The sequence below is a fragment of the Tenrec ecaudatus genome, chromosome 17 (assembly GCF_050624435.1).
Source record: "Tenrec ecaudatus isolate mTenEca1 chromosome 17, mTenEca1.hap1, whole genome shotgun sequence".
Taxonomy (NCBI): Eukaryota; Metazoa; Chordata; class Mammalia; order Afrosoricida; family Tenrecidae; genus Tenrec; species Tenrec ecaudatus.
In genome coordinates this window covers 79,922,595-79,994,683 of record NC_134546.1, presented here as the reverse complement: position 1 = coordinate 79,994,683, position 72,089 = coordinate 79,922,595, and the positions used below count along the sequence as shown (strand labels likewise).

Genomic DNA, 72,089 nt, shown 5'->3' with positions numbered 1-72,089 from the left:
GTCCTTGGGTTGTTTGATCCCCATCCCTTCTTTTCTCCCACCTCTCCTTCTCCCGTGTCCCCCCCCCCCCCCGGAACCACTGGTCCTATTTTTTACTTCTTTGAATTGTTTATCCCGTCTTTTATCTATATGGATAAGCAGAGACATTAATAAGCACAAAAACAAGGCAAAGCCAAAGAAAACAACAAAGGAAGACAAAACCAACCAAACAAACAGCAATAACAACAAAAAGATAGCCAATGACAAAACAAGAAAAGGCTATGAATCGTTCCAGGTCTATTTTTAGACTTTCAGGAATGTTTTCCAGTCGAGTCTGAAGGGGTGGTATACCACGCTCTGTTCCCAAAGTCTAATTTTTGTATTCCCCAGGGTTTTTATTGCTTTGCTTCCCTTGCTGTTGCATGCCCTTAGTGTTTTGCCCCAATATGATAGGGTCAGGTTAGACACAAGTCCCACACTGAGTCTCCAGTGTTGTCCCCCATAGTGATATGGTCCATTTAGGGACATCATGTCTTGTGGTGGGACCGGCCCTATGATCCTCTCTGTGCATGGTCTGCTGTGAGCAGGAATATTGTCCTCGGGGATTAGTAGGTCAGGATGTGTTCTTCTCACTCTCCTACCCTCTTCGTTTCTCCTAGTGCTCTAATTAGACATGCCCCTCTCCCCAAGCTTCAGATTCAGTGCTGTCCTCTGAAGTGCCTTCTGTGGGTGGGGGTGGGGGGAAGGGAAGGGGGAGAGTCCACATAGTTGGGATTGAGGCCAGCCCCATTATGTGATTTATATTGACTCTGAGACACTTTGATGCTTTATTTAGAATCTCAAAATGTCAGTTTCTCCAAGTTTCAAAAATACATACACCTGTCAGTTATTTCAGAAATGGTAAAATCAGGTTTGGTTTGGTTTTCTCTTCACAGGAGATACTTGGGCTGGGATTCACACACATACAGTTTCAGCCTACAGTAATTTGGAAAAAAGAATTAGGATGGAGAGAAACTGATTGTGTTGAGTGAAGCACATGGAAGTCAGAATTTAACGGCATAGAGAGACTACTGGTCCTTGAGGGATTGATTTCAACTTGTCCCTAGTGTGATTTCTTTCTCCACTATCTTCTCAGGAAGAACATGGGATTTTAGTTTGTAGGATCTGCCCTCCAGGAAAATAAGAGGCATGCGAACGTAGTTGCTGAAGTGTCCTTAGAGTGGTTCTCTACGTGGGTGAATTGGGAAAATCCAGAAACAAGAGCAAACAAACACTTGGCATCCCCTGCACCTGCTCCTGTGGAAAAGACTGTGTCCCATGTACCCTGAGCTCCCTCTGCTGCCCAATTAGTGTTGTGATGCTTGAGATGTTTGACCATTAAGCCTTCATTGTGTCTCCTGGTACATTTCCTGCATTTTACATGTCAGTGTCCTCAGGTTTCACATTGTTAAAACACATGCAGCTGGTTGAGCTATAGTGGTTGCAATGCATCAATATGTGAAAACTTAGTTGTTGCTAAGACTCATCACAAAGCTTCTGTGCCACCTAACACAGGTTGTGTTTCCCAGAGCCTTTTAGATCTAGAAACTTGATATCTTCAGACCTGGAAGCTAGACATAGCACTTTGAGACATAGCACATAGCTTTCCCAACTCACGACTGGTCTGTAGCAGCTCTACCTGCACGATCACACCTAGGAATAAGGGGGGAAATATAATTTAAAACCAATCTTAGATGAAAAGCACTGCTTTTGACATGAAGGTGCTTACAGGGTAGGACATTCATGTCACCAAGAAGAATCCAGAAGGGTGTCACCTCCACAGGCATCTCTGATTAACATGGTAAGGATGAAGACCTAAGAAGCCTGACTTTCATGTGTGACTTGGAGCTCTGTTACCATATTTTACTGTAGGTGATTCACATGTGCTGTGCTTGTGGAAGCAGAAGGAGGATGGCTCTTAGTAGGAGCAGCTGAGTAATGGCCTCTAGAGGTGATTTTCCTGACCCCTGTTATGCATGGACAATCTCTACCCTTCATCATTTGCACTGATTATGGACAAACAAGTTCTTCCTGAAAACCATGGGTAGATTTGTAGAAATGCAGGCAGTTGGCCTGAGGTGTGAGCCATAATGAAGGGAATTCCTGGGGATACTATTTTCCTAGGAATGTTCCACTTTCTCTCTGTGCAGCCCAGTTCTACCCTTAGGACAAGGGTAACCCATGAGTGTGCAGGCTGTTGAGTTAAAGTGGAAGGTAAAATGATGAACATTTGTGAGTGTCCACTTCTCTTAAAACAAAGCAAAACACTTTATTGACACTTTTCCACTCATCATATAATTCAATACTTCAACCATATCAAGAAGAATTGTATAATCTTTACCACAGTCAATTATAGAACAATTTCTCCCCCTCCATAATCATTATTCATGTAATATATTTCACATACTTGGAAAAATGTATACAAAACTTTCACCAGTTCAACAACTTCTGCATGTGTAATTCAGTGCCATTGAGTATTCTTTTCATGTTGTACAACCATTATTTTTATCCCCCTTCATATTGTTCTACCGTCATTAAAATTAATTCACTGCCCCCTATGCAAAAACTCTTCCCCTTCACACATGCTAACCATAGATTAAGCTTGGCTTGATTTCATTCTTGCCTTTCTTTAGTAATGTTCCTGATACAACATTCACATTTCCAGACTTAAAACACTTTTAAAAAAGAGTTGTAAGTCCATCATCAAAATAAGCTTAATGCTCCCTCCTGCCTCACAGATCCACTGATTGCTCCCCAATTCCCCTCCCCCTTCCATATAAACCATTGCCTCAGTTATTGTCTCTATGCATCCACTTCTTTTTTGCTTCCAAACAGGGAGACAATAACAAAAACAATTAAAAACAAAGATAAAATGAAACAAAGAAAAACAATAATAACATAAAGATAAAAATAAGTAAGGTACAAAACAAATAGAAAAGGTTCCTACTTCTCTTTTCCTGTCTTCCTCTTCATCTGCCTCCATGGTTGTTGTGGTAGTTTCATAATCTGTTGTCAATTTGAGAGTTAAGAATGGAGGGGTGGAGTTTAGTCTGTCAATCCGGGTGCATTTTTGATGACATAATTTGGAGGCGCTAAGGAGAGAAATAGCTCTCTGGAGGCAGGACACAGGACCACGCCCTATGAGACATTCATGAGAACAAGACACATGGAGCTACACTAGAGCCCTGGAGCTGAAGGAACAACGTGGAGACCCCTGACAGGGCTGAGATGTTTCCACCTCCACTGGCTCCAAAAGACTTTCCACACTCTAGCATGTGGTCTTCCTGCAGTCGGCATCAGTGCATATGTTGCGTGAGTGTGAAGAGAAATTTATAGTCTGGTATCGGATATATGGGCTAATGTCAGGCTTAGGGAGTTGGACTGGACTGGGCTGGTATGCTTTCTTAATGCACAATTGCTCTTTGATATAAAGTCCTATCTTTTACACATGTATGTCTATGAAATTTGTTTTTCTAGTCCTCCCAGGCTAATACAGTTGTAGGGTTTCACATGTTCACTTTCCAGGCACTCGGTAGAGGTACCCATGGTTTATGACAAGGTTTAGCTAGATCTATCCTCTAGTTGATCATATTCTGTGTACAGGATCTTAACATGGCTCTGCTCAATACTTACCTTCATTGAAAAATCAATGAAGATAAGGGCATTACAACAAAGTGTGGTGAAAAAAGCAGATGGTGCCAGGCTATCAATTATCTGGGGTCTTAAAGAATTGTCTTCAAACAAGCAGCCATCTAAGTGAGGTTTCAAGTTAAGTCCAAAATGAAGAAGCACACCAGTATGTGTGATCCAAAAATAGTGACACTTAAATTCAAATATGATGAAAGAAAAAGATTCAGAGCTCAAATTATGAACATCCAATTTTTTCAAAGGGTAGGTGAACAGTGAGAACTCAAAAAAATCCATCTGAAGAATATCTAGTCATAGTAAACCTCTGGCAGATCCCCTTGAAAAGCTTTAGTGTCAGAGATGATTGTTACCTTGATCATGGTGGATTGGACCATGGCATAACATGATAATTTGTCAGTTGACCCACCTCGATCCAACCAGAATTTGCTCTAAGGTGAATTATTTATCACTTGTTCCATGACGAATTTTGTTTTGCTGAACTTTCAAATATTGATGGTAGTCTTTCCTTTCTTACTCTTTATTTTCATTTTATCTTAATATTATTATTTTCTTCTTGCTGTTTTATTTTGGTTTTGTTTTTTGTTGTTGTTATTGGGTTTCCAAATTTGCAAAGCACAGAAGGTGCGGATTCATAGAGACAATAACTGATGCAATGGTCTGTTGGGCACTTTGGGAGCAGAGGAATAGGAATGGTGAGGACATTTTGGGAGCAAACAATGACTGTGGGAAGGGGAGGGAACATAAGAATTCATTATGATATATATGCATATATATTGTACAACACTTTAAAAATATTTATCCCTGTAAGTGTATGATATGTGAATATTATATACATCTATTTTTAAAACAGAAAGCTTGACCAGTGGTTGCCATGGGTGAAGGAGATAGGGTTGTTTCTTAGGGGGAAAGTCAGTTTATATTAATGGTGGTGGGATAATTTTGAAAAGGATATCAATAATGGTTGTAAACATGAAGAGTATAATCAAGGACACTCAATTGTACATATAATAGTGGTTGAATTGGAGAATGTTTTGCTGTGTACTTTTTGCCAAAATAAAAATTTAATGATATGAACAAAAGGAAGAAAAACTTTTAATTGATAGTTGATGATGATTGTATGCCCCCAACATTTTTAAAAAAAGAACCATCTTTATTAATACAGTATTTATTTGTCTTCCCTCTGTCAAACTCTGAGCCAATTATTCTCCCCAGGCTGCCCAGTGAGGTGCAGGGAAAGGAACATATTGGGCAGACAGATGTGAGACAAATGTGGGGGGTGGAGACAGCTCCTTCACATGGTAAAAAGCACGAGGAAGGCCACCATCAGGCAGAAAAGCCCAAGGGCCTTCGAGAAGGCAAAGCCCAGCATGGCGTAGGAGAAGAGTGGCTGCTTCAGAGAAGGGTTCCTGGCATAACCCAGGATGAGGCTCCCAAACCCAGTCCTAATGCAGGCTCCGGAGATACCACTCAAACTGTTCCAGTCCCGGTCCCAATGAGCTTGGCTGCTGTGTCAATATCCTTTGAGATTGTGCTGGTTTGGAAGCTGTTACTAGGGATCAGTGAGGAGGGAATGTGGGGCTGCCAAGCTGCTGAAGTGCTCCTCTGTCAGTGTCTCTGCTGTTTGTGCACCACAGACAAGGGTCACCTCATCAGCTGGGAGGCGCCCCTCACCAGGGGACGGGTGGAGAAGAATTCGGTGCTCGCGAAAATTTTTAGGGGTGAGGGGTAGTGGCAGGCTAGCTGCTCCTACTGTAGAGAAGTCTGACGTGTATGCCTCTTCTTGATATGAATGAATTGTTGAATTGTATCATATGTGCTTGAAATTCCAATAAATGTTTTTAGAAAAGAAACAGACCATCATCTGTTACATACACAGACCCTCAGTGTAGGGCTTTGGCTAACAGGCTCATGGCCCTGTGCCTGTCTTTGGGAATAGCATTCTATTAGCACACAGCTATGTCCTTCTCTGCTGCTTGCTTTTGTTTTCACAATCAGTAAGGTTGAATAATTGTCTCCAAGACTATATGACCAATGGAATCATAAATTATGGTTTTCAGAGGTCTTTTTCAAACAATAAATTTGTTGACCCCGGATCTAGGGGAAGAGTCTGGAGGAAAAACAGCAAGGTATCAAAATACATTATTATAAACTATGATGATTGTTCGACAGAATAAAACATTTTTTTAAAATCACTGATAAATAGGTTAGAGCTACCAACCCTAGTAGGACAGTGGTGACTTGCCTAGCTGTAAAATGAAAATTCAAACATTCAGACCCACCAACTGCTCTGTGGGAGAATTTGTGGTAGAATAATCTCATAAGGGAAATACAGGTTTGGAAATCTTTTTTTTTTAAATTTTTTTATTTTAACAATTTATTGGGGCTGATACAATTCTTTTCACAGTTCATACATATACATACATCAATTGTATAAAGCACATCTGTACAGTCTTTGCCCTAATCATTTTTTTCTCTTTTCTTCTTTTACATTTTATTAGGGACTCAAACAACTCTTACCACAATCCATACATATACATACATCAATTGTATAAAGCACATCCATACATTCCCTGCCCCAATCATTCTCAAGGCATTTGCTCTCCACTTAAGCCCCTTGCATCAAGTCCTCTTCCCCCCCCCCGATTCCCCCCTCCCTCATATGCCCTTGGTAATTTATACCTCGTTATTTTGTCATATCTTGCCCTATCCGGAGTCTCCCTTCCCCCCTTCTCTGCTGTCCCTCTCCCAGGGAAGAGGTCACATGTGGATCCTTGTAATCAGTTCCCCCTTTCCAACCCACTCACCCTCTACTCTCCCAGCATCGTCCCTCACGCCCTTGGTCCTGAAGGTATCATCCACCCTGGATTCCCTGTACCTCCAACCCTCATATGTACCAGTGTACAGCCTCTGTCCTATCCAGCCCTGCAAGGTAGAATTCGGATCATGGTAGTTGGGGGGAGGAAGCATCCAGGATCTGGGGGAAAGCTGTGTTCTTCATCGATACTACCTCACACCCTAATTAACCCATCTCCTCTCCTAAACCCCTCTATGAGGGGATCTCCATTGGCCGACACTTGGGTCTCCACTCTGCGCTTCCCCCTTCATTTAATATGATATATATATATATATATATATATATATATATATATATATATATATATATATATCATTTAATATGATATATATATATACATATATACACATACATATATACATATACACATATATACACATACATACACACACTTATATCTTTTTTTTTTTTGCATGATGCCTTATACCTGGTCCCTTGGGCACCTCGTGATCGCACTGGCCGGTGTGCTTCTTCCATGTGGGCTTATTTGCTTCTGAGCCAGATGGCCGCTTGTTCAACTTCAAGCCTTTAAGACCCCAGACACTATCTCTTTTGATAGCCGGGCACCATCAGCTTTCTTCACCACATTTGCTTATGCACCCATTTGTCTTCAGCGATCCTATCATGGAGGTGTGCAGTCAATGATATGATTTTTTGTTCTTTGATGCCTGGTAACTGATCCCTTTGGGACCACTCGATCACACTGGCTGGTGTGTTCTTCCATGTGGACTTTGTTGCTTCTGAGCTAGATGGCCGCTTGTTTATCTTCAAGCCTTTAAGACCCCAGTCACTATCTCTTTTGATAGCCGGGCACCATCAGCTTTCTTCACCACATTTACTTGTTCACCCACTTTGGCTCCAGCCGTTGTGTTGGGAGAGTGAGCATCATAGAGTTCCAATTTAATAAAAGAAGGTATTCATGCATTGAGGGAGTGTTTGAGTAGAGGCCCAAGGTCCTTCCGCCACCTTAATACTTGACCTATAAATATAGACACATAGATATATTTCCCCATCCTCCTATATATATTTGCATGTACATGTCTTTGTCTAGACCTCCATGAATGCCCTTTGACTCCTAGCTCTTTCCTCCATCTCCCTTGACCTTCCTCCTGCCCTACTACCATGCTTCATCGCCACCTGGGCTAGAGTATACCTCTTCTCTAAGCAACCTTACCCTTGATCATTTCCCACCAGGCCTGCCACTCCCCCTCTCTTCCATTTGGGGTCCCATGTTTGTCCCTTGTCCCTGGGTTTGTTAACACCACTTCCTTACCCCCCCTACCCCCCACCCCAAGTCCCCCCATAACTGTCGGTCCCGTTGTTTTTCCTCCAGATAGTTCATCCAGCCTGTCCTATTCAGACAGACCTGTTGAGTCACTAACATGCACGAAAACTAGACAGAGGAAAACAAAGCAACAGTATACAACCAGACAACAAAACAACAAAAACAAACCACTGAAAAAGAACAGAACAAAACAGTTCACAAGAGAAAAGCTTGTAGTTAGTTCAGGGACCATTTGCTGGCCCTTAGGAGCGTTTTCCAGTCCAGTCTGTTGGGGCACCACGCCCTGGCCCCAAAGTCCACTTTCAGCATTCCCTGGGGACCTTGCCACTCCATTCCCTTGCTGTTCCGCTGCACTCCCCCAGTGATTTGCCTCGGTGTGGTGGGATCAGGTCAGGTGCAATTCCCACACCGTGTCTCTGGTGCTGTCCCCTGTATCGCCCTTAGTCACTGAGGGGCATCATGTCTCATAGTAGGGCCAGCCATGTTGTTCCCTCTGTGGACTGGCTGCTCTACTCAGGAACATCATCATCACGGCCTGGTGGGCCAGGCTGTGCTCCACCCTCTCCTCCTGCCCCTTCATCTGCTCCCGTGTGCTCTGATCAAATATGTCCATCTCCCATAGCTGCAGAGTCAATGTCGTCCTTTGGAACAAATTCTTTTCAGGGGAGGGGCAGGAATCCACTTAATTTATGGTGCTGGGGCCAGCCTCCCAGACCTCTCCACCGGTTCCCTCCTCCACGCCGGGATATTGCATTCACACCTTGCGACACTGGGTTGAAGTCTGGTCCCACTTTCCCTGTGGAGATATAAACAATACCCTCCCCTTGGGTAGATTAATGCCCCATGACCCCACTACCCTTTTCTTACTTGTATTCATCCTTTTGTTTTCCTTTCCCCACCTCTTATAGGAGCAGTTCTAGTCTGCCCTCTAGGATTACTATGAGTTGGAACTGATCAATGTCAGCAGAATTTTAGTTTGGGCGAAAAGCAACTTTTTACACTATATTGTACTTGAATCAATGACACCAAGTTTCAAACCACCAACTTTACAGCCATTAGTTGAGTCCTTAACAGTTATCACTACCCAGGCACTCCACTGAGTCTGCCTGAAAGATACTTCGACTGGCAGTTACATGATCTCTTGTCAACTTGCAAGGGATGGAGTCTAGCCTGTCAATCAGGTCGCACCTTAATGACCTCATTTGGAGGTGAGAAGGAGATAAATAGCTCACTGAAGGCTAGATACACTCTCTCCCTGTGAGACATTGCTGTTGACAAACCACATAGCGATATGCTAATGGCAGCCAGAACCTTGGAGCTGGAGGAGCCACGTGGAGGCCCACGCCAGCATTAAGATGCTTCTAATACCACTGGATCCACAAAATTTTCCACCCACTAGCCTGTGATCTTTTTGCACTCAGCATTGTATCATGTGTTGCATGAGTCTAAAGAGGAATTTACAGAATGGTATCAGACATATGGGCTAATATTGGACGTATAGACTTGATCTGGACTGGACTGGTATGTTTCCTCACTGTACCATTGATTTTTATGTAAAGCTTTTTCCTATACATGTAGGAGTATCTATGAATTTGTTTCTCCAGTCCACCAGAACTAACACACTGACCTTCTCAAAATATATGCTGATCACCCCTGGAAAATTTCTACTCCCTATGGAACAAGCTCATTTTGGTTGGCTGTTTTTCTCTCTATGAGAATGTTTTCTTCTCTTACAATACAACTTTGAATTCACAGATATTAAGGATAGGCACTGAATCATAAAAAAACAAACACATAAATTCCCAGCGGGAAACTGAGATGAAGAACCCTGGATCACAATAGAAACTCAGACTAGAAACTCCCTCTCCAGATGCTCATGAGTCAGAATCCTTCCTTCATTTGATGCCCATACAGAGCCCTGCAACACTGCTCCCTCCCTGCATAGGAGGTTTGTATCTGTACTCACTCTGATTTCTCTCTGTGTATCTTCCCCACCATTATACATGGACGTGTGATTGACTTTTAGACTGTCCTTTCACTGATACAGTGTGTTCTTGGCAATGTCTCTGGAGATGGTAAACCAGCTTTCATGGAATCTGTATAACATAGGATATCAACAGTACTAATAAGACCCACTGCAGGCCTGGAACTTGGCTGATACAGGTCTTGGAAGAGCTATGAAAAGTGAATCCAGAGTTTTCACATTAGAATCTCAAAGATGTCTTAATGCTCCCTCAAGTCTCCTTCAGACTCAACCAGTTGCACATTACAGTTGACATATGCAAACACTGGTATCAGCTCCTCATTTTATTCCTCCCTGCCCCATCCTCCCACTCTCAGAACTCTTGATAAGTGATTGTTATTATTTTCATATCTTACACTGTCCACAGCTTTCTTTAATCCATGTTCTTCTTGTTCATCACCCTGGGTGGGGGGTGTTGTACCTCCATCATTGCGATAGGTTTCCCATTACTCCCCCGACCTTTCCCTCACCATCATGGTAGAGTTACTCCCATTATGGTACCTGAGGGGTTTATCTATCCTGAATTCCATGTGTCGAGAGCTCTTAGAGATCACTGGTACAGATCTCTTTGTCTAGTCAGTACTTGCTGCAGTCTAGCCGGATTTGTAATGTAGAATTGGGGTCAGGATAATGTGTGTGTGCATGCAAAGCATCAAAGAACTAGAGGAATGAACTGGGAGGGAAAGGACATCTATAGAGTTATAAATACAGGTGCATATATATACATATATTTATATATAATGATATGGACATAAATCTATGTATATATTTATATTATTAAGGTAGCAGATAGATATTGGTTCTCTACTGAAGTATCCCCTTAATGAAATAGCACTTTGTTATAAAAACATGGCATTCTATGGTACTCACCTTCCTGACATGATCGCTGAAGACAAAATAAGTGCAAAAACAGTGTAATGAATAAAGCAGAGGGTGCCCAGCTATAGAAAGATAGAGCATCTGGGGTTTTAAAGGCTTAAAAGCCCACATGGAAGAAGCACACCAGCCTGTGTGACCATGAATTGTCGACAGGATCAGTTATCAGGGATATTTAGACCAAAAACCAACATTAATGGGAATGAGGGAGGTTGGAGTGGAGACTCAAAGCCCATCTGTAGACAATTGGACATCTCCTCACAGAAGGGTCACAAGGAACGAATGAACCATCCAGTGTACAATATAGCACCGGTGAAACATACAATATTCTTCTAGTTCTTTAATGTTTTCTCCCACCCACTATGTGTAAATTGTTTTCGTCTTTTTTAAATCAATCTTGAGTTTGTTGTTGTTCATGGGAATAGGTATGAGTCCTGTGTGATTCTCCTTGATATGGAGATCGAATTTGCAATCACCATTTGTTGAATCAAGAAATTCTTTCCCATTCAATATTTTTTTTTGGCCCTTTGTTGAATGTTTTTATATGTTTTCCAAAGTACCATGTGGTTTTGACTGCTGTGGCTGTTTTTGAGGCTGGGTAGTTGTAGGTCTCTTACTTCATTCTTCATTTTTTACAGTTTATTGCTTATCCTGCATATCTTCCCTGCTCATATGAAGGTGATAATTACTTTTAACATTTCTGTATAGACTAAAGTTGCTACTTGGTCATTATTTTGTTGTAATTAGAGATTGTTTTCAGTGACATTTATATTTATATGATACTGATTCTTCTTATCCAGGTACATGAGCTATTCTTCTACTTGTGTAGGTCTCTTTTGGTTTCTTGTTGTTCTTAGGTACCGTGGAATAGGTTTCTGACTTATAGCAACCCCATGCACAACACAAGGAAACACTATCTAGTCCTGCGCTAAACTCATAATTGTTCTATTGTTTGATCCCATGCATGCAGCTACTGTGTCAATCCATTGTGTTGAAGGTATTCCACTTTTTCACTGACCCTCTTATTTACCAAGCATGATGTTCTGCTTCAGCAACTGTTCTCTGCTGACATTTCCTATATGTGTCAGATAAAGTCTTGTCATCCTTCACTCTAAGTAACATTCTGGCTGCATTGTTCTATAGTTTTGTTTGTACACATATTTTATTTCTCTGGATTGTTTTAATCCTGGGTATTTCATCTTTTGTGTGGCTATTTTAAATGATAATTTTCTTTGTTGCTTTTTTTCCAGCGCTCTCTTCATTGGTTTACAGTAATATTATTTACAATTTTTGTGTTAATCTTATATTTTGACATATTGTCACACAAACTGTCTCATCTTTGTTTATTTATACATTGAATATTATGTCTGTGAATAATGAGAAATTTACCTTTTGTTTGCCCAATTGTATTGTTATGTAATATTTCTCACTAATATTTCCAGGACAAAGGTGAATAAGAGTGGTGATAAGGGACATATTTGTCTGACTCTTGTTTGCAAGGAGAATGCTATTAGTTTTTCCACAATTGAACTCAATGTTTGAAGTAAACCAATGACACATAACAACGATGAAAATGTTCACAACCAAATGTGTATATTAATATGATATATATATGAACATAAATTTCTATAAGGTTACAGAAAACTTTATTAAATAGAAATGTTGTTTTTAATCTTATCCTTATTCAAGGCCAACACATATGTGAACTCAGGGTCTCTGTCTTTTAATGTACTGTCACAAAATACAGATTTTAAGGATTAAAAAACAATGTGGTCAAATCCAGGACTAAGGTGAGCCTGATCCAAGCAAGCAGTACTGCATAGAAAATCTCATATGCGTGGGAAATCTGTACAGTGATTAAAAAAGACTGATACAGAGTTTATCCTTATAATTAGGTGTTGGGGGAATATTGAGGATATCATTGACTACCAGGATAGTGATAAATTTCTGTGTTGGAAGAAGTACCATAAGAACATTCCTTAGAAATTTGAATGTTGACAGTCATATCAGAAACTGCTCAAGATTTCAGGAGGGGCCAGTCCCTGGAGAATGACATTTCGCTTTCTTATTAGAGGATAAACAAGATGGATTGACACTGTAACAATGTGATAAGACATGCCAAATATGATGAAGATTTAGGATCAGGCAGTATTTTATTCTGATATACATAGAAACACTATAATTAGGAACAAATTCAATGACACACAACTACTTGGTTTGGATTGAAGAAATGTTATTTCCTAACCAGTAAAATGTTACCCAAAAAATTATTGCTAGAAAAAGTATGACAAATGAAGGTTTAAATAATGCACGGAATCACTGTCCTATGATAACTCTCTTTATCTGAGAATAATCAGGATTTACTAAAGACAAGCACTAATGTTCATGTCTAAGGTTGTTGCTGAGTGTGAACAGTGAAGAGTGAGAAAAAAAGGAAAGCTTGGACTTTCTCTGCAGATGCTCCCTGCAGGCTTCCTTTACTACATGCAAGCTGAGCACCAGCTGCAGGTCCACCCCATTCCTGCTGGAGAGGTTTGTGTCTGGGCTCCCTGTGACTTCCACACACTGTGTCCCTTGTACAGTAATACATGGCTGTGTAATACACTGTGTCCCTTGTACAGTAATACATGGCTTTCAGGTCTGTCATTTTTAGAGAGATTGTGTTTGTTGGGTTGTCCCTGGAAATTGTGACTGTTCTTCAACCTGATGGAGAGTACCACTGAGTACTCCCACTTGGATTACTCACTCCTGCCACCCACTCCAGCCCCTTCCCTGGAGCTTGCTGAACCCAGTGCATGTGATAATCAGTGAAGGTAAATCCAGAGGCTTTACAGGATAAGCTGAGAGAAGTCCCAGACTGTGTCACATCTGCTCCAGACTCCACAAGCTGGATGTCACACAGGACACCTGAACAAAGAGAACGGAGGCTAAGCTCAATCCAAACCGCAGCACTTAGACTAGGTCTGATATAGGAGGGAAATTACCTTTGACAGTGATCAGAAGGGAAACGCATATCAAAGCTGTGGACGTGATGTGGATGAGTACAGACCAGGGATGCTCTGAAAGGACCTGCACACACAGAGCATCAAGTGCCTTTCGTGATCAGAAGAGGAGGGACTGCATTTGCAAATTTTTTGTTCCAGTGGACATTTATGAGCCACCACCCATGGATTCCTGAGACCTGATGCTCAGAGTTACTCTGCGTGTTGCTCTATGGACCACATGAGCAGAAGGGCAGTGGCTGCCCCTCCCCAAACCTATGTATAGAGGGCAGGAAGCATAAGAAAGGAGGACAAATGTCAACAGAACACTCAAATAGGAAAACGGGAGATAATCAATGAAGGCTGGTTTCCCTGTGTTTCCAATTCCTATTTTTACCAATGTACATCCTCTGTTCTTGTCAGATTTGTAAGGTAGAATTGGGATCATGACAGTGGGGGGAGGAAGCATTTAAGAACTAGAGGAAAGTTGTATGTTTCATCGTTTCTCCACTGCACCCTGACTGGCTCATCCCCTCCCAACAACCCTTCAGTAAGGGGGTGTCCAATTGCCTAGAGATGGGCTTTGGGTCTCCATTCTGCACTCCCCCTCATTTACATTGATATGATTTTTTTTTTCTTTGATGCCTGATACCTGATCCCTTTGAGACCTCAGGGTGACACGGGCTGCTGTGCTTCTTCCATGTCAGCTTTGTTGTTTCTGAGATAGAGGGCCGTTTGTTTACCTTTAAGTTTTTAAGACCCTAGATGCTATATCTTCTGATAGCTTGGCACCATCGACTTTCTTCACCACATTTGCTTATGCACACAATTGTCTTAATTGATTGTGTTGGGAAGGTGACCATCATGGAATGCCAGTTTAATATAGCAAAGTGTTTTTGCATTGAGGGTGTACTTGAGTGGAGGGTCTCTGTCTTTTGATGCACTGCTACAAAAGACAGACTTTAAGGTTTAAAGACAAACATCGTCAAATCCAGGGGTAAGTTGAATCTGATACAAGCAATATTAAAGCTCCAAATGCTATGAAATAGCTATTCTGGAATAACTATGGAAGCAAAAATCCACATCTGGGCTCACTCCTACACCTGCTCTAGGATCCTGGGCTTGTGCTGTTTATGCATGGTTTCCCTCTTCTCGTCAGAACACCCCCTGCATCTCAGTTCCTCCACCTGTTCTTCAGGGGGGTTTGTGTGAGGGCCCACACTGATGTTCTCTCACTGTGTCTCTTGCACAGAAATACACAGCCGTGTCCTCTGTGGTCACAGAGCTCAGTTGCATGAAGAACTGGTTCTCTGATGTGTCTGGGTTGATGACTAGATGATCATTTAGAGATGGTGTGTGGGGAGAGGTCAAACGCTTACAGACATCCTCCCCAGGGTAGTTAGTCACCAGACTACAGGGTAGGCCTCTAGAGCAGTTAGTCAACCAGACTATATGGCAGGCCTCACTCCCTGCTACTGAGGACAATAAACTATTCCTCCTTGAGGCCTGAGACCAAGCGTTCACACCCTACTGATAATGGTTCCTACGGAGATCTAGAGAATAGGTTAAAGTTAGGCCGCCATCCTGAACCTAGGATTCCTCCCCTTCCTATTGCATGTATGTCCCTAGACCACCCCCCTTCCATTGCTGTATTACCTATAGGAAAGCCCCTTCCAGTGACGTATGTCCTCACCTGTAATTAGGGGGCTTGCATGTCCCCAGAGAATATAAAAGGGGCCGGGGCTACCATTAAACTCTCTCTCTCCCTCCACGTGGACCATCAGCGGGGCAGAGGTGAGCATGTTACCATGAATTGTGACTGACTCCCATTCATTTCAATACTTCACTTCTATCTCTCATGCTCTCTATAACTTTACTATGATCTTTACTTATTATTGCTGTACAATTGCACCTACCGGACCCGTAATGATGTGTTAGGGGCTGGCTTCCCTTGACATATGGCACCCATTATGTGGAATCTTGTAGGAAAAGAACTCTTTTGAGTTATATCCCGTGTAACAATTGTACGGCCTCATCGGACTGTGAGGGTGAATCGAGACATTTTTTTTAGTTTATTTTTTAAGTGTTTTAGTCCGAGTGAGATATGGGTCAGGCAAAGAGCAAGGATACAGAGTATGGTATCACTCTTTGCCACCTCTTGAAGAAACAAAATGTAAGGGTAACAAAAAAGAGAATGAAAGAATTTCTTCAATTGGTAAAGAAATTTAACCCTTCTTTTCCGGAGTCAGGAACCTTCGATATGGAGATCTGTGAAAAGGTAGCCATTAACTTAAGAAAAGCTCATAGGGAAGGACTGAGCATACCCATGGCGACCTGGGATCTGTGGGTGCAGATTAAAGCAGTTTTGGAGCCCCTGCAGGGTGAGAGAACAAAAGATGAAGACCAGCAGAGTAGTGAGAAACCTGTAAGCTTCACAGACTTAAATCAGGTGAGAAGCAGGCAGAATGAGTTGCAGGCAGATGAGAAGAATTTAGGTGTAGCTAGGAAAATGAAGTTTGAATCAGGAGATAGCAGAGTAGAAGCATCTGCCCCACCAGAGTATAGCGCAGGGAATTACAATACTATCAAGCAAGCCAGTGCTGGAGGAGAAGAGATTAGATCCAAAGGAATGCAAATAGAGAGACTTAACCTAGCAGGTGAGGCTGGGAAAGTGAGAGGTGAAGCACCTTTGCTATCACCAGTGGAGAAGAGTATAGCTCAAGAAGCAGACTTAGAATTCAGAATGGCTTATCCTGTTAGAATTATAGACAGGAAGCCTGAGGAGCAGCACCCTGAAGGGAGTCAAGAAAGGCAGTATATTGCCTTTCCCTTTCAGTTGCTAAAAGATCTTAAGCAGGCAGTCAATGATTATGGCCCAGACTCACATTTTGTAATCAGCATAGTGAGGGCTTTAGCAGAGCCCGAGAGCTGGACGCCTACAGACTGGAGAGTTGTAGCGAAAACTTGCCTTTCCTCTTCAGAATCCTTGCAATATCAAATGCTATGGAAGGAAGCAGCCCTTGCACGAGCACGCAAGAATGCTGAGGATGGGATAGATATAGGGATTCATCAGTTACTAGGAGATGAGAATTATATTACAATTGAGTCTCAACTACAGTTTACTGAACAGACAATAGGACAGATACGTGAAGTTTGCTTAAATGCCTGGGAAAAGATAATTCCATCAGAAGAGAGAAAGCCGAATTACATGGCTGTAAGACAGTGGAATGATGAGCCTTATGCTGACTTTGTGTCCCATCTGGAAGATGCTATTTCCAAATGTGTGAAGAATGTCCAGGCAGTAAGAGACCTAGTGCATAAGCTATCTTATGATTTCTCTAATAAGCACTGTAAAAATGCCCTGTGCCCCTAACGGGAACAGGGCACGTTGCTGGATTATCTTAGGGTATGCAGGAGTGTAGAGGCAGAGGAACACAAGGGAGACCTCATGGCAGCGACCTTGGCAAATTATATTAGAAGAGAGTGCTTTAGTTGCGGAAAGACAGGTCATCTTCAAAAAGAATCCAGACAGCACAGGCCGATCAGCCTGGCCGTGAAAAGCAAACTGCGGCCTGCGCCAGAGCATGGGCCAGGGCCATCTAATTGTGGTTTAAAAGAATCTGAACTCTGCCCCTGCTGTAGGAAGGTAACTCATTGGGTGAGCCAATGTCATTCAAAATTCAACAATGAAGGGTTGCCCTTAGAAAAGGCTTCCCAGCGGGAAAATAGAGGAAGGAGCTTGACCCAAGTCCTGCCTAACAGAGAGCAGAAGGCAAGGCCTCTGCCCAACACAGCAAGAGAATCTTTGATTGGCAGAGATGGCAGGTATCTCCCAGCCTCACGGCAGGAGACCAGACCTAGCCAAACCAGCAAAACCCCAGCCTCTGTTCTCACTGCAGTGGGTTTGAGTAACCAAGAGATGGCTCAGAAGCCCTCACAGCAATTTGTTGATTCTAAAGAACAGGAGCCTCTTATTGAAAGAGTAATACAGTTGTTTTCAGGAAGTTTTAACCTAAGTACTCAAGAAATTAAAGTTGATACTGGAGTTGATCAGAGTTGCGAAGTAAAGCCAAAAGCTGTAATTGAATCAGAAATTATTAAGAGCGGTAATTCGGCTTCACTACCTAAAAGAACTATGGGATGTTTATTAGGAAAGTCTAATGTAAATTCTCAAGGTGTTCTGATTATTGCTGGAATTATTGAAAAAGATTATGAAAAAGTTAAGGCAGTGATGAATTCTTCTATATCATGGTTTGTAAAACAAGATCGCTTAAGCCAATTTTTGCTTCCATGCATTCCTAGAGTAAAAATGTATGTCTATCAGGAAAGAGTACTTGAGAAATCTGACCACCCTTTAAATCAAGGGGTCTTTTGGAATGTTGTGGTGGGGAAACAACAGCGTCCCCACATGGAATTAGAAATTGAAGGGAAAAGGTTTTTAAACTTTGGATGTAGGGACATTTCATTAGGGCATTCAGGAGGGCCTAAGACCCTCCTATTAACTTCCCCTAAATCAGGCTTGAAAGAATGAGTGAAGTTAACCAAGAGAGACAATTGCAAGATTGTAAAATCATCCAGTGTAAGAAGTCTGAAGGGCAAAGTGGCTTAATTGAGCCTGTAACCTTATCGGTAAGCTTGCAGGAAAAAAATGTCTGTTTGGTAAGTTACTTAAAGAACAGATGAACAAATTTATGAAGAATTATTTCGGTCTTTCAAAGTATGGTAAGAAGTTCTCACAATTTAGCTCTCTAGATTCCCTGAGAGCTGGAAGCCAAAGTTTACATATCAATGAAGGCTATCTGACCAGCCCTCATACTGAGTCAAGACCTAGCAAGTTAACTGAGACTGCTAGCAATGCTTTGAAATCTGAAGTGTTAAAACAGAAGGGGGAGAAGAGGAATCTTATGTGTGATAAAGTTCATTTAGTCATTTTAACCAAAAACTTTTTCTCCTTACTAAAAGGTAATAAAATTAGGGAAGATAAACATGTTTTCACTTCTAGAGAGAAAACTGATCCTAAGAAATCCGAAGATGATGGAAACCGCGTTTGGGATCCAGGTTCATTTACCTGGAGAAAGGGTTAGGCATTTATATTTTTACAGAATAAAGCTGTTGGACTCTCCTTAAAAGGACGCAACCACTTTTGGAGAAAGATGGATAAGAAAGAGATGGAGAAGCCACCCAATATTCATCATAATTCATTTTTCAGGTTAATGACACCCCGAAGAGAGGGGCTATTTATATTTTCACAGGCAAAGGCGATAGGTGGATTTCTCTTCAGCCAGCAAGGCCCAGAAGAGAGCAGGGAAGCTGATGTGTGACCTGACCACCCTGTCCTGTTACTGAAGTTATTCAAAACATCAAGGAGACCTGGCAGATTCCTAAGAATGGCAATTGCTGACCGCTGAGATATTTCTTCCGATGCTGATGCTGTCTAAGAAACTTTGGGACTCTATCATAACTGAACATTTTATACAATAGTGACTGGACTATTACTGCAGACTTTTGCTAAAAGATCAAGATTTTGGACTTGTCAATGTTATAATGTGATTGGAGTATAACTGATTTCTGTGTAACTCCTTACCTATATAATGTAACATTGCATGATTGGTATCTGATTAGGAAACATTTGCCAGGGCTTAAGGGAAACATTTCATTGGATGTTGATCAGGTTAAAAAGGATATTTTTATACATTGAAAGACAGGCTTGAGGCATCTCCTGGCTCTGATATAATTAAGCAACTGGTGAACGACATGGAAGGATTGGGCCCTCGTGCTTGGGTTCAAAGTATTTCTCATAGCCTGGGTCCCAGCCTAACAGTGCTGCTCATTATCACAATTTTTGTCCTGGCTATCATGTGTTGCTTCTATAGAAAGCTAAGGCGTATGAAGGAGAATCATACGGCCTCTATGGCACTTTTGAAGTTCGCGCATAAGGCAAATACCATGAGGAGCAGAGAAAGGGGAGAGAGTGTTTAAGGATGAATCCTTCATTGTCTCGCAAAGAAGCCTGGAAGGCTAGGTTTCTGGTGGTAGGTGGGGGGGACCCCTACCCTTGTGAGTAATAGGTAAGTCCTAATCACATTCTCATGGCACTGTTCCTCAATTTACCTTCCTATATGGTGCTGATTTGAGGTTGTCTCTTACAAGCACATAGCTGGTTGCTGTGTGGCCGGCAGCTTTGACTATAGACGCAGACATTCCTCTTTGGCTTTATTTCTTCCCGCCGCGGTATCCAACTTCTCATATTTTCTTCCAATAGCAATTGGGCATAAAGGGTATTTATCCCCAGTGCCCGGATTCAAAATGTTTCTATTAAGCCTGGATTTTTGGCTATATTAATTGGATCATGAAGTTTTGCCTTGACAGCTTTTAATGTATAGAAAATAACCACGTCGCCTATGTCGCTTTTGAATTTTATATATGAGTTACAAGGGGACTTGTGGGGAGATGTCAAAGGCTTACAGACATCCTCCCCAGAGTAGTTAGTCACCAGACTACAGGGTAGGCCTCTAGTGCAGTTAGTCAACCAGACTATATGGCAGGCCTCACTCCCTGCTACTGGGGACAATAAACTATTCCTCCTTGAGGCCTGAGACCAAGCTTTCACACCCTACTGATAATGGTTCCTATGCAGATCTAGGGAATAGGTCAAAGTTAGGCCGCATCCTGAACCTAGGATCCCTCCCCTTCCTATTGCGTGTATATCCCTAGACCACCCCCTCTCATTACTACATTACCTATAGGACAGCCCCTTCCAGTGATGTACGTCCTTACCTGTAATTAGGGGGCTTGCATGTCCCCAGAGAATATAAAAGGGGCCGGGGCTACCATTAAACTCTCTCTCTCCCTCCACGTGGACCATCAGCGGGGCAGAGGTGAGCATGTTACCATGAATTGTGACTGACTCCCATTCATTTCAATACTTCACTTCTATCTCTCAAGCTCTCTATAACTTTACTATGATCTTTACTTATTATTGCTGTACAATTGCACCTACCGGACCCGTAATGATGTGTTAGGGGCTGGTTTCCCCTGACAATGGTGCATAAACTCTGTTTTACTTTGTTATGTAGTAAGTCCCTCACAGCCACTCAAGGCTGCTTCCAGGTTGCTGCCTGATCGAATCCCAAGTAGCACTGGTGCTGGAAACAGAGTCCCCTGGTGGGACAGGTGAGAGTGAGGGTCTGTGAAGGCCTCACCATCTGAGGACCAGACTCCTACATCTCACCTGGGCCAGGTCACCGAAGACATAGGAAATAAATATTAAACACCTATCTGTCAGTTAATATCCTGTGAAGGATTCCATATCTCCCTGACACTGACCCGATGGGAGACCCAGCACCATGAGGATAAAGAGGAAGGAAGCAGACATTTCTGGAGCAAAGTCACCCTGATTCAGCAGTCACATGTGTCCCCTGATGGGGAGGCAGCATTTAAACAGGAAATCACGTGAGCGATTTTCCTATGAGTGTCAATGGCTGGGTAAGGTCTGGAGACTGTGAACAGCTCATGGAAACATAGGTCCTACCACTCCAAAAGCTATTTTCTCCAAGACTCGCGCCTGTGCATGTGGGACCAAGACAGTTAGCAGAGATGGAGGTATTTGGACGCCTACACATAGGCTCAGTTTAGTGTCTTCCCAGATGGAAGTGTTCGCTCTCTTAAGTTAGCCAGGGTCCAGGTTTATCAGTATTCTTTGATGTGAAACATATCCAATTTTCATTCACATTTCTTCTTTCATTTTTTCATTGTGAGATCTGAGAGCTATTCACACACCAGGAATCCTCTCCACTGAGGACAAATCATTGAATCAAGCAAGCAAATCAACAAGCAAGCAAATAATATTTGCTCCCAAACCAAACTCACTGTCAGAGTCTTTTCAGAATCACAGAGACCCTGTATGGTTAATAGAACTGTTCTGTAGGATTTTTGGTAGAGTATCACATTGTATAAATACAATCTGGGTCAGATAACCTCCTATTCCTGACAAGGACTAATTAATTATTTTAAATCCATGAACTTTCATTCAATAACCAGATACTTAACTCAAAGTGTCACTCATGTATGCATACCTCTTTCCTAGGGGTCTATATTGCATGGGACTATGCTGTCATGTTGAGGATTAAGGAGGCCATGAAAATAACCATGGGTCACGGCTTTCAATCACATTATATGCAAGTCAATGCTAGACAGTGGTGAAAGAGGACTGGAGTAGTGCTTCATGCACCTTGATGATAGTGTGGGTGAAGTATATTGAAAATACCATGCAGTGTCATAAAAATAAACTGATCTGTCTTAAATGGAAGCACACCAGAGACTTTCTTTGGAGCAAGAGTGGTGGTACTTCACCTCACATACTTTGGTCAAACTATGAGGAGAGAGCAGTACCTGGAAAAGACTCCATGCTCAGTAAAGTCGACGGTCAGTGAAAAAGAGGAAGCTCCTCAGTGGCATGGATTGATTCAACAGGTGTAGCCATGAGATCAAGCATAGCAAGTGCGATGATGGCACAACATCAGTCCGTGCTCTGTTCTCTTGGTCACAGTGTTGATATAAATTGGAACAAACCCAAAGGTAACTTAATAAACAAAAATATGTCAAAACACACAACAGTACTCCTCACAGGCTCTTGTAGAATAACAGTTCTCAGGGAGTGGGGGAGGCAGGGGCAGATGAATATGTAATGTCATGTTGTATAAACACACAACAAGAGGAAGTGGGTCCCAAGATACCAATCTAACTCCTGCTGAGAAACAAAGGCGTGGGTGTAAGGGGCTGCATAAAAATGAAATGGGGAAGCTTTACTTGGAATAATCAGGGAGTGAGCCAGAAGAATCCCAAAGGCAAGCCCCTTAAGGAAAAAACAGTGAGGAGGGTGGTTTATAGTTTTAGGTATGTACACCACGAAAGAAATGTAAGGGATAGTGGTTATGTACCAATTTCACAGCAACATTCCTGAGTATGCATCAGGGTGGGGTTGTGACTTTTAAAAAGAGATGGGTTTTTCGTAATTCCTCCTTCTAAGTGTCTTCTGATTTGATTTGATGATTTCTGTTTCATGTTGACCTGAACTTGGGACTTTTCTTTCTCTGCAGGTTTGCCCAGTATATTTCAACATAACTGATAGTAGGTTGGTGGAATGGTATACTTTTCTAGAAAGAAATGTCTCAACAGAGTATCAGGAAGAAAAATACAGAATAATTATCAGCCCTATGTGAGGTATGTATATTTCATCATCGTGTGTCAATATGCCATAGCCCAGGGGAGGTTCCTTGGGCAAGTGTGAAATTTACGGTATTACATCATTGTTCTTATTTTGGAATCTGATTTTTCTTGACTAATTTATTGGTAGTAAATACATACTTGTCACCAAAGATTAGCTACTAAATTAATAAAAATAAAATTTCCTTAACATGGCAACTCTATTTCCATGTATTGTTGCTTCTATATTCCTCTCGCTCCGTCTCTTCCTCTATCCTTCCCTCATTCCCATCTTTCTTTCCTTCCTTTCTGGATGTAGCAGTGATTGATAAACAGCCTTGAGAAAAATGTGCATACTATCTCATCTTCCATCATTCCTGTCAAAGAGCAGAAGGGTTTCTGTTAAAAATTAAAGAGTTTATTTTGGTAACCAAACAATCAAGGATTGGCAGTAGTACCTCTCAGGATTCACAATGAAGAGCAGAGAGAGAAATGGCTCCATGAGCCTTGCCTTTTGAGTTCTTGGGTCTCTTGCTCTCTGATGGTTAGACCAGGGTGCAGCTGCCTTAGCCAGTTCCCTGTTTCAGCTGGCAAGGTTCACTTCCTGAAAGACCTCACTGAGAAGAAGCCATATGTACCTACCCTGATGCACCCCTGGGTGCTGAAGCAGCTATGTGGAGACCCATGCCAGCAGTGTGATGCTTACATTCTCTCTGATTTGGCTTTCCTCCTGTAGTCAGCGTCATTGTGTGTGTTTTGTGAGATGGAGGAGGACTTTGTAGATAGGTATCCGACACATGGGCTAATGTTGGACTTGTGGGCTTGGACAGCACTGGGTTGGGAAGCTTTCTTAATGTAAACTTACCTTTTATATAAACCTCTCTCTTACACATATGAGTTTCTGTGAATTTGTTTCTCTAGTTTACCCAGACTTACACCGTATGTTTCCTATATGTCTATGAGGTCAGTAAATTGTGTTACCCAGATTTATTAGCCAAATAATCTTTTGAGTTGTTCTGTAAAACCCAGTGGGGCATATTTAACTCTATTACTGTAAAATTATGTATTTCTCTCCTTAAGTCTATAAGAGTTTGATTAATATATCTTGAGGGTCTGCCACTGAGTGCGTATATATTTATTATTATTATTATTTTTTCTTCTTGCTCTTTTGTTCTTTTTATCATATAATGCCCTCATTTGTTTCCCATTAAGGATTGGGCCTTGAAGTCAATTTTATTATTAATTTTTATTCCTAGTACTCCATTTTAAAATTTTCACTGGTTAATATTGCTTTTTATTGATTTTTGTTGCCATTTTCTTGATATATTTTCTTCTATCTTTCATTTTTAGATTATACTTTTCTTTATGTCTCAGATGTGTTTCTTGTAAGCATAGAATTATGAATCAAGTTTCCTTATCCATTGTGCTTCTCCCTGCCACTTTAGAGGTGCATTGAAACCATTTACATTCCATGTCATTATGCATTGGGTTATCTTTGTGGAATTATTGATTTTTCCCTCCCTTTTTCTGCTCTCAGTTCATTTTATATGTTTTCTCTTAATTTTTGTTTTTGTTAGGATTTTGTAAGTCTGTATACTCTGCACTTGTTTTTCTTAATGCTTTTTTTCATTCTTTCCATTTTCCTTGAGAATCTTAATAATTATTTACTTCCAAACAATAATATTGGCATAGAAACGTTTTTGAGGTCATTCTAAGGGATGTTTATTGAATAAATACACATTTGTGAGTATTTGTTAGAATGAAAAGTTTCAAGATACATTAGAGTGTGTGGAGAAAATTTCCAGTCAACATGAGAATACATTTTTGCATTAACTATTTCTAATTTTGACTACAAATGCTACTAGTTAGTATCCCGGAGTGTAAACTGAGATCTCATCAATACTTATTACTCTGAAGTCTGCCTTTGGATAGACGTTGAAAGACAGACAAAGCCCAATCCAATGAAGAGAAGGCAGATTTCAGTGCACGAAGTTTCCCAAGAGTCACTGTGTACGGTGTCCCTAGAGAGGTGCTGACAAGGTGGGGAAACCACAACTTTTGAGAGGAAAGCATCACTGACTTCATTCCCTGCCTGTGCTGAAAACAGGGCCTAAAGAGCATTCTGAGAAAGTAGTTTACAATTTCCTCCTCTTGTGACACATTTACTATCTTTTGGAATCAAAGATGTCCTTCCAATGAGCTCTCCCTTCATTGTGACTCCAATGAATCATCTTACTAATGACTGTGCCCACCAGACAGGTCATTGCAGTTCACCCCTTCCCGGTGTCAGAGGTCTCTCTATGCCTGGAATACTGTGCATCCAGGGAGACAATGTGTAGCAAGCATCACTAAGGACACGTCAAAAATTTAGCCCCAGAAATCACCACAACTATTTTCTGAGACATAGAGATCATTAGTCATTCTCTGCCAAGAGTGCATAGAGAACAATTCAGAAAGAAACCTTCACAGACCTGATCCTGGGCAGTAGGAGGTCACTGAGCTCAGTACATTTAAAATCATGCATTGAATGCATGAATCTGGACATGACTGCATTTCATTGTCAACAGGTTTTGAGTAACAGATAAGGTGAGAATTACCATGATAACCTGTTTTCAAGAAGGAAAATGGGTTCTATAGGATGAAAATGAACTATTAGAGTCACTTACTATTTGTACTACAACCAGAGAATACTAGTTCCTCCTTTTAAGCCAGCAGTGAGAAAAAGAAAAACTGTCCGTGGAGATGCTGACAGCTGAGAGAGGAATCCCTCATTCCAACAGGAAATCCTCCCTGTCATTCATTTGTGCCTGTCTAGGGCTGAGCTCTGTGCTTAGTGGGTCCTGCGTGCCCCCTGCTACCCAGTGTCTTCCCTGCAGGGGAGGTTTGTGTCTGGGCTCACACTGACTTCTCCTCACTGTAACTCTTGCACAGTAATACAGGCCATGTCCTCAGCAGTCATGGAGCTCAGCTGCAGGGAGAACTGATTCTTCGATGTGTCTCTGGTGATGGAGAGTTGGCTTTGGTATGATGGGCTAAAATATGTATTACCATTAAAGCATGTGTCCCAACCACCGCAGCCCCTTCCCCGATGTCTGGCGCATCCAGTTCCAGCAGTAACCACTACTTGTGATGGACAACCCAGAGACAGAGCAGGTGAGGGACAGCTTCTGGGAGGGCTTCACCAGTCCTGAACCTGACTCCTGAAGTTGCAACTGGGACAAGACACCTGCAAACAAAAAAGATGGTTCTAGTCATTCACTTCAAGTCACACCCATCCCCATAGATTCAAGTCAGATATCTGAATCTCCCACCTTGGGGAACTGTCACCGGGTACAGGAGAACACACAGCAGTAGCATCTTTAGACCCCAGCTCTGCTTTCCCAAGAGACCTACAGCCCTTTCCCAGCCCAAGGGTGAAATTTACCCTAGTGCCTGAAGAATGATTTGCATGTGACGGAGTCTAGTCCTTATAAACAGAAAGTGATAGAGAAAGACAACCCTCTACCTTCTGATCCGAGCTTAGGGTAACTCTTTGTTTGAACTCATATGCCTGATAGTCTATAATGAGAGAGCACATGACCTAAGCGGTGTGTATTAAAGATCAAAGGAAAACCCATTATTTATGAGTTCAATATTCTCTCCCTCCAGCCCCTCACGGTCCCTGCCCTGCCTTGGGCTCTTGTATGTCCTGTGCCTCAGAGAATGGACAGGATATCATTTGTTGAAAGCATCAGATTGACACCAGGGTATCGTCATCACCCACAGTCTCCATACATCTTTGCTTTCCACACCAACACTTCTTTATGAATCTCTTCAGTCTTCAGGGTTTTTTTTTTTTTTGAGCCACTGCCATCACCAACTCCAGCACTCCTACAAACAACACATCTCAGGTTTTGATAACTAAGACCAATCTTAATGTAAATAAAGAGATTCAAGTGTCATAAGGTCACAGGGAGGAGGTTTCCAACTGGAGAATGTTGGCCCCAGAATAGAATAGTTTCAACTCTATAACATCTAATTGATGCAAGACTGTGAGATAAGAGATCCCTGGTTTGCCAGAGCACATCCAAAATTCTGGGAAAACCAGTCAGGAGATCAAGTAAAAAGATACAACAGAGCAGTGAGTGGAAAATCAAAGTTAACGGGCAGAATAAGAATAACAATATTTCAGGTTTGAACAAAAAAACATCTGCTTGAGACCCAGCAGGCACCCTGGATTAAAATATTATCTATCCAGGCAAATAATCCTCAAAATTAGGGATGACCATAGACACTATTTAAAATGTCCCTTTCCCAGGGGACACTGCTGCATCTAAAATGTGAGCATTTCCAACCAAAGTCAGCCTCTCCATTTGTTCCCTGGACACAGCCCCTGATAACTATTCGGGGATGTGATCTTTGAGTCTATTCCCTAGACTCAAGGAAAATAGCTCATCTTACTGACTATGTAATCTGTGGGACGGTCTCTGAACATGCAGTTTACAAAGCCATTCCCCATTCAGATTCCTTCCTCATTTTTCTCCCTCATAACAAAGATTATTTTCCTCAGATTAGGGTTGTCCATACTCATTTTCTGGCCAGTTATAATATTTTTTAGATATCTGTATAAATATATGTATCAATGATGTTAGGATCTGAGCACATGCTTGTGGTCACCTGGAATTCTCTGGCCCAGAATTTGCAGAGGGGAATCAGCCATTGCTTTGCAAAAAAGAATCATAAATTTCACCAAAATCCAAGAATTCAAGCACAGGACATTATCATTGATCATTTGGAGGTCATTGAGTTAGTTTACTTTTCAAATGCAGACTAATATGACATCACTTTGTCGTCATTTCAGGAAACTCCCCTCATAGCATCTGTACTTCTTGTTGGCTGACCAGTTTTAAGTTCTCTCCTGTGACGTAGCTGCACATTAGTCTGTTACCTTCCTGTCTGACTGTGACTGCATGGTCATCTCAGTTCATTTCATGACAGTGGTTAGTATGAAAGTGCTTCAGTGTCACCTGATGACATTAACTGTCTGCACATAACTTTCATGTCAGGTCTACTAAACATATCCTGAGTGAGCTCATGAGTACTCCCTGAACTATCCAGCGACATTTTGGCCTCTGAACTCAGATGTACTGGGCTTGTTTTCCAGTGCACCAAACATGGGGTTGATTTGGTCAATCATTTACTCAGATGCACTAAGTACCTCAATATTCTGGAATGTCAAAATGATCTAAAATATGTTCAATGGAATATACAATGAAATTTACACTGGCTGTGTTCAGTTAATTGGTAAATAAGAATAAAGCTTTGCAGCTAAGAATTCTAATTTTGTTTCTGTTTTTTTCTGACTCTATGTCTAAGAAATGGCATGGAGGAGATGGTTCCATTCCATATCTTATCTAGTGCCCAATTGAAAAGCTCAGCAGATGAATGGAGCCTTTTCTTCCAAGATGCCTTTGTCTTAAGTCTGGCATGCTGGCCTGGTTGTAAGATAGGAATGCAGACAGGGCTGAGGTCCAGGCCCTTGTTATAGCACCTGGATCTCTCCTTTGGACTGAGTTTTCCCCCAACATGGTGCTTGGGTGTCTCCTGAAAGTAAAGAGTAATAAAATGAAAGTTACATTAAAATTTATTGGTTTTCCCTTATATTTAACTTAAAATCATGAGATGAAATTATTTAAATTAGCATGGTCTCTAAGAGCTGACACATTAAAAATACTTTGGGTAATTATATACACTCCGCCCCACAAGGGAAAGTGTAGAGCTTCACTCAGGAATAAGCACCTCTCCTTGCTTCAAGCTCAGGAGCATATTATTCCAAGGGCCCCAAATATGTCCTCTGAAACTAATCATTTCTTCTGTCCTGATTCCAAGTCAGTGGCTTAGGATGGTAGCAGGATTTAGGCCACCAGTTTTTTAGACCCACCTGCCAGCTCTGATGAGCAATTATGGCTTGAGGTTACCACTATGCTCTTGCTGGTCTACCCTGGAGTGAGCAAAATGTAGGGAAATCTTGACCATCCTATATCCTCTCCTCCTTATATCAGTTACTGGGGACAGGGTTGCATCAGAGCTGACAGGTCCGTCAGCTTTGCCTTGTTCCCTCTGCATGATGTGCCTCCATGTGTGACTTTTAGTGTTTGATACAAATCACATATCTAGAGAGATCCTCAAGGGAAATGGTGAGCTAGAGAGGAAGCCCCTCACACAGACAGGAATTCAGCTTTTAACTCCTCTCTGTTTGGTCTGCTGGAACTGAGTCCTGGGTCTGAGGGCCCTCAGCAATCATTGTAGTCCAGTATCCCACTGTATGGGGATTTATGTATAATCGTTTAATGATTCCCTTTACTGTGTCTCTCTTTTGGTGATACAGGTTATGTCCTTAACTTTGAGCCTGACTATTTGAATATGGAGAATTTTCTTGTCATTGTCTCTGGGGACTGCCAGTCAGGCACCCACTGAGCTTATGTAGGATGTAGTACCAACATTAGTACTAGTAATTGAGACCCACTGCAGGCCCTTCCCTGGAGCTGGCTGATGCAATCCATGTCATAACTGCTGCTGGTAAATGCAGAGACAGGACAAGAGAGACAGGAGAGTGTCAGACATTGTTTAGTCGGCCTTGGGTCTCCCCCAGACTCTACCAGCTGCTCTTTACCCTAGACATCTGGAAACACAAAGACATCCTGTCCAGGAAACTATCACACATATCCACTGTTTATCTTGTTCACCATCTTTTCTTCCTTTTTTATAATAGCCACCAGGGAAACTTAGGTCAGCAAACTCCACTGGGACTTGTGCATAATCACACCTGCTCAGTGAATGGGGAGACCTGGGCAGCCCATGGCTGAGCACTCTCGTTCCTCGAGTTTAAGGGTTAGGCTAGGCTGCTCTTCATCAGCAGACTAATGCGCTCTTTGGGAGATGCTTTTATTATAAAGATATCTGAGGGGAAGGTGTGAGTGTCCTGGGGCAAATAGCTGGTAATTATAGTGTTTGGGAAAACATGATTATACGAGTTTACTGCACTTATTAATCCACACAGACACCAAGAGGAACAGAGGGAACAGTATTTCCTCCCATAACACAGCTCCTGTCATCCATAAGATAATTGCCTAAGTGTACAAGCGATTGACACCAAAACAGGATGTCATGGTCACATGTGGAAAACTACTGTAACTTGGTGAAAAATGTGTGTGTGGGTTTGCGCGGGGGAGCAGGGGATGAGGATGAGGGAAGAAAAAGAAGTTCTATCCTGGAAAGGGTCAGAAATTTCTCCCGGGCCCATAATTCCCCTGAGGGAGAGAAATGGATACTTTTAAGGTCCCAACCCAGACTTTGGTTCATGGTGCTCCCTTAAAAATGATGCAAAGTCAGAAGATTAGATTAATCACCACTCCCTTTAGCAAAGCCCCATCACAAAACTAACAATCATCAAATATAATAACCCTGAATGCACCTGAGAATGCTGGAAAGGCAAGTGAGGTTTGGGGATTTTTTATGTTTGTTTCTGGAGAGTGAAAAGCCAAGCAAAAGAAACAAAGAAAGAACTTCAACTCCGATACCCACAGATTGAACCTCTAATAACATTCCCTCCTCTGAATTTGGCCTTACAATTTGAAATCCTTGCATCATATTCTGAAGCCCATGGCTTTGGGTTACCAGTCATCTGTGCCTCCCATACCAGGATATCCCATCTTTAAGTCCAATGGAATATTTCCATTCCTTTAATAATAGCAAAGTAAGTTATACTATTAAATTGAGCTGAGCTAACCCTACGCTGCTGCTGCATTGCAAAAGTTATTTGGTCTTTCCCCTTTCCTGCTAAATGCCCAGATGTCCCCATCCAAGGTGGATCTTCCATTGAAGCACTATTTTCATTTTATATTTTTGAGATATAAATGTCATAGAGTAATAAACATTAGAGTCATGTAACAACATTGCCTGGGGCATCATATGAAATGATTGCCTAATCTGAGAAGAGGTGTCAGACTCTGAGTTGATGTTTATGCTGATAGTGGTCTCATGCAATATTTGTCCTTTTGAGATGGACTACTTTAACTCAGCATAGCGTTCTGTAGGTCTGTCTGTGTAGTGATGAGCTTCGTCGGTGTTACAGTATTTCCTACACATATATAGTATCCCATTGTGTGTAGGTACCAAAGTTGCTTTATCCAATCTTCTATTCATTGGCTTTTGGTTATTGCCAATTTCTTGATATTTTGAAGAGTACTTTGATTAACATGGGCGTTCATATTTCTATCCTTAATTTGTCATCTTAGTATATCCACTAAAAGCATTGCTGCAGTGCATGTAATGTATTGTCCCATTTGTTTGTGGTATCACCATGTCACTTTGCAAAGTAGTTGGACAGAACTACCAGCAGCATTGTCTGAGAGTTCCAATCTCTCTGCTTCTTCTCCGGTACATTTACTTCTGTTTTTCTTTCTTTTCATGGGCTACCATTTTCAGTGTAAAATGATCTATCTACTTTCTTTCGAATCTGCATCTTCTGTATGTCTCATGATCATGAACATTTTCTATGGTTGCTGCAAGCCAAGCACTCACTAGATCAAGAACATTTTTAATGTGTCTATTTGACATTTGGATGCCTGTTTTGGTTAACTGTCTAGGTATAATATTTTACTGCATTTATTGTTGAGTTATTTGGGGTTTTTTTCTTATTAAAGTCTTGCATCATTCTATATATTTTAGAGGTATGTAATTGCCCCTGTGTCATTGGTCATGATTATTTTCCAGTCCAGGAGATAATTATTAATTCTCTTATTGAATTATTTTGATGTCAGTTCTGCCAAAGGCACTATATAATTTTAATGCAATCCCGATACAAGTACCCTCATCTTTCTTCAAAGAAATGGAAAAAATGATTACCAACCTCATATGGAGAGGGAAGAAGCCAAGAATTAGCAGAGAACGCCTCAAAGAGGACACAGTGGGAGGGATTTCTTTACCTGACTTTAGCACATTCTGTATAGCCACAATTGTCAAAACCACATGTTACTGGGACAATGACAGATACTCAGACCAATGGAAAAGAACTGAAAACCCAGAAATAAAAGCATCAGCATACAGACAACTGATCTTTGTTAAGGGCCCCAAAAATATCAAATGGGAAACAGATGCCTTCTTTAACAAGTAGTGCTGGAAAGAATGAAGCATGGCCCTTATCTCACTGCATGCACAAGAATAAACTCAAGGTGGATCACAGACCTTGAAGTTAAACCCCAAACTATTAGGGCCATCAATGAGGGAATTGGGACCAACTTGAGAACTTTGGCTCAGGGAATACACAGGCTATCAGAAATAGGGAAGGACACAAACACAGAGGAGGCACAAATTGACAAATGGGATATACTGAAGATAAAACACTGTGGACATCTAAAGAATTCACCAAGAGAGTAATAAGAGAGTCCATGGACTGGGAAAACATCTTTAGCAATGACACATCAGACAAAGGCCTTATTACTAAAATCTACAATACTCTGCTAGCTTCTGAAAACAAAAACAAAAAATAGCCCAATTAGAGGTGGGCAAAGGACCTGAACAGAAGTTCCATAGGGGCATAATTCGGAATGGCCAACAAACATATGAGAAAATGTTCCCGATTTTTAGTCATAAGAGAAATGCAAATTAAAACAACAATGAGGTACCACCTAAAACCCTGAAACGTAGCCCAATTCAAAAAATCAGAAAGCAAAAAGTGTTGGAGGGGCTGTGGGGAGACAGAAACTATCATCCACTGCTGGTGGACGTGTAAGCATGTACATCCCCTATGGAAATCAATTTGGCAATATCTAAATAGATGGAAATCAAGCTACTATATGACCCAGCCATCCCCCTACTAGGCATATACCCAAAAGAGGCAAGAAACAAACCAAGGCCAGACATATGTGCTCCAATGTTCATTGTGGCACAGTTCACAAATGCTGAGTTGGAAACAACCCAAATTTCCATCAAGTGATGATTGGATTAAAAAGCTGTAGTATATGCATACAATGGAGTACTATGCATCACTAAAAAGCAGTGATGAACATATAAGCACAATGCTGCATGGGAAGTACTGGAGGAAATCATGCTAAACAAAGTAAGTGAAGCACAAAAGGACAAGTACCACATGAGTCCGCTGAGGTAAGCTTTAAAAAAAAATTAAAAGGCCTAGGACAAAAGCTACTGTATACAAACATTCCTGGGGTGAGGACCAGGTAATATGGCAGGGACCAGCCCAAATACAGGAGTACACATGGTAGACACCTAAAAAATAGCTGGGCAAAAGGAAAAAAAGTAATAAAAATGAAATGGGTAGCGGGGGCACAGGGCACTAACCCACCCAACGGGAGGGTGTGGTAGTTATCTCCACAGGGAAAAAGGAACCAGACTTCAACACAGTGCTCCAAGATGTGATTGCAACATGTCGGCTGATGGTGCCCGACTATCAAAAGAAATAGTGTCTGCGGTCTTAAAGGCTTAAAGATAAACAAGCAGCCATCTAGCTCAGAATCAACAAAGCCCACATGGAAGAAGTACACCAGCCTGTTTGATCATGAGATCATGAGGTGTCGAAGAGATCAGGTATCAGGCATCATCTGAACAAAACATCTTGCCACAGTGACTGAGATGGTGGGGAGTGCAGAGTGAAGACCCAAAGCCCATTTGTAGGCCACTGGAGATCCCCTTACAAAAGAGTTTCGGGGAGGAGACTCAGGGTGTGATGTAGCAATGATGAAAAATACAACTTTCCTCTAGTTCCTAAATGCTTCGTCCTCACCCCAATTCTACCTTGCAAGTCTGGCTAGACCAGAGAATGTACTGTGGTACAGATAGGAACCAGAAAGACAGGGAATCTAGGGTGGATGATCCCTTCAGGACCAGTGGTGTGAGTGGTCATACTGGGAGTGTAGAAAGAGAGCGGGTTGGAAAAGGGGAACCGATTACAAGGATCTACATGTAACCTCCTCCCTGGGGGATAGACAACAGAAAAGTGGATGAAGGGAGACATTGGATAGGGAAATACATGACAAAATAATAATTTATAAATTATCAAAGGTTCATGAGGGAGTGGGGAGGAGGGGGAAAGAATGAGGACCTGACGCCAGGGCCTTAAGTGGAGAACAAATGTTTTGAGAATGATGAGAACAATGAATGTACAAATGTGCTGTACACAATTGATGTATGAATGAATTGTGATAAGAGTTGTAATGGCCCCTAATAAAATGATTTAAAAAATGTGTCAACTGGTTTTTAAGAGCCTGTGGCATTTTGTGACCCCATGAGTAGTATTTCAATGTAGATTCTGAGGGAAGAGCAGAGACTCCTTTCAGGAGGACCACTAACTATGTATGTTGTAAGTGATAGTGAGACAGGGCATTTGGTAGCTGATAACTGCACAGGGAACCCCATACATATTGAGGTGATTAAATTGTCTATAGAAATCATAACTAGAACTATGTTCAGTGTGTTGTGACTCATAATGGCACCACTACCAGCCTGGCCTGAAACAAGGACATAAGATTTTCCATGTAAATTATGTGGCTATTATTTCTTGAAACCATTATTCCTGAGGTCATTTATATCTGATCCAGTGGGTTTCATAGTACTTAGCCCTATAGATCTGTTTCCTAACACTTTTGAAATAGTTTTACTCTCTAGGCACCAGGGTAAGTCTATATGTGGCCATGTAGCATTGGCACTTACCAATAGTGGATAATTAGGGTCAACGTTTTCAGATACAACAGTGCATACTCAGAAGTTCTGACCTTCAAGATCCTGGTTTTATTTTGTTGGGTCTCAACTTGGCCGAAAATTTTGTTATCAGCACTCCCACTTATTTCTTGAATATGTGCCTTAAATCTGTAAATGAGAAGTGTGACATTTCATCTACTGCAATCTCCCCATATTAAACCTACAAAATATTTTGGTCCTTTCCCCTGAAGGACAAATCACCTCTCCTCCCCCCCCAAACCTTCCCTCTATTTTATTCAACAAAACATATTATTGACATATTACAGTCTTGTCTCCATACTACAGTACATGATCATCTCTGGATTTATTTTATGGTTTTATTCATTTAAAACTATTTAATAGTGCTACAGGCATGTAATCCACATATCATACAATTCAGTAGTTCTCTCATAACAAGAGTTGTACACTCATTACTCAATCAAATTATTTTTGAATATTTACTCCCGCGTCCCTGGTTAAAGCACTTTTAAAATGAGCTGCGTAATCATCATCAGTTCTAAAGAGTGCTCCCTCCCCATCCTACATGCATCATTTCCTCCCTCAAAGCCTCCTCTCCCTAACTCCTACCCCAACCCCTACATCCCCGATAAACCCTTGCATTAGTTCTTATGTCTATGCTTCTACTCCTGTGCTTAGCAACCTGGAAAACAAACCGAAGCAGTATAAAGAGAAAAAAATTAAGTTGCAAGGATAATATAATAATATTACAGAGATAAAAATACAAATAGTTGGTAAGAAAGAAAAGACCAACGTGAATTGCTATGATTTCTGTATGAGCTGCCAGTAAAATGGTTTCGCGGGGAAATTGTCATACATCTGAGTGTAAGTTTGAGTCCCTGTCCCAACACTTTTTGATAAAGAGATAGGAAAGTGTCCAATGGGATGGTGTCTGTGTTTGAAATGAATTCACCTCTTTATGATATTTGGCTTTGGATCTATACATAATAGTGACTTTATTAGATAGAAACCAGGCTACTGCCAACAACACATTGCATCAAATTGGGGCTAACTCATTGCTCCAAGTTTACATTTGCAAACCCACAAGGGCTGCAGCGACCTGCCCAGCTCCTGGAACACAGGAAGGAGAATGGTGTGGGATGGAAGGAAGACACGAGACCTGATACAAGAAGCTGAGGCAGGTGGAGCCTTTTCTCTGATGAGGAAGGAGACTTCCCGGCAACTGCTGCGCATTAATTTATACAGGCACGGCATAAGGAATTTCATGGCTAGTCGAGGGGTGTGGGAAGCTGGGAAGAGGAAGCATAGTTGATCTGCAGATCATCATGCTTTGGCGGTTTTACAGGGAACAAGAGGCGAACTGTCAACTCTCATAGGTGAAGCACATGAGGTTTGTTGCATCCGCTCCTTGAGCTGTCAGCACCCTTCCATGCGGCCCTGCCTCAGCTAAAGGAAGTGATGATCCTGCCCTACTAGTCCAAGAAGTAGACAGTTTTGCCCCCAAGAGTTTGCCTTCAGCTTCTCCCAGCCTCTACCAGTTGCATCTCGCACTGGACACCTGCAAACATAGAGACATTCCGGTCAGCAAAACCCTCACACACATCCACTGTGTCTTCCACCATGCACATTCGCACGTGCTTGTTCTCTATGAAACCACTTCTTAACATAGTAACAAGGAAAACCAGATCAGCACTCAAAGGTGACTTGTGTTCATTGCTGATAATTGAATTTGGACACCTTGGAATTCCAGAGTTGAGGCACTTCTCCCAGGACTGGGGTGGTTTTATCAGCAGAAGGAAGGGTCACACCAGTAAGTGAAGTGCATGACACCTGAGAAGGTCATCACAAGAGCAGATGAAAATGCCCTAAGTATCATGGGGAGTCTCAGGGGTGTGGTTTATGATGAGCTGGGCTGCTGATTACAAAGCCAGCAGTTTGAACCACCAGTGGTTCATTGGGAGGAAGATGAGGCTTTCTGCTTCCACTGAGATTTGCAACCTACCACACCTTCAGGGGCAGTGCTACTCTGTCCCCTTGTGTCTTTGAGAAGAAACGACTCAATGGCAGTGATGATTTGTGGATGTGCTTTTGGAAGGACACTGCATTCTGGGTAAAATAAGTTATGTATAATTTTACTATACTAAACGGAGAGAACACATCACTTTATTGCATTTTTGAATAAATAGACAAAATGTGGGTAGAGGCACCATTACCATCTCAACTTTATAGGTGTAGAACTATAAATGAAATTCTTCAAATTTCAGCTGTGTATCCCCCAGAGACTCACCTCATGCTCTTTGTCCATGTTCTTTGAGCTTTTAGGGGAAAAAAGAAACAGAGAATTTGAGGTAGGCTACTTCAATGCTATAGGGTGAAATTTGTAAGATTTGCATATGAAGCTATCAGAGGACAACTCTTCATACCGAAAAGAATAGGTGAGCACAATGTCCCAAAGGGGAACAATTCCTCAGTTCTTCTATCCACACATGTTCCCATCATTGCATGTTTCCATTTTCTTAAAAATTCATAATGTGTTCCATGTGCTATTTCCTTAGTTTAAAAAAAAGTCTTTGAAGATTAATGATTTATAACAAAATTTACTCATCATAAGCTTCTGAGTTAACTTTTATGTCATTAATTTAACTGACCCAACAGATAGATTATACATCCCCCGTTAGCCACAATTATTAGTATTTTTACCCACACTTGTGCCTCTGGTCTTGGGTCACAAGACAGGTTTGTGATAAGACAGACTTTAACCTACTTTGCCATTTATGCTTCTTGCTTCTGCTGTCATATGGTTATTTCTCATTAAATAAAAATTTTAAATAACAGTCTTATGCTTCCTTAAAAATGACTTCATTGTTCATGCTTAGATCTTTGGGTACTTTTAGTTGTATGCCTGTGTGTGGTGGGTGGGAGACATGATCTGATACATGGATACATTATTCTGCACGTGGAAATCTAATTCTTACAGAATCATTTATTTAATCGTTACTTCACTTAAGAGGAATTAATACTCTTATATAAAATAAGTTTACCTCAGTTGTATAAGCATGTAATTTTTACTTTAAAATTACTCCATTGGTCTATATGGAGTTCCTCTGTGAAGGAATACACTCTATTCTGCTCACCAATAACAGGTGATTCACACTCACCCAGAGATGCCTGAGAGTACATCACTTACCAAAGACACATGGAAGGTAAGAGGAGGAGGGACTGCATTTGTCTAAATGGTGAGATTCTGTTTTGCAGGAAACTGTGGATGACAGTGGAATCCCCAATTATATTCATGTGTATATAGTATTTATTATGCATTTATTGCATGTTGTTTTCCTGATTGTTTGATATTCATACAGCTAAACTGAATAAGGAATGGTATATGTACAGAATGTTAAACATTAAATAATTGAATACTTTGTGAATGAAAAAAACTATAATATATTATTATTTTAGGTAATTACTTAACTAAACAGCATTAATCTAAACTTTCTGCACCTCACTGCATCAGAGATGCTGTTGGGTGCTTTGGTGTCAGCTTCAATCATCATGGTTCGGTGTACATCAGAAAAAATACATAAACTGCCACATCTTGGACGGTCCCCACTTGTTCCTAGAACACAATTTTGTAGCCACTTTCTGTGTATCTAATTAAGCATTTTCCTCTATTTTGCTCACACTCTGTCAAACAGGATGTCCTTCTCTAGGAACTGGATTCCCTGATCACAGGTTCAAAATATGTGAGAAGTCCCACTATTAGGTTTAGAAATGGTGAAGGAGTTGGAGAATGGTAGTGGTACATCTGACCTTCAGCTTATAGTAATCACCTTTATGCTAATTGCAAATCTATTCCATTGTGAATTACTCAAATAATTAAACTACACCATAAATGTGTATCTCCCCACAGGTTATTAAAAATTCCTTAATTTTTTCTGAGTTTTTATTCCTAAATAAATTAGCAATAACTTGATGGCACTACTTTGTGATGATTTAAAAATACAAACCTTAAAATTTACAATCCGGTTTTTTATTTATATTGATCTCATTTCATGTGTTAGCTAGACATGTGTTACCACACTACCAAATTGAACATCAGAGATAATGACCAAGACTTTCCTGTTTTATAGCTATGACTGTATAATGAAAAATGTAAAGTATAGTGAGAATTGTATATGTGTGTATATATATACACATATATATGTTGAAAAAATATATGAAAGTCAGCAAAATTATCATTTAAATGATCCCAGACAATAAATTCCAAAACTAGTTGATATTTCCCAGCAGAAAAATTATATATATATTTGAAAATGAGTGACTAAACTCATGAACCAGTGTGGAGTGATGGATTGCTTTTATATGGTCGTTCTGTCCACTGCTTTGTCCTTCCCAACAAAAGAATGGGTAAGGCCATGCAAATAAGGTGTATGAAATTAGAACAAGTGGGAGACACACATACACACACACACATGGCCGTTCTGTCCACTGCTTTGTCCTTCCCTACAAAAGAATGGGTAAGGCCATGCAAATAGGTGTATGAAAAAAGGAAGTCTCTTCATGGGATCAATTGTCAATATGCCTGCATCAGTGGGCTCAGGCACAGGAACAATTATGAAGATGGCACAGGACCATCCAGTGTTTTGTTCTTTGGGGCACAGGGTTGCTATGGGTCCGAGCCAACTTAATGGCACCTAAAGACAACAACAACAAAATCAATCACTTTCAATGTTATTTGTCTTAACGCAATAATTTTCTCATTTCAGAGATATATCGGTTATGTCTATGTTAAACATTCCCAAATCTAGTTCTGTAGTCTAAATATTTTCCCTGGCCCATATATTTAATGTAGTAAATGCTATTAGTGTTCTCCTTTAGCTGCATGGTGTATAACCTCTCATTCTTAAAGGTCAAGTCTTCAGTTGTCTTACTGAAGGAGTATATAGGCAAAAGGTTGAGTGATACAGGAAGCATAGCAATAAAATGGCAAAAAGAATTGGCCAATATTTGACCATTTAAGGAGGTGGCATACAAAGAGTTTAACTAATTAATTTACTTGATTCCTCTACTGAGAATTTGCATTTCCATCCCAGATCTAGTGGATCAGAATCTATATTTCAATTAGACCCCAAGTGACTTTTATTGATTCTCACATAATTCTTATGTATGCATATGATTCTATGTACATATACGATTCTTTTAAAAAATAATTTTATTGGCATCATACAATTTAATCATTCAGTTGTTTTAAGAAGAGCTGTGCGAATGTGTAAGGGTGCTTTACTCAATTGATGGATGTATGGATTGTGATAAGAGTTGTATGAGCCCCAATAAAATGATTTAAAAAAAATAAATTAGAATAAGTGGGAGACACACACACATACACACACATCACCCCCACCATCCCCTTTTCTCTTGTATGAAAAGTAACACACACACCATTTCCTCTTGAACAGAAAGTGTCTAAGCGTGGTGCTCTCCACCAAGTCTGGAAAGGGCGGGGCCGGAGTGCGCGTCGCCAGCGTCAGGCATGTATTTCGGTCTTTGGAGGCCCCCATAGTCAAGCGCAGCGTCCTGTGACGCACTGAGCTGTGGCGGGAGTTTGAGGAGGATCCTGCGTACCGGCGGGGCTGTGGAGCCTTTGGGAAGTAAGTGTAAGTTGTCGGGACGATGGTGAGTGAGGATAACAAGTGCGTTTCTGTCTCTGAAACAGGGCGAGCGACGCGCAGACATGCACCGTCAGGACCCGGGCTCCTGTGGGAGAGGCAGAGCAGAGGTGCTCAGGGGGCAGCAGGCGGCAACCATGCTTTGGGGTCCGACGGGGAGAGCGCCCACCACAATCGCCGGGGCTGTCCTGTCCATCAGGTCCAGAGGGTTTTGCGCCTCTCCCTGAACGACAGAATTCACTGGATGGGCAACCGTTTATAATTGTATTAGAGCTTCTTAAGTTCTGAGCGCTCCAATTTGAAAAAAAAGTGGTGGCCTCAGTGGTTACGGATTGGGCTGCTAACTGCAAGGTCAGCAGTTCAGAAATACAAGGCACACCTGGACAGAAATGCAGGGTTTCTACTCTTGTCAAGAGTTACAGTCTCCGGAACCCACCCGGGGCAGGTCCAACTGCTCCTAAAGGGTCACTGTAATCGGAATCCACTTGATGGCAGTCAGTGGGGTTTTAGGTTTGGGTTGCTGATGACAGTGATAACTCAGTGTCCATTTGCTCCGTCCTCATTTTGATTAAGCCGCCATTAAATTCTCTCTGATCATTAACCAAGGATATAGATCATCTCCCCCTCCGGGAGAATGCATGAGAAAGTAGATTGCCTGCACTCCTCTGCAGCCAGCCCTCTCCGCGCGCCTGCCTCGGTGTATGCCTGATGCAGGTCACCTTACTGAGGACAGAACAAGGGACATTTCGAGTCTTGCCTTGACTGGCTTTGTATCAAAGTCCTGGACCAGTCTTGTAAGTCATTCCATTTTATAAGATGCATGTCCTAATCATGGTCCCTTTCCTGATGTTGAAGTCCCACCTGTACCTGTGATGTATTGATCTGCCACCAGTCATGATCTGTGACATGCCTTTTGTTCTATGCCCTGTTATCCAGGGTCCAGGCTGTGAATCCTCAGTTGTTATTTTGACCTCGTACTACTGGTCTCCCTTATCCATACGGTGTGTGTGTGTGTGTCTTTTGTTTTCTCTTAAAGTTCAGTAAATGTTCTCCTTAAATTATATTTGATATAGGGGTAACTTTTGTACCCTAACACACAATTTGGATCCTAAATGACTCAAGATACCGTTCTACTTTGGGATGGCATCTTGACAGCCATACCTGCAGCTAAAGTCAGGCCCTGCAGCCCCTTGGCTTCTGTCCCGAATGGGCAAGTGTTTCAAAGGTCTTTTAGTTCTGCAGATAAGTGCCCAATCTGTCCCTTAGCCTCACGGACCTCTGTGTAGGTTTGGCAGATCTGGTTCCCCAGATAAATACTCAGATGTACACCACTTCACGTATTAACCTCCTGCCCAGAGGCACTCGGCTCTCTTGTTCCGTGGCCTGGGAATTGCACTGCTCTGTCTCAGTCTCTTGGTTCTGCTGTCACCATGTCTCCGTTGCTGCTTCTCCCCATCACTTCCTCTCTTGTGTCACAGCTCTCTGTCTTCTAGATTGAAGAGTTTCAATGCAAGAATCTGAGATCCAAAAGCCCCTACTCCTACTCCTGGCTCTTTCTCTCTCTCTAACAGGATGTCCAATGTGACTCATCTCCAGGTTAGGTTTTCAGGCAGCTTATTTGCATAGCCCCAAGTCTCAAGGGTTTCAATCTATTGTTTGGCAATTTTCACAATTCTCTTGAACCAAAAAAACCAAACTCACTATCATCAAGTTAACACTGACTCATAGCGAGCCTGTATGACAGGGTACAACTGCCCCATGTGGGTTTCCAAGACTGTCACTCTTTAGTGGACTAGAAAGCCATGTCACTCGTGAAAGAAGAAATCCCATCTTTCTTTGTAGGAGAAATTGGTGGTTTCCAACTGCTGACCTTGCTGTTAGAAGCCCAACAGTAACCACTATGCCACCAGATCTCCTTTTCCTCATTCACATTGTCGGATGACACACCTACCTAAATATTTGGAAGGAGTTAAGGGGCCATCGCTAGAAAGACGTAGAGGCAACTAACTGCATTGGTTTACTGCAAGTAATGCTACAATAAAAATGCTATTTGTCTTGGAGTTCAAAAGTGCACTCACTATGGGGGGATGTATACTTCTACATATATATATATATATATATGTATATATATGTATGTATATATATAAATTTCAAACTAATAGGTGATGCATGTGTTTAATATGGAGCTGTGGTTTGTGACAAGTGTTAAGTGTTGGACTGCTAACCCATTAGCTGCCTGTAGTGGCTCTATAGTCTCGGAAACACTGTAGAACCGTTCTCCTGTGTCCTATCATCTTATATGTGTACCTCTACTTGATGGTGAGTTTTAAAGTGTTTCTAAAGTGATTGTACAATTTACAGCTCTAGAAAAACAGCATTCAGTTTTAAATAGTTCTTTATATAGCCCATTTCAAATTTTCCAGATGCTTTAATTAACATAATCATCATCAAGGTTCATTGATTTGTCATTCTCCTTGAGAGTCACACAGTAAGGAATTGATATTTCGTGTGCTTTGAGGTAGCGGTCCAGGTTTATTGTTTCTTATTTTTGACATGTGTATTTGATTACCCAATAAATAAAGTCATCTTTTGCACATAGGTCTGAAAATTATGAGTTTTAGTTTTATTGCTCATGGTATTAACATGTTTTCTGTCACTCAATAAGTAGACTGTTAACAGTATTGGGGACTGTTAAGAAGATGAACAGGAACACGTACAGCATCTGGACCTAAACTACTCACATTGTATCCTCCCATCAGCCTGCAGATTTTCACCAACCAGCAGCTTAGAGGAAGAATGAAGAAGTGCCTGGTTTGGGTATTATTATTTCTGGGATGTCCTCAAGAGAGACTGAAATTTGTGAGCATCATTGGAGCTGATACAGATAAGACAAACATAGAGCATCCCAGTTGCTGGCAGTATTATAAGGACCAAAGAAAATGACCAAGGCTCAGGTAGTTCTGATGCGTTTTTTTTTTCATTTTCTGTATTACCTACTAGAAGTGTAGAAGCCTGTATAATACTGGTTCAGTTCACTGGAAAGTGGAAATTTGAAGTAGTAGAAGTTAGAGATGAACTTTGACTCTGACTTCAACATTGGGATGGAGAAGATTAGGAATATGTTGATCACAGGAATAACACTAAACTACTGACATTGAACATAATACATCACTAAGGATTCTTTGGATGATATTAGCTTTCAACTGATAATTCATTATTTTGTGGTCAACCCATGAGAATCATTCAAATTTAACACTATGCTATGTTTTTAAGGAGAAATAAGATCACTTCTTTAGGAGAGTCCATTCCATGGGGTTTTTTGTCTGAGTAAGTTTCCGTAATGTTTTTTCTGAAGGTGGTGTTGAATAATCTCCCAAACTGCAGCATTCTCATTAATGCCTCTGAAATGGGCCTTGTAGGGATACTAATTTTAAAATGTTTGATGGCTTCTCACTTCCTCTAATTAGAGATGTAGGAGAGTGAACCAACCATCAGCATCAGCCCTGATTCATGTGAAGCACAACTTAAACGTAAAACTACCCTCCAATGGTTTTCCAGTTCTGACAGTAGTTATCTTTACACAGTTTTCTCTTCTCAGATCATTAATTTTTTGCAGTGGCCACATAGATATTACAGTCCACAATACAGGTACAAGTTTTATTAAGTAACAAAATGTAACTTCCTAACAGAATCAATAGAATAGACATTGGGATTCATATTAAGGAAACATGTAGGCAGATTTGCTCTTCTTCAGAGCAGGCCTGTTCTCTGTGTCCCTCTCAGACATTGTGCCTTCTGAATATAGGCTCATTTCTTGGTTCCATCTTTTATCAGTTCATCTATATCAGCTCCTTAGTGATACTGTCCTCTTGATCTTGCCTGCCTGTTCCATGATCTTGGCTGGAAAGCTCTGTGTGGACCTGTCACTGTGTGCCATCTGCCCTGGTCATTTTCTGCATTGGTATAGCTCTTGATCCATGAATATTACAGTTCATTTTGCAGGACCAGCAGTAGACCTGTCCCTATGAGGTAGAGCTTCAGGATGCTCCATGATTTGCCCTGCAGTATCTCACAAAACCAAATAGCCATCAAGTAAATAAATCCCTCTTCAAGATGTGGAAGCTGGTGAGCCTCAAATCCATAGGTCAGGTATCACACTGGAGCAGTGGTTCTCAACCTTCCTAATGCCGCAACCTTTTAATATAATTCCTCACATTGTGACCCCAATTCATAAAATTATTTTCATTATTACTTCATAGTAATTTTGCTACAGTTATGAATCATAACGTAAGCAGTATGTGTTTTCATTGTTACAAATCGACCATAAATAAAGCATAGTGATTAATCATAAAACAATATGTAATTATATATTGTGAAGTATTTATTTCTAATGACAAGAAAATGAAATTTTGTTTTGAAGCGTGTGTAGCATGGGTAATAGTCTTCACACCCGGTACTCATATGTGGGGGTATCTGAATGTGAGTGGACTTGCCTGGATAGAGATAGAGGAGCAGTATCTTGGTTCCTAAGACCATTGGAAATATGTGTGTTCCAATGGTCTTCGGCGACCCCTGTGAAAGTGTCATTCGACCCCCAAAGGGATTGAGACCCATAGATTGATAACCGCTGGTCTGGAGGGTTCTCCTCATTGATGTGTTTGCAAAGGCTGATGAACTGGGTCACCAGGACAACAGTCCACTGCCTCACAAGGTGAAGTTGTTGAATCTGGTCAGATAATAGGTTGCAGGGGCTGAGGAACCCAAATGGAAAAGTCAGACAGAAAGCTGTTGGCTCATGGAGTGGCAGAAGCTTTCAAGTCCATTCACACAGGCAGCTCGCAGTTGTCATTCAAGGAAGTGGTTCATGAATTTCTGGAAGCTGCAAATCCCTAATCCTTGGGTTCATTCTGAACTGTGTGGCTTCAGGGACTAACAAACCCAAATCAACAGCTCAGATGACAGGCAGTTCTCTCTCTCCCTCTTGATATGATGGCTTCTTGGGCCAACCTAGCACCTTCCCTGCCTAGGCAAGATTAGGAAGGCTCCAGAGATCCACCCAGCAGAACTAGGAGAGCCCACTTGGGGAGCATGTGGTGAAAGATGGCAGGTTCAAGAGGACCTTGCAATTAAAGTAAAGGCAATTAAAGTAAAGTAAACGTGGCTGAGAAGAATGTGTCTTAAGGTTGTCAAGAGGAGCTTGTCCTAAGGTGGCCATTAAGAGCTTAGAAAGTTGTTCTGCATTCAGGAAGGGAGATACTGTCTGTGAACATTCTGATCTTGGTTCTGAGTTATAGCTTCTTGTTCCTGATCCCAAGTTGTACCTTGTTCATTAATAGACCACTTTGGTCTATTGAGTGTTGTGTGACCACAGCAACAGATTATCAAACCCAGAAGTGAGATGGAGTGATGTAGAAGGACAGACTTGTTTTAGAGTTGACAAAAAATGTTGGAGAGTTGAGGTATATTTGACCTCCCCCATCTGCATTGTTCCTGGTACTTATTGCCACTGAAGGTACTGAACCTCTTATAATGGTGATGCCGGTAGAAACCCTAATGCCATTTAATGACAAACAGGTGTTTATCTACTTTGTGCGATTATAAAGCTGAGCTATTTCTAGAGCATTCAGATAGTGTCACTGGAACTCAGAATTCTCATGTTATGACCGGATGCATTGTTTTTGGGTACTGGGGTTCCCAACACTCCAAAAGTGATCCTCAGGAGTGACATTACAATTGTGGCAAATATTAAAAGACAGAGAGCAGACACCCGGACACGGGCTCTCTTCCGATGTCAGTCCTGAGAGAGTGAATATATTTTCCAATGGGTATGTATAATGGAGCTTACAGATCTTTCCATAAGGCGTTCGTGTCATGCAGTTAGCATGTACGTAGTTAATGGGTCATATTATAAGCAGATAAAATTATAAATAAGCAAGATGCTGAGTTACCATCTTGACCTAGTGTTAGTTGACTTCAAACCGGCCCTGTGCCCTCCCCAGGCATTTGCTACATTTACGTTGGGCTGGCTCTAGAACCTGATTGCTCTTACCTCCAGATAACTTCCAGGCATAGTGAAGTAGCCAGCCACAGAAATGATTCCTCTACTATGGGAGCTCCTTTAAGCCTGCTCCTTAATGTAGAGCTAGCTATTTTGGGGGGCATAGTATTTGACCCGGAGAATGCGTATTTGAAAACATTTATTTCTCAGAACACTGGAGATCTTTCTAAAAATAGGACTAGCTTTCTGCGCCGATGGTTGTGAATGTAGAAATAAGGTAAAATATTTTGTACCAAGTCCTCAGTTAAGGACACACTATGGAATGCACTAAACCAATAGTTTTTATTGCTGTTTTGTTTTCTTTACTGTAAGATTTTTTTTTAATCTTCAAATGGATAATACTTCATTAAGTAGACTCCTCTTACTACAGGAACCACTAACATTCAATGATGTGGCTGTAAAGTTCACCCGGGAGGAATGGCAGCTCCTGAACCCTGCTCAGAAAACCCTATATAAGGATGTTATGTTGGGGAACTATCGCAACCTGGTTTCCATTGGTGAGGAGAATTCTCAAGTCATTGACCTCGTCACTGGGTTTTCCTGTCTTATGTGTTAGAAACTTTGCGGTGTTGTGCTATTCTCAAAGAGGTAGATTCTCATTGCATTGTCTCATCCTAGGTTAGTGGGTTAGGTCTTCTACCCTTGAGAGAACACTATTTACTTTGTTCCTTTGAACATTATGTTCCTAAAAATACAAAATTCTGCAGGCTTTACAAACTTTACGTTAATGTTGGTGTCTAAGATTCTGTAATTTCTCATAAATAGGTTATCTAGTTGTCACCCCAGAAGCTTTCTCTCAATTGGAACAAGAGAACTGTGTTTGGTATTAGAAGCAAGCTACAGTGGAATTTTCTCAGAAGCATGGTCAAAATACCTTAAGGGGAATTGGCTGGTATAGTTGATTGGACAGGGAGAAGGCCTCATATCTATGACAGGGGTCCAAAAATGCATAAAAATGTGTACTTCTTTGAATGTGAGAGTTCACTTGTCCTAGATGTTGAGGGAAGTACACCTGTAGCTCTTATGAGATAAGATTTCCATTTTCTTGTTTTACACTATTGTATGTTTGCTTCCATAATTTTCTTTAACATTCTGAAATTTTCCCTTCCTTTATGTTTCCACTTTACTGTGAAAATTGTTATCAGCTTAGAACATACTTTAGCACTGTATCTTCAATATTTTTGTACCTGTGAGATTTTTATTTTAAGTTGTCTGTTCCTCCAATCATTTTGTAGGTGGAAAGGGCATTTTTAACATCTTATATTCTTGCTTTTTTCATTAAGCACATGTCTCCTGTAGATTCCTTAGTATACAGTGTGCTTTCGTTAGGCCCACCCCTTCTTAACAGGTCCAATACAGGAAAGATGACCGTTGCTGCTTCTAAAGAACATTTTTGCCGTATATTCCAATAGAGTCTATTGCTGTTAATCAAACAATGCATAGTATATTCAATATTGCTCTCTTTTCTGTATTTTGAGTAACCTTTTGTTTTCCATACGTAAGTTGGCTTTCATGTCATCCCACATCCCATCTGGTCTCTGTCATTAGTCTTCAGTCAGTCTTATTCCTCAAGTTTATTCTTTACATAGTCTCTAAGCTTTGTGCTCTAGCTACTTTGGCTAGCTTTTACTTGTATTTGAGCAATTTATGATCTGTTCCACTGTTAACGGCTGGGTGTGTGTTGACTAATGAGCTTCTCCACCATTTTTTTCTATAGATGAGGTTGATTTGATTTTCATTTGTTCCATTCCAAAAGATCCATATGTGTTGTTTCCATTTCTGGTGTTTAATAAGGAATTTGCTATGAATTCATCATTAGTCTCAAACTTCTATCAGTAAACCTGTGTGTCATTTCTGTTACTAAGGTCACATTTTCCAACTACAGCTACTTTCCCCAAATTTTACATTCATCAGCGTACATGACTATGGTTGATCAATGTCAGGCTGAAAAATTCCTGTGAAATTTTCAATTATATTTTTAAAATATTTTATTGAGAGCTCTTATAGATATCATAACTTCCAATAGTTCAATTACATGGAGCAGTACTGTACAATAGCTACCACAGTTTGAAAACATTTTCTTCTTAAATTCCTTGATATCAGCTCTTCTTTATCCCCTCTCCCCTTCTTCCCTCAATTTCTTTATTGTGGAAAACAGACCCTGGATGAAAGTGTGAGCAGTCTTATCTTTATACTTCTGACCACAGGGCTTGAAAGACCAGTACTAGTGTTGGAAGAAAACCTCCACAAGCTCCAAAGCTTGAACTGCTTATGCGCAAACGCCAGACAGAGTTTCCCCCCAACTGCCCTCCAGTAAGATGTTTGTATACAGCTGCTACAGGTGCCTGACTTTTTGCTACTCAGCTGAAAGATGCCTAGCTTTGAAAGCAATCAGGATCCCTTTGTTGCTGTCACTCAAGGAATCAACTATCCCTTTGTTTCTTTAATGCCCCCTGGATGGGTCCTAAGGGACAGTTGTGTAATTGAAGGGCAGAAATAAAAAGGCTTTGTATTCTTTCACCAGTTTATGTAAATTCAGGGCATGCAGCTCCCCTTCTCCCCCTGCCCCCCCCCCCACACACACACAGGCAGACACCTACCTACCTAATAAGGTAGGCAGGATCTTTACCCTGGGGATCCCTGAGATAATTGGACGAGCAACTTAAGACCAGTGCTGAGGGTAGGTGGAGTAGAGTAAATGTCTCCTGAGCGGGGAGAACAATAACAACACGTCTGCTTTTGTAGTTAAAGCCGCTGGCAGATAGTAATTAGCCATGCGCTTTTTGAGATATCATTAAGGTAGCACTATAATGAGAGGATATTGTGGGGATGATTTTTAATTAAGAGAATGTAACTGGAACGCTTCTCCAAATTAGTGAATGCTTCTATGTTTGCTTTAATTGGTGCACAAAACTAAATAACACTTGGACTAACTGGTCTTGCTTGCAGGCATATGAATATTAGCCTACCACTGACAAAATTATACATCAGGGAAAATATTGCAGTGTTTTTTGGGATAATGAATATGATGCCAATCTTCTTGAATTTGTCAATCTCAGCCTTATAAACCACTTGATTATCTAATTAAAAATAGCCAGTACCAGTCTATTAAAGTTGAATAATGAATACACTATCAATTTTTTACCATTCCATTTTGCTTTGACAACTTGCAAATATTTCATGATAATAATGCATGTATGCCATTTTTCAATTACTAGAGGATTTTTGCAACTATTTTTACTCATTTTCAGTCATGCCATGTCAAGCACTGAAGGACCCCAAAGCTCATCCTCCATCCACATCATTACTGTTGACTAAACTTTGAAGATTTAGTACTTCCTCAGTGTTATTTCCTTGCCATTAAACCTGAGGGGTTCATATTCTAGAAGTCGATCACCAGGTCTTCCTCCCAGTCCCTATTTCTGAAGATTCCACCAAGACCTGTGCACCATGGGTGGTCCTGCTTGTATTTGAAACACTGGGTGGCAGTGCTTCTGGCATCACAGCAACCTGCAGGGCACCACAGGACAACACTGTAAGATGAGTGCTGTGAGCTAGAATACAGGTTCCATAAACATAAGAAATGTGTTTCTGTACCATAATCTCTCTCATATATAACTTTAAAATGTTTTTTTCCCAAGTAGAACATTCGGCATGTTTCAAATTCCCAACTTTATCTAGTACTTAGTTGTCTTTCAGTAAAGATTGATGAAATGAATACATCTAACCTCTACCAATTGGAATTGGCAAGTCTTATCACTCCTGTGGTCTATTGGTCTCAATGTCTTCCTTCTGTTATGCTTGTTGTATGTTTTCATGTACTCCTTTAAGCAAATATCAAATCTCTGTCCATTCATCACTTTCACATCCAACCTGATTTCTATAATAACTATTTTTATCATTTGAATTGTTTACATGATTGTATTTCGTCCAATGGGCAATAAACTTTAAGCATAGTGTTTTATTTATATTCATATAAGAGGGTTGTCACTAAAGATCTACTTTGTATCAATGCATATTTTAAGGGGTCCATTGTAAACCAAGATGTCCAAAAGAGTCAATGTTCTGTTTTTTATAGAAATCCAGGAAGATGATGACCATTTGCGTGAGCACTTGCAATGTGAAAGATGCATTGACAAAATGGAATGGTGCTACAAATGCAATACATATTCTCAGCATAAAAATAATTTTCCTCCAAAGGAAACTTATGAGATGTTTGGATTACATGAAAAAAATGTAAAATCAGATTTAATCATTCTAGAATTAAATCAGAAGAGAAGCAGCCAAACACAGAAGTCAGTTGTGCTCAAGGAAGATGAGAAAACTTTTCTCCACATTGAACAAGAGCGATTTTGTACTGAAATGAAATTCCGTGAATGTGAACCACCCAGGCTCATGAATTCACAATGCATTCAGCATCAGGAGTCTGATGAAATTGAGAAACCACACACAGGCGATAAATGTGGGACAACCTCCATCGATGACTCTGTGCTCTATGAGCACAAGATTACTGATATACTAGATAAGACCTATGAATGCAGTCAGTGTGGGCAAAAATTCAAGAAAGTGTTTAAACTCAATGAATATTATGAAAAAAGTCATGAAGGACAAAAGCTAGGAAAATGCTTGCAATGTGGGAAAACTTTACACAGTGTGTCATACCTCAAGGGACATCAGGAATCTCATGTGGCAGGAATGTCCTATGAATGTAGTGTGTGTGGGAAAGGCTTCACCAGGAAGAGTGATCTCACTGCTCATCAGCAAACTCATACTGGAGAGAAACCCCATGTTTGTGGTCAATGTGGAAAAGCCTTTTTCTTGAAGAATACGCTCACTGTTCATCAGCGAACTCATACTGTAGAGAAACCCCACATATGTGGTGAATGTGTAAAAGTCTCTCTCAGGAAGACTGTTCTCACTGATCATCAGCGAACTCATACTGGAGAAAAACCCCACATATATGGTGAATGTGGAAAAGCTTTTATCAGGAAGAATAAGCTTACTGTTCATCAGCGAACTCATACTGGTGAGAAATCCCATATATGTGGTCAATGTGGAAAAGCCTTTCTCAGGAAGGATGGTCTCACTGTTCATCAGTGAGCTCATACTGGAGAGAAACCCCATGTATGTGTTGAATGTGGAAAAGGCTTTATCCAGAGGACTTCTCTGACTGTTCACCAGCGAACTCATACTGGAGAGAAACCACGTAAATGTAGTGAGTGTGGCAAAAGCTTCATTCATAAAGGAAATCTCAAAACTCATCTACAAATTCACAGGAGAAAAACCCTATATATGTGGTGATTGTGGTAAAGCTTTCAGCCAGATGCAATGCCTTACAGCACATCAGATATTTCACACAGGAAAGAAGCCCTTTGCATGAATTAAATGTGGAACATCTTATATGTGGATGTCAGATCTCGCTAAACATGAGTAATTTTCAATAAGAAAACCTTTCATTGGAATTAGTGTAACCTTTCAAAACAAAGGAAGAGGTCCTGGAGTTTTCCCTGGGCCAAGTGTGGGAACAGACAGTTGTGACTTACCATATGGGTACCCATGTTCTGTGTTGCTGTCCCTCTGCTGACATGGCCCACCATTTTGGGGCAGATGATCCAGATTTCCACAGAGTATATGTTCTTCCAGCTTTCAGTGCCTGAAAGAGAGCTGAACCTGTTGTTTCTGGATCACAAATGTACCAACCAGTAGAGTGCCCACCCAGATGACGGTTGTGCCTGCCACACTTGCATGCCCTGTTTTTACCTCCCCATCCCACCGGAGACAGCAATGAAGTACCATAAAATAAAAATAAAAGTGAAGATGTGTGGGAACAATTCATCTTGAGTATGAATGGACCACAGTGAACCTCAACCTTCACAACCCTGAGACAAGAAGAACTAGATGGTGCCAAGCTTCCATTGCTAATTACTCTAAAGGGATCACAAAAGGGGGTCCTGAGTCGAGTAGGAGAAGAAAGTGGAACAAACCAAAATCATAAAATAGATCAGGTTTACATGTCTAATGTAGACTTGGAATCCTCAGATAATGGCCTCTAGTGACTCTTCACTCTTGGACCTGTACTCACTCCTCTGTCTCAGATTTCAGCCCAACAATATACAGGCACGGAGGGGAAGAATTACATCTGAGAGGTATACACTCCTTAGAACAATCAACCATATTAAATCAAAAGGACAGCATTTGCTTATGAATAAGAATTTTTGAAAGCAAGAAGGAACAGGAAAGAAGGATGAATAATATAAAAACATAAGGAGGGCTGAAGTGAGAAGAATGCTGGTATGTCTTGGGAATGACAATCAATGTAAGATTTGAATGGAATCCAATTTACTCTGTAAAGTTTCAAAATCATAAAAGAGTTTAAAAAAAATGAAGAGCTCATGTCTCATCAATGATTTCTTGTAGGATAGTTACCAGGTTGCTGTAATGAGTGTGGGTAACAAACTTTTACTTGTGTTTCTAAGTTTTATTGACATAAATCTACAAAATTTAAAAGCCTTCAATTCAGTCAACATGGGAAACTCCACGGGTAGTCATGTGACATCACATACTAGTGATCTCACGCAGAAGTAAAACTCTGGCTGTATAGTGACTTTGCAAATACCCTCCTTGGTTTCTCTCATTGTCAGTAAACTACATTAGGATTTTAACCTCTAAGTCCACTGCACTTGGAAAAAGTAGCAGAAAGGGCATAAGCTCAAGGAAGTATAATCTACAGACACAGTTATTTTTATAGTTTTTGATATTGAGATATATGCCACAATAAAATACTGGTAAAAAAAATCTGTCTCAAAGACAATAAAGATATTCCACAGGGTTTAGGCTGCATTATTTACAGAGGAAAGGGGAAGTATTTAAATCAGGCTATTCGGAAGACTTGCTCTACCTGAACTTTGCACATACTTTACGACCACTGTAGTCAAAACAGTGGTCCTGGCACAATGACAGATATTCAGACCAATGGAAAAGAGCAGACCCAGAAATAAAAACATCAGCATACAGGCAACTGATCTTTGATAAGGGCCCAAAAATATTAAATGAGAAGCAGGTGCCATCTTCAATAAATGGTGCCAGAAAAAAATGGATATCTCCCTGCAGAAAAATGAAGCAAGACCCTTACCTCACTTTCTACTTTGTACTTCTTTTTCTTTTGAATTCATTTTTTGAGAATTTTTTAATAATTATTTGTTTCCTAACAACAGTGAGTCATGTGCTCAGACGCTGCACTCCCAGACTTCATGTCTGACTCCCTGAACCACGCACCTCCCGGAGTTGCCAGAAAGAGGAAAACCCACACATGCTTCATGTTCATATGGATAAGATTCGTGACACCCAGAAAATGCTCTCCTGGTGAGAAGGAATATGAATTTAAGTCCATGCATGCTGTGGTTTCATTTGGGTTCTTGTCAGGAATTTGCTTGTGGGAGGTGCATGGTATGTAAAGGTGGAAAGGGCTGAATGGGGCCCCTGCCTCTGGGACTCACACTAGAAAAGCGATGCTGGTGGAGTCCTTGGGAGAGCACAGCCCTCTCTCTCAGGTCTTCATGCTACCAATCATGCGGACAGATGTGCAGATTTTAAGTTGAATGTACCTTTACATCCATTACCACCAGAAGTACACAGATGATCTGGTGAAATTAAAGACAATGTCTATCCTTACCATGCAATGGAATCAAGACTAGGCCTACCTGAATCTTGTCATTCCTTTGACCATGTAGGGAAACAAGTATATGTCATCCCTAAAACTCCTTTCCCCTATAACATTTCAGAATATTTGGGAAGGGATAAAATATACTTTGTTATATTCTATATTTAATATTGGAATAAAAGTGTTTTCTAACAACAAGGTTATTTGTGGGGTTACAGGAACCCACAGAAATCATAAGAAGGTCATTTTTCTTCCCATGGATTAGTACCCTATGTGGGTGATGGGTATTCTGAGCCTCCTGCTGACAGCAACCCATCACATACAGGGGAGGTGTTTCCTGGGCTTACACTGTCTCCCAACTTCTGTGGGGCACACAGTAACATTTTCTCTGGTCATAAGCATTCAGACAGTTGGTCAGGAGTGTTACCTGGAGTTGTCTCTGCAGATTTCCAAACACGGGCACTGGAGCTCCCATAATGGTCAGCCCAGCAGCTCTAACTGCAGTCTGTACCCAGGCTCCTGTGGGTCCTTAGCATCCCTGCAAGTCAACTTTCTCCCTGAGGTTATTTTTGTCTCTGGTCCCTCAGTGTGAAAAGCTTTAGAGGTAGAGAGTGCTACAAGTTGCAGACACTGTAAGCTGGATACCGTGAAAGGAAGTATGATCTTCAGACATGCTATTTATACAGATTTTGATATTGAAATATATATCACAATAAAATACTGGTAAAAAAATCCGGCTCAAAGACAAAGATATTCGACAGGATTTAGGCTGCATTCTTTAGAGTGGAACGGGGAAGTATTTAAATCAGGCTTCTATTCAAAATAATTGAAACAGGAGCTTTTTAGTTAATTGTTCGATTTTAAGGGGGATGTTTCTAGTCAGAATTATTTTGGGGGTGGTTTTCTGTTATGTTTGATAGGGAATTTTGTAGATGTTTGTAATTGTTGAAAACAATAATCTAATGCACTGAACTATACCTGAGAAGAATGTTGCAAATAGTATTTTGCTGCATGTTTCATGAGAAAACTATGTTCAAATATATGACAGAAAGTTTTGCACACAAAACTGGAAACTGATGGAAATTCTTGCCAGTACAACATTTCAAAAACTTTAAAATATTGAACAGGAAAAGGAATTATGATATAAACCAATAACTGAATTTACAAGAAAAAAATTGATAATGAAATAGTCTATGTTTATTATTTTATTGTTTGTTTTTTGCCCAAACCATCTTATAGTTAGCTGTGATCGTCATATAATCATTTGTCAATTTGACAGAATTAAGAGTGAAGGGGTGGAGTCTAGCCAGTTAATCAGATGTGGCCTCTGTGTTGGCGTGGCCTTCTGAAGATTCTGGGAACTCCTTCATTCCTCCTTGAATGTAGGAGTCTGTCTGTCTCTGTCTCTTTCTTTTGACTCCCTGGGAGACATTGCAGCTGACAAGACACATGGAATTATGTGAGTGCCCTCAGCTGGAGAAACCACTTGGACCCATGCCAGCGCTGAGATGCTTACAATGCCACCAGATCCAGAAGACTTCCCACCCACTGGCCTGTGCTCTTGCTGCATTTGGCATCATTGCATGTGTTTTGTGAGTCTGAAGAAGACTTTAAAAATAGGTATCGGACATATGGTCTAAGATTGGACTTAAGGACTTGATCTGGACTAGGCTGGGATGTTTTCCTGATATTTGATTTCTCTTGTTGTGTTGGACAGGGTTCTCTAGAGAGACAAACCAGATTGCTAGTAATTATATATACATATATTTATAAAGATAGATATATAATACAAGAAATGAACCGTTAAATTATATACAGATAGATAATACAAGAAATTAACAGTTAAATTATAAAGCAGTGAGACACTAGCAGTCTTTAAGGCTTGAGAGCTGCCAGTTGCCAGTCCCCTTCTGTAGAGAGAGCTAGGCTATATATATCCAGGCAGCAAACAGCAAGGCAGGTCCCCAACTGTCCTCAACTGTTTGTCCCCAGCTCCAGAGATGAACACTCCAATTGTGTAGGCTTAAGGGGACCTCAACTTACAGTGACACAGTCCACAGGCTAGGCATCCCACAGGTAGTGTACCCCTTTAAACTGAGGCACAGAACAAGCAAGGCGAGGCTCACCAAGCCATTTATCCCTTTGCACTTCAGTTAATCCTACTTGTGTTTATCGGCCAGGCTGGCACAATAAACTATCGCACTTGTATATAAAGCTATTTCTCAAGGACATGAGTGTCTATGAATTTGTTTCTCTAGTCTACCCAGAATAACACAGATACCATATCATTCCACAGTTCCATCACATCAAGCAGTATTTTATGATTGCTACCACAATCAGTATGAAAACATCCTCTTTTTTCTTGAACTCTTTAATATCGGCTCCCTTTTACCCCACCCATTGCCCCACTGTAGCTCCAAGAAACCCTTGTTTGTCTTGCTGCCTCTATACGTTCATCAATTCTGGGTTCGTATACTGTTAAACAGAAAGACACATAACAAAACTCAAAAGTATTACCCCCAATTGCAAAATACATCTGAGATGAACCCCAAAAGGAATTGCAAGTTGAGAAAGAAGGCAGTCCAAGTGTAGTCTTCTGTCCTTCCCTGGAGTCCAGGACTGAACCAATTGTGTTTAGGATCAATTATGTCAGTCTGGCTCCTGGGATGTGGTGACCTTGCTGGATAACTGCCTTTCCAGGGCTTCTGTGTTCAAAAATACTCTTTAGGTCAGGTGTCCTACAGCCTGCCCCTTCTACCTTTGGCTGAACACATGCTAACATTCCCCAAACTGATTGTTAAACATATTACATGGTATACACATGACAATGACAAAACTAACTCCCTGCCTTCCAGTAGCTTCTCCCTCATAGCAAAGCCCTATTTTGTCATCTTTGCTGGTGAGGAGGGAAAACTTCTTTTAGCAGCACAAACGAGGGATGCTTACAAACCACCATCCCTGCACTGGCCACAGAGAGACCGCTGGCTATTACTCACTACACCAGCTCCAAGTCAATTGGCCTTCAGCCTCACAGTGCTCAAAACCAAAAGGCCCTTTTCAAGGTCACCTCCCTTTTCAACCTAAAGAAAGAAGTAAAAAATGTTGGCATTACTTCCTTTCTGTTTTGTGTGTTTGTTTGGTTTGTCTTGCTTTTTGACTCTATCGTGCATGGTTTATTAAGTTTGATCATTTTACGTGATGGACATATTTTCTTTTGGAATGCATTTTGGCGCACTTAATCCACATGCCCCTCAATTCAATAATATGTCATCTCAAGAAGATTCGTACAATCATTATCATGATCCATTTCACAGCATTGTCTTTCACACACACACACACCATTAAATTGCCTTTAAAATGACTTTCCGTTCTAGGTCTCAGTCCCCTCCCACCTTCGTTCTTTAATCCCCAAAGTTCCTCACCCTCCCCATCTCTGCCACCACCCCCAACTGCCACCTGGACACCACCTACGCTGATAGAAGACCTGCTCTGATCATCCTTGGAAGATGTCACTGATGTTCCTTACAAAGCACTGAAAGACAACCTGGTCTGATCTTCCTTGCAAGATGCTGATAGACAATGTCTACTACCCTTGACCAGTGATATGGGATCATCTAAAGACTACTTATCCATTTGACTTTGCTTTACCCTTTCTGCTGGCCTTGCCCTGGAACCCAGGCACTGCTAGCCTCTAAAGGTGGCTTAGAACAGCAGAGTGGGGATTTTGTCATCTTCGCCGTCACGTGGGAGGTGGTTGACCAGTAGTCCCATTCTGGCAACCTGTTGGAGATGCACTGATGTGTACATGTGTCTGGACACCGAGGGGTCTGAGCCCAGCTGTGCCATCAGTTGGGCCACAGGTGGATCCACCAACTCTACCTCCTCCTCTCTGGCAAACTTTGGGGTACTTAAGAGTTGGTTTCGGTTTTCTTTTCCTAATCTTATCATTGTTTCAAAATGTTTTAAGAAAAAAAACGATTTTTATCTGTGGTTTCATGATTTTACTTCAAGACACTGGCATATGGGGTGTGTCTGGCCTGTGCAAGAGCCATGCGTGTTTGGGGGTGCTGTGTGTGTGTCTGTGTACTAGCATGCACACCACATACAGCTGCTTTTGTAGTGTTGTTTTCACCAAACACTTCGGGGGTCGGGTGACCATTTGTCTGGGTGGGGCCAACAGTGTGGTACTTTCTCATGTGTCTCCATGTATGCCCATAATGACCCTGCTTGTCGGAGCAGTCCATGTAGGTTGGCCAGCTCTGGCGCCTCTCTGGCAAACCGGATCACCACATGCTACTTTTGAATAGTTCTGAGTTCTGGTTTCACATCTGAAATTAGTCATTTATAAATTTTTAATTTTAAAATCAGTCTGTCGATATTTAATCATTTTATGTAAAGATACCTGTGTGGCCTTGGTCTGGCATGTGCAAATGGTGACTGTGGCTATGTGTGTGTGTCCCCAAAAAAGAAAGATAGGTCAAGCGCCAGCACGGGCAAACCCATGGACTTGCTGAGGTAGTGGAACAAAATACAACCAAATCCGATGGTAGGAGGAACATGCTGAAAATACACACTTAAAAGCAGTAGCTGAATGAGAGGACACGCCAAACTACTTAGCAGGGTACACTCACTGAAGAAAGATCCACCCCTCCTGGCCCAACAAGGATCATCCTTGCAAGACCCATTGTGAGTCAATTCTTCCATCCAGTGGTCAGACAAAGGAACTCTGCAGGCAAATCTACTCAAAAAATGCATTCGGTCTTTCACTGTCAACCTAGTGCTCAGAATATAAACTCCAGTGGAAGCCACTTCATTCACATGGAGACTCAGAAATGGATCTTGGACTTTCACTGTCACAGGAGTGTGGGAACAGAACCTGGATGACAGTGTATGTCAACAAATTCTTAACATTCATATGTTAAGGAGTCTGGGAAGCAGGGGCTCCCCTGGAGGGAAACTTCACTTTCCTGGTTGGAGCTGCATCCCCCTCATACTCTCCTAAGTAAACGTTATTCCCCAAGATTCTCCCCCCCACCACCACCACCACATACCATAATAAGGCCAATCTTAAGACACTTGGAAGCATGTGGTTGCTACTTCATAAGCATCAAAGTCAACTGCTTGGAGGCTGCTTGCCTGAATGTTGTCTGCTATTGAAAGCAATCATACCCTATCTTCTGCCCTATCCTAAGTAGGTCCACTCCTTTCTGATAAAGACCATGGATTATTCCGGCAGAGAAGAGTTCAGACACCAAGCTCAAGCCAGTTTAGAGACCAAGGTGAGGCTGCCATCTTTACTCTAGAGCCTGCCCATCTGGTCAGGTACATACTTTCATGTCACATGTGTGCTGTGATGGCTACACAATCTCCTGCCAACTTGAGATTAAGAGTGAAGGGGTGGAGTTTAGCCTTTCAAACAGGGTGCAGCTTGATGCCCTCAATTGGAGGCTCCACCCAAGATAAATAGCTCCCTGGAGTTCTGATCCACTTTATGGTGGGGGTTTTCTGGGAGGAGTTTTAAGATGATTTTGAGAGAGTTCTAAAGGGCTTTTGGAATTCCTAGTCTTTATAAATGAGTTAGGTTGTTTTTAAAAGGTTTTATGGTGTGCTCTGTTGATAGGTAGATAGATAGGTCTTTAGGGTGTTTTCTCAGCTGTTTTATAGTTTATTTGTTTGTAGCAGTTTTAGTCGACTTTTTGTTGCGATTTTGAGGATTTGTGGGACCTGGGGGGGTACTTTAATACTATTAGTGTGTTTTCTTTTTTTTAAGCTTTTAAGGCAGTGGGTCTCAACCTTCCTAATGCTGAGACCCTTTAATACAGTTCCTCCTGGTGTAGTGTTCCCAAACCACACTTTATTTATTTTTATATTTCATAACTGTAATTTTGCTACTGTTATGTCTTGTAATGTAAATATGATATACTGGATGTATTTTCATTGTTACAAATTGAACATAATTAAAGCATAACTAATCACAAAAACATTATGTAACATATTATGTGAAACTTTTCTTTCTAATTACACATAAATGAAATTTTGTCTTGAAGCATGGTGTAGCATGGGTAATGTTTCATGCCGGGTACTCATATGTGGGTGCATCTGGATGTGGGTGGGCCCTCCTGGATATGGACAGAGCAGTGTCTAGGTTCCTAAGACCATCAGAAATATGTGCTTTCCAATCTTCTTAGCGGAGCCCTGTGAAAGGGCTGTTCGACCCCCAAAGGGGTTGCAACCCACAGGTTGAGAACCGTTGTTTTAAGGTATTCTGAATGTTTTTTAGATGGGGTGAGTGTGTTTCTCGGTCCTTCGGGGTCATTTAAAAGTCTTTTAGGTACTCCTGATAGAGCTCCTCACTGATGGGGAATTGCAGTGGCGGCTCAGATTCCAGGCCTGCTTCCTGCTGATTCACTAATGGCTGAGTCTTCTGCTGAATTTCCATGTCGTCCAGGAGTTGGTCCAAAAGCCTGGGGCTCTGTTCGGGGGCTTGGACAAGCAGAGGAGGGGTCCTGGGAAGCAGTGCTGATAGATTTGGATGTTCCTGCTAAGAGGGGCCTTGCCACTGCCCCGTAGATGAAACCGTGCGCTGCTGTCTGTGATCCTGACTTCCACTGGTGACGTTGTTACAGTGGAGTCTCTGGGTCTCCGGAGGTCTTCCTGCCTGGGTGGGCTCCTGTGACATTTGACCCTGGTTTATCACCTGGCCCAGAGAGTCTTTGCCTCCCAGGACACAAGCTACCTGGCTGCCGTCTCCATCACCACCGCGGAAGCCAACGGAGGGTGGTCTTTGGGCATCTATAGGTGCGCTTTGCTCCATGGGCTGCAGAACCGGACATGCAAAGACAGAGCTGGAGCTGGATCGGCCGCGGGGATCCAGGGGCACCCTGGTGCGCTCTGGATACCGAGCCCTTCGGTTCTGGAACCATGTGCAAATCCGTGGTTCTGCAAGGCCTGTCTGTTGTGCCAGTTCTTGCCTGGTTGCAATCCCAGGGAATCGCTGCTTTTCAAACGCTTGCACCAGGTGGGTGCTTTGATCTTTGGTGATGACAGTTCTCTTGCGTCTGTCTGCCTTCGGCGCCCTGCCTCGAGAAGTGGTGCGAGGCAGCACGGGGCAAGGCTCTCCCGGAGCAGGCCCGGAGCTCAGTCGGCTCCTCCTGAGCTGTCGACTTCTGCCGTTTTTGAACCAAAGGAAGATTCTGTCCTCGGCTACGCCGGTGGCTCTGGCAAGTTCTTCTCTGGCCGTGATGCCTGGATACGGGTCTCGAGCAAATGAAGCTTGTAAGATGTCTAATTGAGAAGTGGTCCAGACAATCTATTTCTTCGGTCTTTGGTTTGCTGAGAACGGGCAGGATCATCGTTCAAGGCCATGCTGCAGACAGAGGAGCAGGTCCAAGGGAGAAGAGAGAGCAGTTTGAACCACAACGCCTGGAGACCATGAAGCCTCTGAAGGAAAAGCAAATTCCAGCTTTGATACACGATTCCCCTGGAGCACCTCATTAAGTATTTAAGATCTGATTGGCTTCAGGACGGAGGAAGGCCAATAGAAATGAAGCACATGTTTGCACGCATCTGGCGCATGGCAAACAGGGTCACCTCCTAATTTTGAATAGTCTGGTTTTATTTTTCTAACGTATCATTTTCTTTTAGATTTTTAAGTTTAAAATTAGACTGTAGATGGCTTTCGGGTTCACAATTTGGGTCAAAAACTTTTTATGTAGTATTTTTGGTATCAAATCGTACACTTCCATACTTCAATCACCTTTTAAAAGCGTTGTACACATGTATACATATATGTACATGCATCTTCACAATCAGTTCACATGCTCCATCTCTACCACATTCAGGGTTTGCTCCCCAAATCGCCTCACCTCTCATGTTGCCCCACACCCCACGAGCCCCATAAAGCAGTGCATCATTTTTATCTCGATGCCTCCACTCCTCCTGTGGTTCACACACCTGGAAACCCAACAGGAACAATAAAAGACAAAAAGAGCATAAAACATCAAGGAAAAAATCAGAACAACAACGACAATATTAGTGAGCAATGAAAGGAAGAGTAAACTGAAAACAAACAGTGATACCCACACAAAAGGCAGGGGTTGGGTAGCCACAACGAAGAAACATAAAGGAAAATCATTCTCAATCATCCCTGAATGACGTAGAATTTCACATACGGTTTATATGAGGACGCCGAGTATTATGCGGTGTACAACACACCGCACAACCTCTCTCTCTCTCTCTCTCTCTCTCTCTCTCTCTCTCTCTCTCTCTCTCTCTCTGTCTTTCTCTCTCTCTCTCTCTCTCTCTCCCTCCCCCCTCCCCCCACTTTTTATCCTGTTGTTCTTCCTGAGGGCTTGCCAAAATGACATCAGGTTATGTGTCCCCATCCTCAAATCCAAATCAGAGTTAACGTAAGTGTGTTTGAGATAATAGATGAATTCCTGGCATGTATTACTTTGTATTCTCCACAGGATATTGGGTTTACATTCAACAGCATTGTGAAAAAATAAAAGGAAATAAAAAGGCATTAACGTAAAATCACAGGAACCAAACAGTCACCAGAGTATAGAGCAGGACCCTCGCACACCCTGCAGGCTCCCGGCCCAGGGTCTTTTCCATCTTCCACCTCTGGTGAAGCTGGGCCGGTTTTGTCCACAACAAGATGGTCTCAATTCGTTGGCAAACGGGAGAGATAAAGGCCAGCCTCTCAGCTAGCTACTCACAAATCCGTTGCCACTCTTCGGTACTGTGACTGCACGATTGTCCTTAACTGTCAGCATGCGGGACCGGCTCAGTGAGAGCCTGCCCTCGGGAAGAGCGCCAAGGAGGCAGCGCCTAAGGCTCAGAGGAAGGACCACAAGAAAGGCCAGCGCAGCCACAAGGAGACCGCCCGTGTGTATGTGCACAACGTTCTCAATCAGGTTCACCCAGTCTCATTGGTCTACCACACGTTCGAGCACATTGCGTGCCAGGTGTTTCACCTGGGACTTTCCAGTATGTGCCCGATCATCACGGTCCGGGGCATCCAGACTGCCGTGCGCCTGCTGCAGCCTGGAGTGCTGACCACGCACACCGTGACTGAGGGCACCAACGCGGACGCCCAGCACCCCAGCTCTAAGTAAATTGCCCTTCAGCCTCACAGCGCTCTAAACACAAACACCCTTTGCAGGGCACGTGCCATTTTCATCCCAAAGAGTTCAAACATTATGGCACGACCTGGTTTTTTGTTTGGTTCCTTGGTTGGTTCGGTTTGCTTTTGGACACTTTCATGTATAGTTGATTTAGTTAGATCGTTTTCGTGATGGACATCTTCCCTTCTTTTTCAACGCCCTTTGGGGAACTTACTCCACAAGTCGCACAATTCAATAGTTCAATCTTCTGAAGGAGAGTTGTGCAATCGTTACCACAATCCATTTCAAACATTGTCTCCCCCACTTCCTCATGCACACACCTACAATTAAATAGCCTGTAGAATGACCTTCGGTTCTAATACTCAGTCCACTCCCTCCTTCAGTCTTCAATCCTCAAATGCCCTCAACCTCCACCACCCACCACAAGCCCCACCCAGACATCCCTACAAACCATAGCATCAGTTATTATCTCTAGGCATGAACTTCTTCCTGCTCCACAACCTGGGAAACCCAACAGGCACAATAAAGACAAGAAATGCAATGTAGGGGGACGGCAAAAACCAGAGTATTATATGATTAAAATACAAACAGTGAATAAGGATGAATAGGACCATCGTCGATATTTTGAAAGCCAGCAAAGACATTTTTTAATGATAGAACAAGCCAAAGATCCCTGCACCTAGAACAGATTCTGATCAGACCGGGAGGGAGGTCAACTGACAAGTTTCCAATTGGAACCAGCATCATCAAGCCTACCAAGACCAACTTTTGAGAACAAGGCATATGTGGAACTTAGCCTGTGGCTACAGGGCATCTGCCAGCTGCTTCATCTCCGAATACAGAACCTGCAGCTGTCTTTCAGTTTTACAAATTGGGTCCAAAACGTTTAAAGTAGTTTTCTTGGTATAATAGTCACAGACGATACACTTCCATATTTCACTCGCCATTTAAAAACCTTGTATATATATATATGTGTGTGTGTGTGTGAATATATATATGTCATCACAACCAGCTCATATTCTCCATCCCGCCCACATTCAGGGTTTGCTCCCAAAGTAAGCTCACTTCTCATACTCCCCACCCCACAAGTGCCCCATAAAGCAGAGCAACATTTTTTAATCTCCATGCCTCCACACCTCCTGCTTTTCACCCCCAGGAAACCCATAGGAACAATAAAAGACAAAAAAGCACAAAGCCCCAAGGAGGAAATAAGAACAACAAGGAGAATAATAGAAATGAGGAGAAAAATGAAACTAAACCAAAAAGAAAGGATGACATGCACACAAAAAAATCTGGGGGTGTGGTGGAACCACAACCAAGAAACAAAAAAGAAAATCATTGTCAATTGTGCCCGTGGGTTATAAGTCAAATGCAGTGATACATTAAAAAAATTATTCAATGACATATAATGTCAGAGTGTTTCTATGAGGAGACTGAATATTGTGCACCCCACAATCTTTCTCCCTCTCTTTCTATCACCCCCTTTTTGTTGTGTTGTTCTTCCTGAGGGCTTCCCCAAATGATATCAGGTTATGTGTCGCCATCCTCACATCCGAGTCAGAGTCAACTTATGTGTGTTTGAGGTAATAGATGACCTTACATGTACTCTTTTGGATTATCCACAAGATTTTGTTTGTACATCGTACATAATTGGGGGTGGGGGGAAGACCTTAACATAAAATCACAGGAACTAAATAGTTACCACAATATATATAGAACAGGACCCTAGCACACTGTGTTGGTCTGGGTAGCCCAGAGAAACAAATCCACAGAAAATCATATATGTATATGAGCGAGTTTTATATAAAGGTTAAGTGTATATTAAGAAAGCATCCCAACCTAGTGCTGTTCGAGCCCATAAGTCCAACCTTAGCCCATATGTCCGACACCAATCTACAAAGTTCTCCTCAATCTCACAAAACACACACAATGACTCTAAACGCAAGAGGAAAGCAGAATCAGTGGTGTAAGCATCTCAGTGCTGGCAGGGGTCTCTATGCGGCTTCTCCAGGACCCAGGGCTGCATCAGGGTAGGTCCATGTGGCTTCTCCTCAGGGATGTCTCTCAGGAAGTGAGTCTTGCCAGCTGAGGCAGAGAACTAGCTAAAACAGCTACACACTAGTCCAACCATCAAAGAACAAGAGACAAGATAGGCAAGGCTTGCCAAGCCATCTATCTCTCTGCCCTTAAATTAAACTGTCCTTCAATTAATCCCACCTGTGTGTTTTGAGCAGGTCGGCACAATAAACCTCTCACAAATATAAGAGCAAAGGAGCCATGGTGGCATAATGGGTGAGAGTTGGGCCGTGTTCCCCGAGGTCTGCAGTTCCAAACAGCTAGCTGTTCCCATGGCGAAATACAATGTTATCTCCTCCTGTAAGAGTTACAGTGTCAGAATCCCACAAGAGCTGTTCCTCCTATAGGGGGGGTCATGTCTGAGAATTGAATGCATAGGAGTGAGCTTGGGCATTTTTGAAAGCCGAGGGGCTCTTTTTTCTTTTCTTTTTTTCCCATAAAGCTTCTCTGAGTAACAATAGACACAATGACATCAAATTTGTACTAAGGCCCAGAGCCAGATATCATAAATATTCAAAATGTCAAAACCTTATAATGTATAAGGGTATTGCTCATCCTCCTTCCCTTTCATGTTTTTCTGTTATTGAAATCACTTGGGTTGGTGGCACAGCGGGTGATGTTTAATGGCTGCTGTTCTGTGCTGACTTGGCTGGGCCAGGATTCTCAGAAGTTTAGGAATTACGAATGAGCCTAGGAGACAGTATTTGATATAATGCCATCACTTCCATGAAGAGATTTGCTGTCAGCAGCCAAGGAGTGGGATGTGTTATCCTGTTGGGTTTGTTTTTCCCCAGTAAAAATTCAAGTGAATTCTATCTGCAGCTTTTGGCCAGGTCTGGGGACTTCCAAGATGTGTAGATCTCCAGATGTGAGAGAGCATCTTGCCATATTTCATATATAGCTTGGATTCATCCATCTGCACAGTCTGTGAGGAAGCAGCCTACCATCTGACCTTCCCATCTTGGATTCATGGGACATTCGACCTACTTGAGTCAAGAGAAGGGTCCAGGCTGATATCTGAGCCTTCCCAGGCTCCACAACTGTGAATTGAAACGGTGAGTGGTGTGACTAAAATATTTCCTAAGTATTTCAGATACAGGGTAGCAGGATGCGAGAAATACTGGGTTTCCCACCTTAGTTCAGAGGACAGTTTTGGAGACATTAAGGAGAAGTTCTCGCCTTTCCTATAGGGTCTCTATGAGACAGTATTGACTCCATTCCTTCCAGTGAAGAAGGAGTCTATGGCCAAGATTGTGGAGGCCTGGATTCTCTGAGGTCTGAGTTCAGGATACCTTTTGGAGTAGATTCCTCAGAATGACCTCAGTGACCCACCCAGTGTTTTGGAGTTTGCCATAGAGTTTGTTGCAAAATGAGGCTTCCCCCCTGGCCTCTTTGGAATGGCTCACCATAGAAATTCTCCCACCATTGCTCATGGCAACTCTTGCCCAGAGATACAGAGAGACAATGAAAGTCATGGTGGAGTCCTGGCCCTTCATCTCGCTGTCCCTGGTTATTCTAGTGACAAGCTCACAGGACATCTTTTGCTTGTGAGAGACAGTTGTCTTCCTTTTCTCAGTTTCAAGAATATTTGCATAACATTTGATATTCTGTTGTTTTTAATTTATGGTGTCCCATGTATTTTAGAGAGTAGCCGTGCCTAATCGTGTTTTCAAAGGTTAGTTTTCCAAAAATGAGTCAATAGGATTGTCTCTTAAATTGTCTCTGAAGAGAAACCAACTATCTTCTAACTTAGCTGCTAAAAACTTTATCTGTGTGCTTGATTAGGAGTTTCAAGTTTAAAGAAGTTACCATGAATTTCACTTTACTCAAGAAGAAAAATGACACACGGTAATATTTTTACGTTGAAGGTTTTAAAAAAATTTCTAATTAAATTCTTCCTTTTAAGATTTTTGGGTTTGCATTCATATTTGTTTAGTTTCATTTTATAGTAAAATTCTCTAAGGCTTTAGGAGGAAAAGGCATTGCAGTAATTTGCTGCTCCTGATAATTCTGAGATGATTACTAGGTGGGGCGTAAGAGTGGATCAATTAGAAGTTGGGTGGAGATAACATAGACCTAAATAAGAGACTGTGATAGGATTTTCAGATTGGAATCTGGGTAGGTCTAACCATTAAGGATTGTTTTGGGAGACTAGTTCTTTTCGATGCATAAATCATAAATTCTACTTATGGATCCTAAAATGTCTGTCTTTGACGGGAAGTTTTAGGCTGTTGTTAAGGGCTATGGAATTGTTCCTAGCTCATACTCACACTCAGGACTGACTCACAGTTAATCTGTGTCAAAATGGAGGAAATACGCGCAATCCATGGCTACCCTCACAATTGTTATGTTGGAGGTGATTGCTGCAGTAACCATGTCAATCTGCTCAATGAACTGTTTATACTAATCACTGCTGTGAAACCATTGATGTAATCATTCAACTGGTTAATTTGGTCTTCAAATATCCAATTCACTATATGCAGCCTAGTTTCTGGAATCATGAAATTTGGCTCTAAACTATCTCCTACCTGTCCACACTTTTACAGTTTTGTGTGTGGTCCTTGATGCACTTTTGTGTTGTTACTAGTTGCCATTGAGTGGTTTCTGACGTACAGTAACCCCAGATATAGCAAGACGCAATGCTGCCCAGTCCTGTGCCAGTCTCACAGTTGTTGTTTTGTTTGATTCCATTGTTGCAGCCACTGTGTCCATCCATCTTGTTGTGCGTGCAATCCGTCTTGTTGTGGGCTTTTCATTTTTTCACAGCCCCCTCACTGTACCAAATATGCTGTGCTCTCCAGGGACTCTTCTCTTCTGACAACATGTCCATGTTGGCTCTGCTTGTCTCTAAGGGCATTCAGGTCTTGCTTCTTTCAGGAAATTGGTTGTTCTATTGGTAGTTTATGGTACTTTCAAATTCTTGCCTGCCACCACAGTTCAAAGGCATCGAGTCTTCTTTTATCTTCCGCATTTACATGACAGATTTAGAACGAGAGTTATTTTTCCAAGGCCCAGTGAGATTTGTATTAAAAAAAACAATGTAATGATTACATAACACACCCCGTGGCAAACCTGTTGAATTTTTCCCATAATGTAACAGAGAGTGAGTGAATTCAGACTGTGTCCAGCCAGGTTTGTTTGTTTTTTTTAACATTTCATTAGGGGCTCATACAACTCTTATCACAATCCATACATATATATTGATCAATTTTATAAAGCAAATCCATACATTCTTTGCCCTAATCATTTTCAAAGCATTTGCTCTCCTCTTAAGCCCTTTGCATCAGGTCCTCTTTTTTCCCCCTCCCCTCCCAGCTCCCCGCTCCCTCATAAGCCCTTGATAATTTATAGATTGTTATTTTGTCATATCTTGTCCTATCCGGAGTCTCCCTTCCCACCCTTCTCTGCCGTCCATCTCCCAGGGAGGAGGTCACATGTGGATCTTTGTAATCAGTTCCCCCTTTCCAACCCACTCACCCTCCACTCTCCCAGTATCACCCCTCACACGCCTGGTTCTGAAGGTATCATCCACCCTGGATTCCTTGTGCCTCCAGCTCCCATATGCACCAGTGTACAACCTCTGCCCTATCCAGTCCTGCAAGGTAGAATTCAGATCATGGTAGTTGGGGAGAGGAAGCATCCAGGATCTGAGGGAAAGCTGTGTTCTTCTTTGGTACTACATCGCACCCCGACTGACCCATCTCCTCTCCTAAACCCCCCTGTGAGGGGTTCTCCAGTGGCCGATAAATGGGCTTTGGGTCTCCACTCTGCACTTCCCCCTTCATTCACTATGGTATATATAATCAAATATATATTTGCATGATGCCTTATACCTGGTCCTTTTGGCACCTCATGATCGCACTGGCTGGTGTGCTTCTTCCATGTGGGCTTTGTTGCTACTGAGCTTGATGGCCGCTTGTTCACATTCAAGCCTTTAAGACCCCAGACACTAACTTTTGATAGCCGGCACCATAAGCTTTCTTCGCCACATTTGCTTATGCACCCGTTTGTCTTCCCAGCCAGGTTTTTATATCTGGATTCTAATCACTTTAGGTCCTGCAGTCAGGTTGCCTTTCCTGGGTGCCAGTTCTAAAGCAGTGAATCCACAGATTTCTGATTCAAGGATTTGGAACCCGCCAACAGCTGTTACCACTAAGTTCTTTTTCTTTAAAAATATTTAATGGGCGCTCTTACAGATATTATATATCTGTATATCTTACAGATATTATAATAATCCATAAATCAAACTTGTAAATATGTTGCCATCATCATTTTTAAAACATTATCTATCTACTTGACACCTTCGTATCACCCCCTCTCTTTTCTCCTCCTTCCCCCAGTAAGTTATTTTCTGGGTATGAGCTTTCTGTCAGACATTGTTCGGACTGCACTCATGGCATTTCCTGGACCTTTTCGCATACCTATCCTGTGATATTTCTGGTGTCTTCTAGAAAAGAATATGATTTTTTTGTGGGTGATGGTGGTCATGATCCCTTGTTTTGGTGTTACTAGAGGCTCTCAAGTTGATTCTGGGCAATGTTGACCCTCCTTTAAAACACACAGATATGCTACAAGTTCTTGTCCATCTTCACAATGGTCATGCTTGCGTCCGTCGTTGCAGCTGCTGTGTGGATGCACCTTCTTTGGATCTTCTGCCTAATGTAGCAAGATGTTCTAGTCCAAGACTGGTCTCACTGGAAAACATAGTCAGGTTCTATGAAACAATGTGTCCTACTACATGGGTGTTGATGGGGTTAGAATTCTGTCAGAGTATGAAACGTGAAGCCTAAAGGTGTGGGGCTTCATTGGTGCTTAGCAGGAAACACTCTCTGGGATTGAAAAGTCCCCTGCGGAAACAAGATGTTGCTTGGTGCACAGAAGTAGATGTACTTCACCATGACTTTGCCTTGTGAGTGACAGTTGCTTTCATAGCATAAGTTTGAAGGGTTTTAACAGAGCACTGGCTATGCATGGGTTTAATGCAGGGAGACTCTTTTTTGTCAGAGAAGAACTGAGCCTCATAGGGTTTTCAAAGTTTGATTTTCCTAAAGGGGGTCACCAGGCCTGTCTCTCAATGAAGAAAACTTTCCTGTTAGTTGCTGACTATATTAACTATTTGTGTCTTTTAAGGATTTCAAGTTCAAAGAATTACTATAAATTTTACAATAATTCACAGAGAAAATGACACATTGTGATGTTTTTATATCTTTGCGCTTTATAGCAGTTTTATCCATTTAAATCATTCTTCTGAAGAATTTGCGGTTTGTATTTATTTTGTTTTGTTTGGCTTTTGCCAAATTCTTAGCTTGTTCCTGATGTTTCTGAGAAGGTGGCTAGGTGTGGCATAAGACACATCAATTAGTAAGTGGATGGAAGTGATTTGGTAATAAATGGAAGATTGTAACAGGAATTTCATGGGAGAGTCAGGGTGAGCCTAACCCCATAAGAATTGTGTTGGGAGATTTGCATTCCTATATTGAGAATATTTCATTGATATGTATGATTCATGAATTAAATTATACTTATGGATCCTAAAATGCTTTTGACCCATTGTTAACGGCCCTGGAATCAGTTCTGACTCATACTCACCCTCATAGTCTGACTCATAGATGGCCTACGTCAAAATAGAAAAAATACTGTCCAATTCATTTTCATCCTCACAATAGTTACTTGGGAGCTGGTTGCTACAATTACCATGTCATTCCATCTCAAGGAATGTCTTCCTCTATTTTTTTCTAAACTTGGGATTTATCAAACCTACTGTCCTTCAAGGACTGAAATTATAGTCTAATACATTTCAATACCAGTTCCTTGAGATTTTTTTCCTTCAAATCATAAAACAGTACAACCATATCATTTCATATTGGAAACCAGGTCTATTTTTGTGTGTGTATTCTCTAAGAAAAGCTTTTAGTTTGAGTTCAGTGAAATATACTTTGTCTCTGAATGCAAGTCATAATTAGATTTTAATTTGACTTTCTCTAACGTTCACCTACTGAGGATAAATGCATCCAGTGATGCAGATTGCTTGTGATATGGACATGCTTGGTTTTCTCTTTCAATTTTCTGCCTCTTATCTTACATATGGAATCAGGAAATGCAACGAATAAGATCTTGGATGCAAAATAATAGTCATTGTTTCAAGTCCACCAGCTGTTTGCTGGAATTAAGGAATTGCAGGAGAAAGATATGCCTAGAGATGGATGGCACAGTCAGGTTCCATAAAGGTCACAGCCTTGAAGATAAGGCTCAGGTGCAGTGCTACTGTATTCTATGGGGTGTTTATTCTGTTATAAGATTTCCTTGCTGTTCTTAGTAAAATGAGGTTTGTATATTTTTCAATTATGTGATGTAGGTTAAGTTTTGACTGCTGGGTTCTATGTTAGATATGAAGCTGTGAATCATAGACCTTCACCCCACCCAGGCCTCCTTAAGCTATCCTTAAACTTTTTTTTTTATCCTTAAACTTTTATAAAGAGAACTGTGTGTGTGTGTGTGTGTTTATTCCTAACAGGACTCTAAAGCTTGTATAATGTAGGAATTAGACTCAAATTAGAAAATAACATAGATTTCACAACTTACTTGTTTTGTTTGACCCCAATTTTTTTCTTTCCCTTTTGCTGGTATAGCAGGGGGTAAAATGTGAGATCTGAAACTAGATGGGAATGCCTGTAATGCTTAACATTGAGTTTCAAATTTGCTAGTCATTATTTCTAAATACTATGTACTTAAGATTCAATCATCCCCAATGGTATCACAATGTTTGAGAGCTTTCACCACTTTCAGGTTTATGTCTAACACACAGAGTTACACAAACATCTTTCATAGCTAATTTTTTTCGTACTTATACTTGTTTTTCCAAGGGTCAGCTTTGGGTTTTAGTCAGGATGGCTATTGTATTTT

General features: G+C 41.5%; 1 protein-coding gene across 1 annotated transcript; it reads left to right on the top strand.

The window, feature by feature from the left end:
- The first annotated feature begins 15,945 nt into the window (after positions 1-15,945).
- On the top strand, positions 15,946-63,101 carry LOC142430533 (histone H2B.1/H2B.2-like). The gene is made up of 2 exons (XM_075535586.1): positions 15,946-16,134; positions 62,901-63,101. Exons 1-2 carry the CDS (start codon positions 15,946-15,948, stop codon positions 63,099-63,101), a joined length of 390 nt encoding a protein of 129 aa, XP_075391701.1.
- The last annotated feature ends 8,988 nt before the right edge of the window (positions 63,102-72,089 follow it).

What these genes read in the sequence shown, in the direction of transcription:
- LOC142430533 (XM_075535586.1), top strand. Translation starts at nt 15,946, where the DNA reads ATGGAGATCTGTGAAAAGGTAGCCATTAACTTAAGAAAAGCTCATAGG. An exon ending in GCTTCACAGACTTAAATCAG is followed by an intron (nt 16,135 to 62,900) that starts GTGAGAAGCAGG and finishes GTTCTCAATCAG; the next exon opens with GTTCACCCAGTCTCATTGGT.